Source organism: Helianthus annuus, chromosome 4, assembly GCF_002127325.2.
Source record: "Helianthus annuus cultivar XRQ/B chromosome 4, HanXRQr2.0-SUNRISE, whole genome shotgun sequence".
Taxonomy (NCBI): Eukaryota; Viridiplantae; Streptophyta; class Magnoliopsida; order Asterales; family Asteraceae; genus Helianthus; species Helianthus annuus.
In genome coordinates this window covers 27,965,243-28,037,331 of record NC_035436.2, presented here as the reverse complement: position 1 = coordinate 28,037,331, position 72,089 = coordinate 27,965,243, and the positions used below count along the sequence as shown (strand labels likewise).

Here is a 72,089-nt window from a genome sequence, read left to right as displayed (position 1 = left end):
TAGAATCGGGGTGTGGAATAATTTGTCACCCAATTAAGCAGTGATAAAATAACCAGTGTCGAAGAAACTGATGCCGAAATACGCGGTAACAAAACCCCACCATCTCGCTTCATTACCTACCAAAACCATTCTTTTATCTTTATTTTAACAACAGTGAACTTCAATAATTAAGTAAACAGAAGGTTAACTAGAAGCTAGCCGGAGAAGAAACAACATACGCTAGCAGGACTACAACCATAAGGCTAAGGGGTGCACCACCAGGGGGGGGGGGTCCTACATAGCTTTCAGCCACGGCATGAAACACCGTGTCATCCTTCTTTGTCTTCTTGGATATGAAAAGTAGAACAACACCCCCTGTATAAAAACCGTATGAATATAATGTAACGTCTATGTGGCAGTTTCCACACCGTATTTTCACATTTACTATACCCCATCATATAAGAGAAGAGGAGAGATGAAAAGCATAACAAGTTTTCTTTATCTTTAAAGTTATAATACTAAACGAAAGTCGAATGCCATATTGTAAAGTTATATTGGTCAAATCCATCACTTGTGGCCTAGTGGTAGGGAGATTTGTGCTCTCCAATGGAGACTCAAGGTCAATCTCTATTTATATCACTTTGATGGATTAGGCAATGATTGATAGAATTTAGCCTCCTTACAGAGGTGTTAGGTTCTATTCTGAGCCCACCCGAGTTTTCATTCCACCGTGTGTTACGCTAGAGAGTGTTCAGCTCTTGTGATGGCACAACGTCTGTCAAGTGACCGTCGATGGTATGGTTTCTTGGGGGAACGCCAAAGCCAAACTCTAAAACCAACGTAAACCTGATTAAGATGACATATCTGACCAAAATAAAGCAACGGGACTCTCCAATTTAAAAAATACGATATCCTAACACAAGAAACTCGTAGTTAAAAAAAAGTTATATTGGTCAAAACCAACCCTCGTGAATTTCCTAAAACCAAATGTAACAACCAACATGGTACAACAAAGTGGACCTAAAATTCCCCTTTACGGCGGAACAATTTTTCACATCACATGCTCACAAACACTTACATAGCAAACTCTCAAACCACTCATTAATAGCTCACAAATACAGCTTCTTTCTTTCTTTCTTTCCTTCCTACACCCCATTAAATTCTCATTCCACCTTCACCTAATCACCCCTTCTCTTCCACACCCACATCAAATTACTCAACTTTACACCTGACCCATATCCCCAAATCCTTAAATTTTCAACCTTTAACAATCTTTATCAACAAACAAGAAATGGGTAATCGATTTAGTTGCAAAAAGATTGATGGGTCAACAAGTAGCAGAAGATTTGGTGGTGGGAATAGGTCACGGAGGAAGCTGCAAGCAGATGAAGAGTTGTTGCATATTCAAGCTTTGTCTCTTGCAATTCAGCATCATCAATCTTCTCAACGGTTTGAAGGTTCCATGTCTCGTAGGATTGGATCTGTTAGTTCTCGTCGCCGGAGTAATCCTGTTTCTGATCCGGTGGTGGATGCCGGAAAACAGCAGAAACTGGTCAGTTGAAGTTGTTGGTTTTTTTGTGAGTTTTGTTTGGTTGTTTGATATGTTGGATCTAGTAGGTTAAAAGTGGGTTTTGGGATTTTATTGAGTAGGATCTTGATAAAGTTTTAGGCTTTTTGTAGAGTTGACTGTTTTGGAGTGACTTTTGTTGTTTAGTTTATGAATTTCTGGTGTACTTGTTTTGCTTTTGAAGCAGGTGATAGGTTTTATTATATGGTTTTCTTTAAAGGTAAAGTTTGATATATTTGGTATGATATAAAAGCTATGATGGATTGAGTTCATGACTTTATTTACTCTACCATCATAGTATAGTTTTCTCACCATTTTATGTTATAAGTAATTTTATTTTATTTATTTAGTTCATTTTGTTTTGTTGTTGTTTTTGATTCGATGTGCCACACTTTTTGTTATTTGGACATTACGGGTATGTTTGGCAAAATTGGCTGGTGGCTGGTGGCTGGTAGTTGGTAATTGTAGCCGGTAGCTATAGCTTTTTAGATATATTTGGTGTGTGACAGAATAGCTGGAGCTCTTAATAAAATGTATAAATGACCAAAATGGAAAAAAGTTTGATTAAAAAGTTCATTATCTTTAGTGGTTAAGATAGTCATTTTTTTCTCTAAAAGCTTGTAGCTCCTTCTAAATGCTACTAGTAGGAGCGTTCAACCAAAAGATTCAAGCTTCTAACCTAAAAGCTTCAAGCTCCTTCAACCAAACAAAGCTTTTTATTGAGTAAGAGCTTTTTCTTAAAAGCATGCTTAAAGCTAGAAGCTCCTAAAAGCTCCATGCCAAACATACCTTATATCTTACACGTCAAGAAAAGGTTTTTGGAGCCGGGGTCAACGGGATTTTACTGGGTAAATTTGTTTGTGTTGTCACCAGTAGTATATATATGCTAGCTTGTGTTTGATTTGGAAGTATGACTCTACTTGACCGTTAAGAGCAATGATGAAATCAAGAACACCTTCCTTTTTGGGTAATTAACATTTAACATAGGAGGTTACATTTAACTATAGTACTTTATAGAGGCTAGTTTGGTCAAGCTAGTTAAATTAGTTGTTCCTGTTTTTTATTTTTATTTTGGCCAGTATCACCATCGGTAACCGTTTTTGCGATTACTAGAACTTATGATTTGGAGCAACTAATCAGTTTCATACTTTCTGCAGCAAAGCTTATTATTATGTAATATTGAAATATACGTATACTTATTTTTATTTTATAATATTTTTATATGCAGTCAGCGGAATTCTTGGAAAATCTTGAAACCAAGAATATCGTTCTAATACACGGAGAAGGATTTGGGGCATGGTGTTGGTACAAAACTATTTCTCTGCTAGAGGAAACGGGAATGATACCCACGGCCTTAGATCTTACCGGATCGGGTATCGATTTGAAAGACACAAACAACGTCACTACACTTGAGGAATATTCAAAACCGCTAATCGATTATTTGCAAGACCTGCAAGAAGATGAGAAGGTAAATAAAAAATTAAAAAAATTTATATACCTTTATTTAATTATCTTCACCATCATCATAAGATTGTTTTTGGTATATTAATTTGTTTTTATTATATAATATGCAATTTTGTATCATCTATGTGCGAATTTTTATAGGTGATCTTAGTAGGACACAGTAGTGGCGGTGCTTGTGTTTCTTATGCAATGGAGCAATTTCCACAAAAGATTTCGAAAGCCGTGTTTTTATGCGGTACTATGGTATCTAATGGACAAAAGCCCTTTGATGTGTTTGCGGAACAGGTATGTGTAATTGACGAGTCACTTAATATGCTTCACGTGTTGTAATTGATGTACACTTTGACTTTTACAGGTCAAACGTATTACTTTTTCGGTGCTAATATGATATGGGTTTGGGTAGAGATGGCAAGATGGGAGGGTCCGTGTTGGGTGACGGGTTTGGGTTGAAACGTGTCATCTTTTTCGATACATGTTAAAACGGGTAGGGTACCGGATGTGTTGAAAATTGCAAGCTCCTTTTTTATTCTTTCTATGAATAATGTATCAGTTATCAGATACTATTACAAGATAACTATGTTGGTACAATTATTATCTAAATTTTTTAAATATAAGTACTTGAAGGAAATAACAGAAAGCACACGTTAGCCAATTTTCAAACCGATTGAAATAAGATTTTTTTTTTTTTTTGGGGGGGGGGGGGGGGGAGGGGGTAAAAAAAATAATATGTTTGACCCAAATAGACCCATTTGACCCATTTTGATGCGGGGGAACCCGTTCTGGAATGGGATCCCGGTTGAAGATTACCCGAAGATTTGGATAATATTTTATTCCTTAATTATCGAGTCTTTTATTAGTTATCGTATCTTTTATTTATTTTGTTTATTCATGTTTATCTCTAAGATTTTTAGTTTCTAGTATAAATAGGGGTCTAGGTTTTATTATTTAGTTAGTTTTTGATTGAATTTTAATAGAAAAGAACGTTGTTCTTGAACTCTTTGGTTCGTTTATCGTCTTTGATTATCAATAGTTTCTTGAGCCATTTGATCGCACGCGAAACTGCATCACATTTGAGCTAAGTTATCAAGTTGGCTCATTTGACCCATTTGAGATAAGATCATAACCCAAATAGACCGATTGACCAATCCATAAGTGATTGACCTCGAAAGTCAAACTCTTTGTATTCTTACACAAATTTTCTTTTCCCAGCTCGGGTCTGCGGAGCTCTTTATGAAGGAATCAAAGTTTTTAATACACGGAAATGGGAACGATAAGCCTGCCACTGGATTCATGTTCGAGAAGCAACAAATGCGTGGATTATATTTCAATCAGTCTCCCGCAAAGGTAATTATTTTTATATCACTTTTTGCATGAATTTTAAACATTTTGTATGTTTTTAATTTTTTTTTATTAAATATGATCACAAAATTTATAATATATTTTCGGAAAAAAATGTTTTGAAGACATGTGGTTGATTTATTGCAGGATATTGCTCTAGCTATGGTTTCCATGAGACCCATTCCACTCGGGCCCATGATGCAAAACCTCTCACTATCTAAAGAAAAATACGAAGCGGGTCGTAGGTTCTACATCCAAACACTTGAGGATCATGCACTTTCACCGGATATTCAAGAAAAGCTCGTGAGAGAGAATCCACCCGAAGGCGTTTTCAAGATCAAAGGAAGTGATCATTGCCCGTTCTTCTCTAAACCGCAATCGTTGCATAAAATTTTGCTTGAGATTGCTCAAATCGCATAGCGAAATGGACTTCTTTTGAGTGAATACGTGTAGAAGATTAAACAGTGGCGGATCCAGCCCTGTTTTGTGGGTTCACATGAACCCACTCGGTTTGGAAAGAATTAGTAAGAACTTTGTATGATTTGGAAAAAATAGTGAGAATCTACCAAACGAACCAACTGAAAGAAGTTCTTTGATCTGCCACTGAGATTAAATATTTTATTGAAAGAAGTTTCTGGATCTGCCACTGAGATAATATATTTTATTTCTCTAGACTTATTATGAGATTATTAGAAAGTTGTAAGTTGTTCATAGTTGCAGGTTAAAAAGAAATCGGCATGACTTTTGCATTCCCCTAAAAGAGATTGAAATATGAAATTTATTTAACAGTTTGTTTTAATTGAAATACACAAATAATAGAAAAAAATATTTAGAAATGTATAATTGCTTCTTCAAACTTTTAAAGTTTTTTTACTAAATTCATCTGCTTGATGCCCTTTAAGATTCAAGTCTTCAAATTCATATATTATAAAACTATTATATAAATCGCTATTTCTAAAAATATAAAATATCATTATATATATTCATTATATATCGCAATGCATAAATAATTTACTATTTAGTCATTTTAAATTATACAGTTACTAAAACTTATCGAGTAGAAAAACAAACTAAATAGTCATTTTAAACTATACAGTTACTAAAACTTATTGAGTAGAAAAACAAACTAAATAATTTACTATTTAGCCATTCCAACTTTGGTTGGATAGTTGAGGCTCTTACTTTTTAGCGAGAGGAACATGGTTCATGACATGAGGTATATTATGTATTATTTGGTGTAATTTACTTTTAGGGTTAGAGTTATTGTAATATTCACCATTTAAAAAAAAATACAAACTAAGAAATTAATTGTGGAACTTTAAAATATAGGAAAAAACTACACGTTTTGTCCTTTATCAAGATACCATATTTCAGGCAGTGCCCTTTTCAATGAATTTTGACAGGTTTTGCCCTTATAGGGAATTTTGTTGCACGTCTTATCATTTAGCCCTAACCCAATTGGTTTTTTTTGTTAAGTCTGGTCATGTGCCTTACACATGTATACTTGTCATTTTACCACACCAGCGACTATTGTATAAATAAGTCATAATTAGGGACTATTTTTTTCTCAGCTCTCTCTCTTCCTTTTGTACCATATTCATAGTCACCATCATCACCTATCACAACCATCAGCCGACTACCCCCACCCATCCTACACACACACACTCTCTCGATAGAGAGAGAGAGAGAGATGGTCACCAACACCTCAATTGCCGCATGTCAACACCCAACATCATCTCCGCACAACCCTCTTCTAACCCATCATCTCTTCTGAAACAGATCTAAAATCAGACCATCGTGCACCGTGACATGGAACTGTTTTTTCTAGTGATTCCATGGGGTTTTCTACCGGTGGAAACGAGGGTATTTTCTACCAGGTACGATTAGGGTTTCAATTTGCAGGTTCATAGGTGGGTGATGGTGGCGGTTTGGTTCGAATTGCAGGTTTATTGGTGGGTGATGTTGGCGGTTTGGTTCGAATTGCAGGTTTGTAGGTGGGCGATGGTGGCGTTGTTGATGGTGGTTGTGTCGGCTTAGTGGTGTTAGTGATAGTGAGTTTGAATGGGAGAGAGACGGTGAAGGTGGGTTTCATTTGGGGTTCTTTTGTTTACTAAAGCATGAAAAACAATAAAACTGCTTTGGGGATTTTGTTTAGATAACTCTTACTATTAGCTCCTTATATTTAGTTCCAAATTTTAGAATCTGCATGTAGTGGTGGCAAGTAGTGGTTGCCCGGTGGTTGGTGATTGCAGGCTAGAGAGGTTGTGCGGGAGAAGGGTGGAGGATGGTGATGGCGGGCCGATGGTGAAGGCAGGTGGTGGTCGCCGGATGGTAGGGTGGTGGTGGTGTGGCAGTGCTCGGCAAGTGGTGATGGCTGGAGATGGTGGCTGACGGTGGTTGGTGATTGCAGGCTAGAGAGGTTATACATATATCAGTATTTACAAAAATTGCCCTTTATATAAAGACTAAACTACACTTATGTGACTTGCACGTGATCTGATTTAACAAGAAAATCTAATTAGGCTAGGGTCAAAAGACAAAACGTGCAACAAAATTCGTTGAAAAGGACATCACCTGGAATATGGTATCAAGATAAAGGACAAAACTTGTAATTTTTCCTAATATATATATATATATATATATATATATATATATATATATATATAAAGTTGTACTTTAAGAGGCCTAAATTTAAAGCTTGAGTATGTTGTCCAAAGAGTTCACATCACCCTAATTGATTGTATAATTTAACTCAAGTAAATAATTATATGGTTACAATTGCTTTAAAGTTAATTTCATCCATATATATGTTTAACCAAATATAAAACCATTACCGAAATTCTATATCCTTACATTTTTAAAGGGGATGTACAGTAACCTCATATATTGGTTAGTTTGGATGGTGAAGCCAATATTTGGGTGTCACATGTAATCCATTAGCTTTATAGTAACCTCATACATTGGTTAGTTTGGATGGTGAAGCCAATATTTGGGTGCCACATGTAATCCATTTGCTTTATTATTATTACTAGCGGTAAGACCCGTGTGCAAACACGGGTCGTTTCTTAGAAAACCATGCATAACATATATTGACAGAACATATAGATATGTGTATAGATATTGTACCAAAACGTGTTATTTATTATAGCTAAAAGACAACTATAAGTAAATATAAAAGATATTTATCAAAGTTAATAAAAGATGTCTAAAAGATGTCTAAAAAAGTTAATAAAATTCATCAGCTACATATGATTATTTCCATTCTCTTATTCATAAAAGAGAGTATCCACCCATTGATAATATAAATTGTTATAAACATAAGTACATATGAAAGATGTCTAACAAAATTAATAAAATTTGAATACAATTTATCTTTAACAAACATTAACTAAGAACATACGATCAGCTGCCTAAACAACACACATCAAACCTCACTCCAGAATTTGTTACCCAGCAACATGTCCTTCGCTACATGTTGTGATCTAGTTAAACATGTCAATGCAAACAATGTAACTGCTGCTGATCCAACAATCTCCTTATACAACAGATGATACGAGAACCCTTCTTTATTACTGATTTTTATTTCTCATCAACATCTCCCTAATTTTTCCTTTGAATTGTAGTTCAAAGTCCAGGGAGAACATGTCTTCTTCATCATCCCTCTCAAGTTGAAGGTCCAACAAATCTTGGAGATCGTATTCATTCAGATTATATGCACTATCCATTTTAATCTCTTCAACACTACCATCTGATATGATCAAAGTCAATACTTGGGTTTTTGAGCATGACTTCAAATTTACTATTTTTGGATCAGTTGGTTTTCTTGGGCAAAGAATTATTGAAGATGAGTTTGGTAATTGTGGCCTGCTAAATAAATTTGCAATTGATTCAGACAAATCAGATGATGAGAGAAGGTTTTTTGAAGTATCGATTTTTGGAGACAGAGCAGCACTTGTAGGATAGACTGAGTTTTGAAAAACATTTGAATGTTCAGCTCTAACTTCTTCCAGCTTTTTGTAGGACTCAACTATCTTCAGTTTAGACCATCTGGCAATGGATCTAACTGGACCATAATTAGCAGCCACAAGCTCTACTCTCATTCTTTTAAACTTCAATACCTCATCTGAATCCATTGTTTTGACTTTCTTCCAATTAGCTTGAGTTGGCTTTACCAGAGGATCATTGTTCATTTTCGTGATTCTATCGACATGAGTTTTTCTCTTACGTGTGGAGATGATTTCTGGTGAAGGAGAATGTTTTGGTAGTGAAGATGAATGTATGGGAAATCTTTGTGACGTTGGAGATGCTTGTATTATGGTTGGTGTAGTGAAAATGATCATGGCAGATGTTTGAGAAACTTCTGCTGAAACAACTGGTGTCTCAATAGCTGTTTGGTAAACATCTGCTGATACTTTTGTGTTCCTAACATCTATTGACAAAATGGGTGATGATGGTGTGGAAGATATTTTCTCCTTCTTTTGTAGTGGTTTTTTTGGAGAAGGTTGGGATTTAGGTTGAGCAGGCGACACAATTTCTGTAGGATTAGCTTTTGAATCTGGTGGCAACTTTCTCAATGAATCTTTCTCCCCCTTTTTGGCATCATTATCATCATCATCATCATCTTTCTCAAATATTGATGTAGAGGTGGAGCCAGTAAGTTCCAACAGATGTTCCTTAATGTTCATAATGTCTGCTTGTGTGTCTTTATACCTGGCATCAACCAAATTTCTGATAAATTCCAAACTGAAATTGCGGTTACTTTCAGTGATGATGGTGTGGAAGATATTTTCTCCTTCTTTTGTAATGGTTTTTTTGGAGAAGGTTGGGATTTAGGTTGAGCAGGCGATACAATTTCTGTAGGATTAGCTTTTGAATCTGGTGGCAACTTTCTCAATAAATCTTTCTCCCCCTTTTTGGCATCATTATCATCATCATCATCATCATCTTTCTCAAATATTGATGTAGAGGTGGAGCCAGTAAGTTCCAACAGATGTTCCTTAATGTTCATAATGTCTGCTTATGTGTCTTTATACCAAGCATCAACCAAATTTCTGATAAATTCCAAACTGAAATTGCGGTTACTTTCAGCTAAATTCCTCTGAGCTTGAAGGATGGGTTGCATAGAATTCCAAAGCTCATTGGCAATTTCCTGTTTGGTAGGTTGACTTTTAAAAAGCTCTATCATCTGCTTAATCAATTCTTTCATTTCAGCAACATCTGTTTCAATGGTAGACACTCTAACCGTCAAATCTTTATAACTTAATTCATCACCTACTTTAATAGGATCATCTGAATTCCCACCTGTAGTGGTTGTATTTGTTTTGATAATAGGAGAAGTTTCCATATCATCAGAAACAGATGCCCTTTTTTCTTCGTTCTGTGGACTTCCCGTTGAAGCAGAGATTACAGTTGTAACCTCATCAGTAGTTGCCTTCAAGGGAGTCTTAATGATGTAACCATTGTCCAACTGATCACCAATGGGTTCAACAGTTGTAGTGGCTGCTCCACTTGAACTACCACCAAGAGTTTTGTAATACTCAACGGGGATAACCTCCTCAACTGTTTGTAGGATAGGAGATTGAATTGGTTCAGACATAGTCATTTGTTGCGATCTACTCTCACTAATGTGTGCATTAGAGGAACCGTTTTGTTTCTGAAATTCAATTGCTTCAAACAGAGGTAATATTGTTGATGGAACTTGAGCCGAGGGTTGTAGTATAGAAAGAGTGATTGCCCTGGGAGAGGGACTTTTAAACATACTTTCATATGAAAGGTCTACTTCATGTTGTGGTGTCCCTGTACTTACAACATGATCCTTTTGTGACAATACATGAGGAGTTTGGATGGGTTGAGATCTTTCCAACAACTCTGAAGAAGTAGCAGCAATGGTTTCAAGTGACATTTGTGTTGTCACTGCATTAACCTCTGGGATCTCATCTTCCAGAGGAACCTTTTTATTTTGTTTAGTTTTGATGGACTTTTTGGATGTGACAGCTTTCTTTTTGCGTTTTCCTGGTGTGTGTTTTACAACACCGGTTGTGGTGTCATGATCACCAGGAGCAGTTTGCTCAACAACAGAAGTTTGAGCAACTGATGCGGATGCATCTAAAACAGGCTCATCTCCCATTGTTTCAGTTGTTGAAACTTTTGACTCTTTATCCATAAGTTTAGTAAAAGTTTTACTTGTAAGACTATTTATTTGAAAACCTACACCTTGTTCAAAATCTGTTTGTGACACTTGTTTTCGTAGGTAGTAGCTTAGAAGTCTTGGATACAACAGAAAAGCATTACTACGAACACCTTTTTTCAATTTTTTTCACATTTTTCACTTTATTCAACAAATCAGAAAACAATGATTGTGATAAATAGTAATCAGATTTTGTTAAAATAGCATAACCGAAATACTGAATGTTCAAAGGTATCTCATTAAATGCGGTGGTCTTGGCTGAGAGACAAATTAAAAGAGTATGAAACAAAAATTTCATTGGCGGAGGGAAGTTTCGTTTGTAGATAGTAACTTCCTTTAATTGTGCATCATACCCTCTTTCAATGAACTCTGTATGAAGTTTAAGTTTTTCAAAGTTGTTCTTACCTCCCAAGTCGTCCAATGCAAATGTAGTGGAAATTGTAAAGGGAGAAATTCGTACCACACTTTCCCCGACCTTAGATGTGATGGCAACTGGATTATTATCTTCAGCCTCTATTTCAGCATTAAACCAAAACTGTCAGAGTGTTTCTTTATGAAACGGAGCATCGGCAGTAAGAATTGATTTATATTTCGATGACGTTAAAAGGTCAATTATTGAGTGATAGCTAGTATTTTTGCTGGTTTTCTCGAAGATGGGGAGGTAGTTGTGAGGGTTTTTGATGTTCAAAGACATGATCAGAAAAGAAGGTGATTTGGAGATGGAACAGAGTTTAAATTGAAGGGTTTTTAATATGTTGGAAATTGTTTTTGAGAATTTTGAATTCGAGACTGCAGTGGTAGAACCTCGATTTAGGGATGAAACAGCTTTTATATAGAGAGAAGAAGTGAATGCTGACGTGGTAGTAGTTACAAATATTTAGTGACTAAGATCTGTCCACGTCAGAACCTCTCTTGCAACAACCGATGACAGTTGTTTGGAAACCTCTGTTGGTGGTTGGGAACAATGTGAGTCAAACAGTCGTTAGATAAACAGAAGTTATGAGAACAGATGATAACTTTCAGCAGTTTTTTTTCAATCAGTGTAACTCAACAGTCGTAAGTCTAACATCTGTTATTAGCCCAACCACTGTTAGTATCAAATCCTCTGTTAAGCATTTTAAGATTGAATATCATCTGTTATTCGTTAACATCTGTTGACCCATAGCAGACCTTTGCATCTTCAGACATTTATTCATCAGCAGATGCTCTCTTTTGTCAGACTTTAGCTACAAACACCTTTTATAACACAAAATATACCATAAATTCTTCCAAAAAACTGTTGTTGATAAACAAAATTATATAATAATACTTATACCAAACGCTATATAATAATACTTATTCATCATTAGCCGAACCACTGTTAGTATCAAATCCTCTGTTATGCATTTTAAGATTGAATATCATCTGTTGTTCGTTAACATCTGTTGACCCATAGTAGACCTTTGCATCTTCAGACATTTATTAATCAGCAGATGCTCTCTTTTGTCACACTTTAGCTACAACACACCTTTTATAACACAAAATATACCGTAAATTCTTCCAAAAAACTGTTGTTGATAAACAAAATTATATAATAATACTTATAGCAGGCGCTATATAATAATACTTATTCATCATTAGCCCAACCACTGTTAGTATCAAATCCTCTGTTATGCATTTTAAGATTGAATATCATCTGTTGTTCGTTAACATCTGTTGACCCATAGCAGACCTTTGCATCTTCAGACATTTATTCATCAGCAGATGCTCTCTTTTGTCAGACTTTAGCTACAACACACCTTTTATAACACAAAAATATACCATAAATTCTTCCAAAAAACTGTTATTGATAAACAAAATTATATAATAATACTTATAGCAGACGTTATATAATAATACTTATACATCATTAGCCCAACCACTGTTAGTATCAACAGTCGTTGATACTATTAAACCTTTGTTGACTTGCCAAACAGATGTTCAAACACAATTCAACATCAACATAATCTAAATCTTACTCAAACACTAAATAAGTAAAAACAAAACACAACATAGATTCTTAAAATTAAAATTTATTCATCTATTCATGACATTAAAACTAAAACTCCAATAATTACATCACATACTGAACAACATTAAAGGTCAAATCTAACAATAACAACAAGAATTAAGAAACTTTAGCTTCAACTCCATCGATTGCTGAACCTCTCGATGTATGTCCTTCAACATCGCCATGAACTCCACGTCTCTATCACCGCACTCTATATTACTGACAACACAAAGCTCACGAACGGAAGTTGAAGGCATCCGCATAAGATCTCTGGAAACCTGCTCTCTCGTGAACAGGCCAACTTGCAATCCATCAAAACATCTCTTCAACTCTTGAAGAGTAGCCCTATCTTCATACACATGTTCCTCGATTTGCCTGACAAAACGCTGCTTTAAATCATCTGATTTTGCATTTGTGAATGACGCCATTTGAATAAAATATATTACTCGACTTTACTGAAAGTATGATATCTTCGTAGGAAAACGTGATGAAAAACATGTGAAGTGACTATGAGTTTATATACTGAAATTCGGTATTATGAAAACGTGTACATTTAATATAAACATATTAATGTATATTTCAAAACAGCAATCTTTTAATGCAAAAACCTTTTCAAACCCCAACTTTTATGGGAAAACTATAAGATTAAATACCAAGAAACCCAAGGGACAAAATTTCGAAGTTCAAAGAACAAAAGCAGATTATCAAAATTACAATTAACCTCTTGATTTACCATGTAGACGCGTTTTTAAACTTTATAAAACCCCGATGATTACTTTTGATTCAAAACATCAACAAATTGTCCTACAAATCACTTTCTGTCAAAAATTGTTCCAAATCAGAAAACCAACAAAAAAACTACATGGTAAACTTCAGCTTCTACCACTGGTCAGACACCAGCAATGTTAAAACACAGTTCTCCATGTGGTCACTCAAAGAACAAAGAACAGACGAAGAACTAAACAGGAAAGTCGACATAATAAATGACACTAATTACAACAAAACCTGGAACAGCATAGCATTGCTCGATGAAGTCCTCCACTCTCCTCCATCAGAGTTCCAGAAGAATGCAGAAGAGTTTCTGACACAACATCTAAAACAGGATCAGAAAATCTGCAACATGCTAACCGACCTGAAAATCAAAAGAGAACATGAAATCACATGGAGAAAGGCCAGAGTCTACGAAATCCTAGCAAGTGTTAACTCTAGCGTGTAATACTTTATAAATATTTCTTTAAATTTTTATTTTTCTATGTAGTCGTTTCATTTTAATAATATAAACATGCATCTTAATATTTTAAAATGTCAGTGTCTATAAAAACTCTCAACATCATCAACAGTTAATCAAAATAAGAAACAAACCTAACATGCAAAGGTCTCTTCTCAACTGTTGTAGTACATCTGACTTTTCACGATATTGCACGAATCTATCCTTTCTATAAAAGGAGAAAATCTTCCTGACGCAAGAAAACCTGACTTTCGATTTAATGAAAATCGAACAATGCAAGTCTCCCATCAAAGAAGATAGCACATGCAACTTTTCACGATGTTGCAACAATGATACTGCAACATCGATATTGAAAGGTCGATGTGTGATGGGAAGCTTCATTGAAACGATGATGTTGGAACAATGATACTGGAACGATAATGTCACACCCCAACCGATGGCGGAAACATCGGGATGAGACGAACAAATTGTTCAAAACAACATAACACTAAAGGTGACAATATGAATTAATTCGTTTTATTAAAACTAAGAAAGTAATACAATGTCACAAATAGTAAACATAAATTCAAACATGGTTTAATTGCTAAAATGGGTATCTAAAGCCATCCTAGCTTGTTTCTTGAATCTTGAACAAATGAACCTGCAATATGTATTAAAATAAAATAAACAAGGTATGTTGGCGAGTATACAAGTTTGATATATAGTATAATAAAAAGTTTGAAGTTGCTCATATCCAACGTGAATAACATGATTACACATTAACAGTATATACTCAAAACGATGTTACTCTATGTTTCCAAACCAAAGTTTAACGCAATTAACGTGCCTATCCCAAAGAATAACGAGAGGTTTTAACATAGATTAACCTAACAATACCCGCGAGAATAACGGGAGGGGCGTTTCTCAACCTATAGCGCTACCATTGTTAGGGGAGGCTTGCAAAGCTAACGAACACATAGTCATGAGAGTTTACAATAGCATAACATGTATAACATGAATCAAATGTATCACGTGCAATTTGGATAGAGTGTGCATAAAGCTGTTTGAAGTGAATAATGTGATTGATATAGAATACATATTGCACCCAAAAGTGTTAAAATGGAAAATGGGTCTTGATACTCACAGTGGTTGCGTATAAGAATTTCTTGAAATAACGCGCGAGGAAAGGATTGGAAATCCAAAAGGACGAACAGGATGGTTATCCTAGAGATTTAAAATGGCACATAACGATATAGTTAATAACTATACGTTAAATAAAATTCCTGATATTATATGGTTTACAAATTAGTATTTGGTATATTATATTTTATCTCAATATTAACTTTTATTGTTGTAAAAAGAAATAAAATTGTCAATTTTGTTTATGTTAGAAGTTTTTATTACAAAGGAAAAAGAATTAAAATGAAAACGATACTTAATTATGTTGTTAAAGATTAAGATTTAAGAAAAGGAATTAATTATTAACAATATTCATTTTAAATAAAGGTTTTATTATAAAATAAATAAAAATGAATTTAAAAATTAAAATCACAAAATAAAATTGGCCAAAATTGATCAACATCAGATCCAGCATTTATGAAAGTGTTGTTTTGATTAGAACATGATTTGCAACTGTTTTCTTTATTTTTTTTTAACAACAGTTCATTCAAAAAAATATATTTAGGAGGTAGTCATCTCCTTTGTTATTTAACCAAACCGACAAGGATCCACCACCCATTGTGACTTGATAAAATGTATGCATGAGGTTTGAAATGCAGCATATTATAATTACGTTTAATGTAATAGAACTAACAGAAGGAAAAACGTATGAAGCGTATACCGAACAAGACGAATCGATTCCCGTTGCGATGACCATGGGTCTCCGGTGGGTTTTCGTGGTTCCAGCGAATGCTCCGATTCGGTCTCCGGCGGCGTGTAGTTTTCCGACGTCGTGTATCTTTCTCCGGCAAGGCTACGCGAAAGGTGTTGTGGGTGTGTGTGATTGTGTTGAAGCAGGTTGTATGAATGTCGAGAGAAGGTGAGCTATCTATATATACACATTTAAAAATTTCGTTTCGGTAAGTTTCGAAGTTTCCGTATGAGCGACGCTTGTATACGTTTTGAAAAGGTGACTAAATCCATATTTTTTATAAAAGCGCAATTCTGTTGCCAATCTCCGAGAAATCAGCAAGAGGGGGAAAGGAAATAAAGGTTGTATGCGAGCTGTGTTTTTGGGCGGCAAAACATAAAAAGGAAACGAGATTATAGCATATTTACACTTAGAAGATAGGTTGATTGTTTTGTAAAAAGGAAACCACGTATTACGTTCAATCAAATAGTGAAAAAAAAATACAATGATGTTCACTGACTTTTGTTTGGGCGGCAATTTGTTTGAAAGAAATTAGTTTTATTTTTATTTTTTTATAATAATCTACAGAAACAACTTTTAATTAATTGCACTTATGTCCTTTAACCAAATAACTAGATGATTAACTTGGTTACTAACTAGGTTGATTTAAACTAACTTTGAAACTTTAACGAGGTTAACTAGATTATATTTTTTTTATAAAAAGAATAAAACTTTTAAATTGTAGGATTAATTAATTTAATTATTTAAATAAATAAATTCATAACCATAATTATAAACGAAATATATTAACGAACAAAAATCTTTGAACAATTATTTGTTTCGCGAAAAAAATTCCTTTGGTTCGAGGTTAGGATTCGAATTTCAAAACGGATCGGATTTTGGATATCTGTTTTTGACAAATGTTACAGTCTCCCCTACTTTAGGAGATTTCGTCCTCGAAATCTAAGAGGAAGACTTCTAAAGAAAGAATAGATGAGACTCGATCATAAGGTTTAGAGAATTTGTTTTCACGAATGCGTCACATAGCATATAGTTTCACATAGCATATAAAATGTTCAAATAGCATAATCATGCTTTCACGTAGTGTAACATAGATAGGGAAAGCATCCTAAGTTTAGTATGTTCACGAGAGATTATTATTATTTGTTTTAGATTGCGAAGATAGTGTGTATCGTGTCTCCAAGCTTGAAATGAAACGAACAAATATAAAGTTTCATTGAGAACGAAAAAGAGTTGGTAACTACCTCCGAGGTAAGGAAATCACCCCTAGCTCATTGGTAAAGTTGAAAAGTGAGCGGAGTTAATCGTCAAGGTAAGGAAATCACTCCCATCTTGATGATAAGCTTCCATTTTTGGGAATATATTAGCAAAAAAATTTAAAATAATCCACATCACATACTTAGTTAACAAGATTAACGTATCACTGGCATGTGAATAAACAGGTCAACCCATCGTGTACCGCAATGTTGACTACCCAACATCGTCGCAACGAAGAGGGTGTAATGTTGTTAACTTAACATGACCACTAGAATACGGGCGGGCGCTACTCCTATAGCACTACGCATAGTGCTATACATGTTAAGGTGTGGGTTAAAGGACAAGTTCATCACATAAGAATAACCCAGAAACACGAATCAAGTATAACGTATTAGCATGCATGTATTAGATTGAAATGATATATCGTACAAATGTAAAACACATTAAAATTTAGATAACATAAAAGAGAGATAGCATAAAAGAGATAAAACATAAAACATGGATTGTCACGGAACGTAACATAAGACTATTCCAAAGTAAATCGAAGTCCGTTGCGAATTAGGGAAACGTGCTTTGGCCTAATAGACAAATACTCTCATCGAGAAGCGACTAAAGATATCTGTCCTTCCAGTTACTACACGTTCTTAATCGATTGGGAAAATCGAAACTTTGGCGAGATTGAAAATCGAGGAGTGGGACTAGTTAAACAAGATGCGAGTTTCACCTCTAACTTGATAACATCGTACCCTAAAGTGGTTGGTACTTATCAAAAGATAAGGGTCCACTAGAGTATGAAATGGAAATTCCCTTCAATATTTAGATATCACTCCTAACTTGAGGGTAGATTTCGTGCAAAATTCAAAGTATAGCTGAGTGAAAGTCTTCACCAAATGTGGGAATCACCCCTATTTTGATGACTCATTTCGATTGTGTTGTAAGAGTGTCTTCAAATCTCCAAGTGTGTATTGTGTTAGCCTTAGGAAAGGCATGTTTATTAAGTGTCCAAGAAAGTAGAGGGAAGCAAAGAAGATAGAAAGGAAGTTGTTTTAAGCAACACATAGCGAATAAGCTCTTAAACTATAGACTAGGCAAGGCATTCCTAATTCCCTATAGTTATGGCTCTGATACCAATCTGGTATCAGAGTATTCCTACTATAGACTAGTGAAAAGTATGGCAATCTTCCTAATTCCCTATAGTTATGGCTCTGATACCAATCTGTCACACCCCAACCGATGGCGGAAACATCGGGATGAGACGAACAAATTGCTCAAAACAACATAACACTAAAGGTGACAATATGAATTAATTCGTTTTATTAAAACAAAGAAAGTAATACAATGTCTCAAATAGTAAACATAAATTCAAACATGGTTTAATTGCTAAAATGGGTATCTAAAGCCATCCTAGCTTGTTTCTTGAATCTTGAACAAATGAACCTGCAATATGCATTAAAATAAAATAAACAAGGTATGTTGGCGAGTATACAAGTTTGATATATAGTATAATAAAAAGTTTGAAGTTGCTCATATCCAACGTGAATAACATGATTAAACATTAACAGTATATACTCGAAACGATGTTACTCTATGTGTCCAAACCAAAGTTTAACGCAATTAACGTGCCTATCCCAAAGAATAACGGGAGGTTTTAACATAGATTAACCTAACAATATCCGCAAGAATAACGGGAGGGGCGTTTCTCAACCTATAGCGCTACCATTGTTAGGGGAGGCTTGCAAAGTTAAGGAACACATAGTCATGAGAGTTTACAATAGCATAACATGTATAACATGAATCAAATGTATCACGTGCAATTTGGATAGAGTGTGCATAAAGCTGTTTGAAGTGAATAATGTGATTGATATAGAATACATATTGCACCCAAAAGTGTTAAAATGGAAAATGGGTCATGTATACTCACAGTGGTTGCGTATAAGAATTTCTTGAAATAACGCGCGAGGAAAGGATTGGAAATCCAAAAGGTCGAACAGGATGGTTATCCTAGAGATTTAAAATGGCACATAACGATATAGTTAATAACTATACGTTAAATAAAATTCCTGATATTATATGGTTTACAAATTAGTATTTGGTATATTATATTTTATCTCAATATTAACTTTTATTGTTGTAAAAAGAAATAAAATTGTCAATTTTATTTATGTTAGAAGTTTTTATTACAAAGGAAAAAGAATTAAAATGAAAACGATACTTAATTATGTTGTTAAAGATTAAGATTTAAGAAAAGGAATTAATTATTAACAATATTCATTTTAAATAAAGGTTTTATTAAAATAAAGAAAATGAATTTAAAAATTAAAATCCCAAAATAAAATTGGTCAAAATTGATCAACATCAGATCCAGCATTTATGAAAGTGTTGTTTTGATTAGAACATGATTTGCACCTGTTTTCTTTATTTTTTTTAACAACAGTTCATTCAAAAAAATATATTCAGGAGGTAGTCATCTCCTTTGTTATTTAACCAAACCGACAAGGATCCACCACCCATTGTGACTTGATAAAATGTATGCATGAGGTTTGAAATGCGGCATATTATAATTACGTTTAATGTAATAGAACTAACAGAAGGAAAAACGTATGAAGCGTATACCGAACAAGACGAACCGATTCCCGTTACGATGACCATGGGTCTCCGGTGGGTTTTCGTGGTTCCAGCGAGTGCTCCGATTCGGTCTCCGGCGGCGTGTAGTTTTCCGGCGTCGTGTATCTTTCTCCGGCAAGGCTACGCGAAAGGTGTTGTGGGTGTGTGTGATGTGTTGAAGCAGGTTGTATGAATGTCGAGAGAAGGTGAGCAATCTATATATACACATTTAAAAATTTCGTTTCGGTAAGTTTCGAAGTTTCCGAATGAGCGACTTTGGTATACGTTTTGAAAAGGTGACTAAATCCATGTCTGTTATTGTCACACCCCGAATTTCCACGTGTCACGGTGGGCCCGGTGGGGAGTATAGTAACGTAGTTGATAACATCATAGTCAAACAACACAATTTATAAATGCACAGCGGAAGCAAAAGATAAATATATTACAATCCGAATATAATGTAATATCAATTATTACAACGGAAAGTAGAGGATCCACAGGCGGATCTTAAGTATTGTTCAACAGACTTTAGACGCCTAGAATTTTCAAGATTCCTTATTAACGCCCTGAGCAGCTTCCAGCCTATTACGTACTTGTACCTGTCACTTAGACTTTGGAAAATACGTCAGTTACTGGTAAATACACTCAACTGACTCATTTGAAAAGAGTTTATGAAAATTGGTTTAGACGCACAAGGCACAAAACTATTTTGACACTTGATTAAGATGCACAAGGCAAGATTAATCTTTTATACTTGGGACAAACTATATCTCATGTTATCAGTTTTACATAACTTGCTCTACATACGGGGCCCGGTCCTAAGCCGGTTCAAGATTAACCGACACACCACTATTCCCCTATTGGGAATCCCATATTGGGTATAATCAAATAATAAGCATAAAGCATCTGTCAGGTGTATGCCTACACCCCGTGCTTAGGTCGTGGCCATTGCAATTAATGAGTCAAGGATATCCAGGACACGGTCGCATTAACCCCCAATGTTTCAGTCAAGCAATACGAATTAAAACAGGTTATTTGAATTTCCCGACACATTGGTCTTCGAATCCCATACCTGACCATGCGGTATTTATATTACCGTATCCCAAGCCCGTAATAGGGAAAATAAGTTAAGAGTATTTACCTGAGCTAGCTCCTGTCTTAAATAGCAAGAATTATAATAACTCAGCCGTATTCACTTAAGTAAGCGTAGGTACAATTTTACCGGAAGGCTCTAGTCTGGAACGATGGTATAAATAACCAATTAGAATACTAACGGGTCTTTAATTAAGCCTAAGCTTAGACCGGTTAGTTTTAAGGAAATATACGGTTCAAGCGCACGATTAAGCGAAGACCGGATAGAACGTGATTTAGACCCGACAAGTTTGAATACTTGTATAATATGGGTATACTAAATACATTCTGGATTTTGAGACAAAAATGATAATGTTTGACCCGTTTCGGTCAATTTATGCAAACTAGTTACATAAACCGAACCGAGCGCTAAAAGAGCGTTACGGGTAGGCAAAAGAGTCATATGCAAGTTCCTTGAGATAATATGCTTTAAATATGATATAATATCAGCAAGTTATGTTCTATTATGCCCCGAATAATTTTAAACTCAATTTATGCCTTATAAGGGCATATTGGTCATTTAAAAGATTATAAAAGAGTTAAATTAGAAATCTGAGTTACGGGTCTAATTTATACAGTAAATATACTTCATTTGACATATTATAACAGTAGGGTATGACCCGTTTATGAAACTTATCATTTAAAGTCAAACTATGCACCGTAGGGGTATTTTGGTAATTTCACAAGGGCTAAAAAATGTCAAAACTGGAAACCTGAGCTCAAAAACTTATACTTACTGTTATTATATGAAAATATGCTAAATACATCAGTAGGTATGAGTCTTATATGTTTGATATGAGTATAACGCTTACTATGCGCTAAAAAACGCTAAAAATGCGATTTAGAGCTATTTCCGGGTTTTTAAAAGAAAGCTGAGATTTTTATATTTCCAGAGGGCTCAAAATAATTTATTTAACAAATAAAATCAGTAGAAAAAGGTTTGGGGTCAAAAGGATTTATAAAACTTATTTTATGGCTTAAACGGTCAACATCGGCATTAACCGAATCGACTTAGCGATCTATGAAACGATCAGCCAAAAATTAAATAAAAATCTTCAAAAATCCCAAAATATTATATAACATCAGTGGGTAAAAAGTTTCATATCAGAAAGTGGCCTTAAATAGGCTATACGCTAAATGCGCCGTTTATTTAACATAAAGATATAGTTTTACGCTATCGGCCATAACTCAAAATCTGGACCACCAACTGATCTCAAATTTTCGGTGCAAGTTTATAAATTAATAATAAAGATTTCTACTCTTTCACTTTTCCAAAAATCACGTTTTATATCAAAAAGGGCAAAATAGTCAACTTTAAGCATAAATCGGAAACATGCATATGAATCGGTTAAGCATAGACTCAAGATGTAAAAATTCCAGAGAGTTAAACTTAAATGAAATGGTCAAAAATAAACTCTAATACAGATCTCAAACATGCATGCATGGATCCGAATCGAGAGTCAACGAAAAAGTCGTTTTATAAGACTTTCGGTTCCGATCCGAGTTTATACTAAAGATTGTCGAGTTGATTATGATAAAACACATTCTTATATTCATTATAAGTTATTTTTGATGATCAAACTGATTGCATGTCATCTACACTACTATTTATGCTATATTTCGCAAAAACGATTTCTGTTGACTTTTTAGAAATAACTTTGACTCGACAAATAGCATGCTTAGAGTGGGAATCAGAGAATACCCTTTTGAGGGTTTGTTTCCCACATAAATACCAACATATCAGTGGTTTCAATTTGAGAAATGACAGAGTAAAACTCGTTTAATCGAAAAGTCAAAGTATAAGAACAACGGTTTGACTTTTAACAATTAATCAATGCAAGAACGAATTATAGAATGTTATGAAGGCTTACAAAGGTCCTAATGAAGCTTAGTTAACACTAGGAGGTGGCCTTGTCGTTCAGATTTGCTCCAGAAGTGCCTTGAGAGCTTTTGCAAGTTTTGGGTGTTCTTGATCACAATGCAAGTGCCAAAGAGATGAGCTTTTTGATCAACTTATGGAGGAATTCAGATGTATAGAGAGCTTCTCAGTAGCCTAGGCATGCAAGGGATTTAATTGGTGCAAAATGGAGGTGATATGAGCTGTTTACCACTTCAAATTCGGACCCAAATTGCAATTTTCGCGAAATTCTGATGCTGGCGGGGTCACGCAGCCCGCTTGGGCATGTCCAGGCGGGTCGCCTGAGGTCTGCTGCTGTCAAACTTCTTCCAAACTTGGCAGTTTTGGTCCCTGTCCTTGCACGCGATGTTTCGGCTACTTATCTTGACTCGTAAACCCCCAAACTTGGTTTTTAAGAACCTTGAGACATTTACCAACATGGTAATGTCCTCGGATAACTTTGGCTCAACCGAAAAGCCATGAAATTCGACGTTGACGCTTTTAACCCCTCAAGTACGGTTTTGGCCATAACTTTCTCATACATTATCGAAACTTCATGAAATTTTTACCACATATTCTAGTGAGTATATTTTAGCATTACAAAGCTTCGGGTCTGCCAAAAGTTCACTCAGAGGTATAAATTAAACATGTTGACACTTTTAGCCCCTGTAGTTTGTAATTCCTCACTTTTGTGCAATTTCCGCGTCGTATGTTCCATGAACCATCCGTTTAAGGTTATAAACATTATGTAGGGTTATCATAGAGTCTATTTATCCATTGTTGACACTTTGGACCCTTACGTTCCATAGTTTTCACCGTTTGTCAACTTTTGTCCCTCTAAAGTTTGTTTTCGCATACCGGAACCTTATGACACGTGTCAAGACATTATTGGACGGAAATTTTCGAGGTGTTACATCCTCACCCCCTTAAAATAAATCTCGACCTCGAGATTTACTGAAACAAATGGGGATATTTTTTTTCTTTCATCGTGGATTCCACTTCCCACGTATATTCGGGACCTCTACGGGTATCCTATTTGACCTTGACAATAGGTGCATGCTTCCTTCGAAGCTTCTTTACCTGTCGATCCTCAATCGACAAAGGTTTTTCCACGAACTTCATACTCTCATCTAGGTGTATATCTGTATGCGGTATAACCAGTGATTCGTCAGCGAAACACTTCTTCAAATTACAGATGTGGAACACATTATGAATAGCGCTAAGCTCTTCAGGCAAGTTTAACTTATAAGCAACTGACCCGATACGTTCGACAATCCTGAAGGGTCCTATGTACCTCGGGCTTAGCTTGCCTTTCTTACCAAATCGCATCACCCCCTCCCAGGGCGATACCTTAAGTAACACTTTATCACCTACATAGCAGTGAAAATCTTTGCGCTTTGGATCCGCTTAACTTTTCTGCCTATCCCTGGCAGCTTTCAAACGATCGCGAATCTGAACGATCTTGTCTGTCGTCTTGAAAACGATTTCTGGTCCTGATAGTTGGACATCTCCAACTTCTGCCCAACATATAGGCGATCTACACTTCCTACCGTATAAGGCCTCAAAAGGCGCGGCCCTAATACTAGTATGGTAGATATTTTTATAGGAGAACTCTATCAAGGGTAGGTGGTTATCCAAACTGCCACCTAAATTAATCACACATGCACAAAGCATGTGTTCCAATGTTTGGATGGTACGCTCACTCTGTCCGTCTGTCTGCCAACCGTTATGTGATAGTGCTTCTTGACTTATTGGCGAAACATATCCTTTAATTCCTTAGGGTGTAATACATTGTGAGCTCCACCAAGCTCCTTAAATAGGTTTTAGCCCATAAGTTATTTGATCTCGATATATTCGATTACTTCGAATGATTTCATATATTCAGAGCTTACTAGCCTGACAATTAACAGATTGGCACACCTTTCCAGGGTGATATCTTTTGTTGAACCTTATTTCTTAACAAGAACTTAGGAGGTTTGCTATTTCCATGAATCCTTGATTCTCTGCCGAATACTGGCAACTTATAGATGGTTATGGATTTGCTCGATCTTATTCGTTGTTTCCAAGGCAACTTTTAGATCCTGATAATTGGACTTACCAATTTTCTGTCTAGCAATAGACGTTTAACATCTTATCTATACAAGGTTTCCCAAAGGAGCAGCGTTGATACTTATATAACAACTATTACCGAAAAGCTTATCTTAAGGCGATATGGTTATTCCAATCACTGCTTGACTAATCTCAAAGAATTAGTTGTTCCTTACAGCTAGTCGAATAAATCGACGATCCTGGCAGCAATTTGGGGATTCCTAGTTATTGCCTAAATAGGGTTGCGGTAATCAATGCATAAGCAAGATGAACCGTCTTTCTTATTTACTAAAAAAAATCGGAGTACTTAGAACCTTGAATTTTGGCTTTACGAAACCTTATCCAAAACTTATTTATTTGGCTCTTAGTTCTTCCTATTTCGATGGTAATAACAGATATAAGATTCTTACAATAACTGCAGCCCTAAGCGGGATGTTTGTCCTAACATCCTCTTGCATTTCAGAAGGTAACCATGGTAATTCTTATAAGGAAGCTAATTATGACACATAGAGATGCCAGAGATTTCTGCATTCTCAGGCTTTAGCTTATCTATCGCGTTCGGTGTCAGATAAATGACATATTCCCTTTACCATTACAAGGATGCCCTAAGTAGAGACACTTAAAAGGACATTTTTATATTGGATATCTCCTTTGAATACTACTAGTCGACTTTAGTACAATATGACCATTGGAATATCTTCGGGGATCCCATGCATTAAACCTCCATACTGATCAGGCATGGAAGCAATCTATGGGACACCCTAGGATACGCAAATCCTCATATGGTACTCTTATCAAACATAGTTTGGCATTCGCAGACGATAGAAAACAATGAGAAAAATAATAAAATAAAATAATTAGTATATATTGTCGTACTCTTTCTGGGGGAGAGTACTCCAGATTCTTATGAAAGGATTATCTCCGAGGATAGGAGAGAGGTCATTAAAGATTCCATTGGTAAATTATACCTCATATTTAATATATGAAGTCCTTATGAATGTAATCCAGAGTTTTCTAAGCTTATGGTTTGCTAAAGGTTTATTATCCCTTGCATCAATGCAAAAATACTTGGCAGTCATTATTAATGCTAAATGGTATAGGACGTACTTATTGCTATTATCGATGTGCACTGTCTCAGGTACTCAACCGGTAGTCCAGGCGGTTCCTTTCTTATCCTTTCCAGGCCTAGCTGCTCCTTTCTTGGCAGCCTTAGGGCAATTAGTACTGATGTGCCCCTTTTCACCGCAACTGAAACAGTTTGCATCCTTCATGTCCCTACATTCGTGGGACTGGTGGCCAGCTCTTTTACAGATGCCACATTGCTTTATCTTTTGGTTTAATCGACACTGCCCCCAATGTCTTCTTTTGCAGGTTTTGCATGTAGGCTTTTTGTTGGAATCCTGTTGGTTATTGTTGAGCTTGGATTTGCTCTTCTTAGGATTCTGAGAGTTATCCTCCTCCCTTTGTCTTTTGTCATTAGTTTCATTCATGAACGACTTTTGTCTCACTACATCTTGAGTGAGAGACAAGGATAGATCTACAGCTGATCTGTAGTTGATTGGCCTTGAAGCCTTAACATCCCCTTTTATTTCTGGTGCTAAACCACCGATGAAACGCGCAATGCGTTTTGGTTCCGGGGTAATTAAGTAGGGTACCAGTCTAGATAGGGAGTTGAAGTCGGTAACATATTGCTGACAATTTAGGTTTTTCATTGTGAGATTCAGAAAATCTGTCTCCACCTTTTCCACTTCGTGTTGTGGACAGTAGTTCTCTTTGATAAGGTCCATAAACTTGGACCATCCCATAAGGTATAGGGGAATTTTCCCCGTGGACTGCATCATGGCCTTCCACCATAGAAGAGCCTCTCCCTTAAAAGATTGTGAAACATATTTTACTACGTCCTTATCAGCACAATCGCTGATGTCCACAACCGTTTCCATTTCCTCAAGCCATTCCATAGCATCAATTGCTCCTTTCTCGCCATTGAAATCCCTGGGTTTGCACGAGACGAAATATTTGTAGGTGCACCCGCCCTCAGTTGAACGGGGCTTATCATAGAGTGCTAACTCCTGAGGTTCGCTCTTGTCATCTGAAGAGTGAACGGAGCTCTCCTTACGAGCCAATGTATGCGTTTCCGTATGGACCTTTGAGTGAGTGACACTCGGTTCCTTTTTGTTCTCAAGGACCTTATCCACAACTTCACTAATTGCTGCGCTAATCAAGGCCTGAAGAGTAGTGCCATTAACATTTATATTTATATTTGCATCCTTGTTTTTAGCCGCCGTATTGCTGTGTGCTTCGTCGGAAACCTCCATTCTGGAGCTTTGGTACTAACACCAAAATAACATATGCTTAGATGCAAGTTATTATGGAATCAACGTAACGGATGATTTATAAAGTCATGGTATTACTAAACCATAATGGCTGTTAGGTTTATAACTTCCTTATAGTATGCTATTAGAAAGTATGTCAATTATATTTAGCCTAGGTCAAAAAGGACCATTAGTTTCGTTTATGGTTTGGACCGAGTCCATTACCTTTCGACTGGGGGTCACAATGTCACAACTGTCCTTGTCATAACGACAATCTTTAGATAGTTGGAAGGCTTGTCATGAAGGACATTAATAATCATAGGCCCGAAGGCCTTGTCACAAAGGACATACAAAACATGGAACTTAAGGCATTAATATATAAGCTGCATTCTCATTGGATCAAAGATCTTAAGGTTCGAACATAGTTCTTCACCTTTGGACAGAGAGTCAAAGACTACAACCGTCATCCTTTGGAAGATAATTTATTTTTACCACAAAGGCTAGTCAATGCACATCATTCTGACTAACTAGATGATTGAGAGCCCCAGAGGAGTCAGCCGTGGTGAAGCTTTGAAGGCTAGCTAACCATGTAATAATAATTGTTTAATTATACAACGAATTGTCGAACGTGGCGATCAAATAGTCATGGTGTAACTCAACCATATGGACCAATAGATAGTATTAAATTTATTTGATCATGTTTTGCCTAGGTTTTTAAATAAACCATCTTTGGCGTTTAAATGGAATAAATCCTTTATACTTACTAGACAGGGGACATAAGTCACGACTGTCAATGTCATAGCGACATCTTATATAGCACAACGGCTTGTTCCATAGGACTTTTCGATGGCACAGATGCCTTGTCACTAGGGAAATTTTTAATACGTAATCAATGATTCCTCTGGATCGGAAAATTTCATAATTCATTGTCTTGACAAGAAGTTATGAAATAAAACTATCATTTTCATGTATGCATCTTTGCCCGTAGGTATACATCCCAGGTGGATGTTTAGATGTGTATATCATGTTCGACGTTTATTAGCCATGATTCCTATCGATCATATAGGCTAATTAAGGGGTTTGGAAGTTCCTAATATAAAGGTGACAATCGCGATTTTATCGCATCACTGTTGTCGGGAGTGTTAACACGTTTTCAAGTGTTAATCAGGATCTGAATCTCTTCTAAACAGGTTTTACCATCTTAGCAAGGTCTTCAATGACATTCAAGCTAGGTCAAACCTTTTAAGATTCTCCTTTAATACATACACTTAACAGAAAAGGAATAATGTTTATTTTATTTAGGATTTTTATCATGAATCCTAATTTATAAGATAGTAATGGCACAAATGGCCTAGTCGAGAAGACAAGTTTAATTTATAAGTCATGATTTCTGAGAATCGAGGCATTACAATTTATCCTAGTTATAAAACATTACGGATATTGAGGTGGCACCAAGGCCTAGTCACAAGGACATTTATAAATTATAAGCTAGGATTTCAGAGAATCAAAGCCTTGAGGTTTGAACCTAGTTCATTACGTTTTTCTGACGGGGAGTCATAGGTTACGACTGTCTTTATTAAAATTTCTGGCCCGTGGGCCTATCAATTGACATCTCGTAAGATGTTAAGACATATAGTCATTGTACTGATGATACGTTCAGCGGTCACAGTAATGACATGACGCCATGATCAGTGTCATTAATTTAATCAACTGTCGTTCAGTGGTCATAATGATGACATGACGGCAGGATTAGCACTTAATTTAAATCAACTGTCATTCAGCGGTCATAATAATGACATAACGACAGGATTAGTACCTAATTTAAATCAAATGTCATTCAGCGGTCATAATAATGACATGACGACCAGATTATCATCTAGAGGGCTTTTGAGCATAGCTCACCCCCTTAGGACAGGGAATCTCAAAAGATTCACAACTGTCGATGTCGCAATCGGACAGTGTATTATAGCTCGTGGCACTTCATCCTTAAGGGATGATTATTTTACTTACAGGGAATTTTAAATAAATCCCAATTTTCAAATTTATTACCCGTAGGCACTTCATCCTTAATGGATGGCTATTTTACTTGCAGGGAATTTTTTTTTTTAAATAAATCCCAATTTTCAAATTTAGCCTGTGTGATTTATACTGCATCACAATTTGCCTAGCATGTTAACATATTTTCAGATGTTAACATAAATTTGGAATCTTTTTGACAGGTTCTACCATCTTGGCCATGTCTGCGACGACACGTGGCTAGGTTTCACCCCTAAGATTCTCTTTTTAACATAACGCAGATCAATCCTAAGTTGAGACGTTAATTATGGATCTGAATCTAATTATGGAGATACCATCTTGGCTCTGTCCTAAATGACACCTGAGCTAGGTCTTGTCCTTTTTTAGATTTTGCCATCTTAATATAATGGTAGATCTTATAACAGAATTGTTATTTTAATTTACTTCATATATTATATTCATACATAATGATATAAATGAAATCTAGATAAAACATCCAAATGATTTTAAAAGAGGTATAGAATTGCCCAAAAAGGGACTTAAAAGAAATGATGTTGTCCTCAGAGGGACCAAAAGATAAATATCGTTATAAAGACTTTTAAGGAAACGATCTTCAATAAAAGGAGTTTCTTCTTCATCTTATTTCTGAATGCTTTCTCCTTGGATGTTTGTTTTATTTTAGCCGCGGTACGAAGCTCAGCATCTCGGGGCTCCGGGTGTGGAGAACTCCTATTACGGCTCCTTTGCTTGGCGACGTATCCAATATAAAAAAATAATTGGAAGCAATAAATTCCAGATTAGAATCGGGAGTTTTCCTATGTTAAGTCTAGACTCAGAAGGTTAAGGAATGTGCTATTGTGTCATTGAGATTAAACACAAAAGGCTAGTGTTTAATTCACTCAATGTTGGCTCTGATACCAACCTGTCACACCCCGAATTTCCACGTGTCACCGGTGGGCCCGGTGGGGAGTATAGTGACGTAGTTGATAACATCATAGTCAAACAACACAATTTATAAATGCACAGCGGAAACAAAAGATAAATATATTACAATCCGAATATAATGTAATATCAATTATTACAACGGAAAGTAGAGGATCCACAGGCGGATCTTAAGTATTGTTCAACAGACTTTAGACGCCTAGAATTTTCAAGATTCCTTATTAACGCCCTGAGCAGCTTCCAGCCTATTACGTACTTGTACCTGTCACTTAGACTTTGGAAAATACGTCAGTTTTCACTGGTAAATACACTCAACTGACTCATTTGAAAAGAGTTTATGAAAATTGGTTTAGGCGCACAAGGCACAAAACTATTTTGACACTTGATTAAGATGCACAAGGCAAGATTAATCTTTTATACTTGGGACAAACTATATCTCATGTTATCAGTTTTACATAACTTGCTCTACATACGGGGCCCGGTCCTAAGCCGGTTCAAGATTAACCGACACACCACTATTCCCCTATTGGGAATCCCATATTGGGTATAATCAAATAATAAGCATAAAGCATCTGTCAGGTGTATGCCTACACCCCGTGCTTAGGTCGTGGCCATTGCAATTAATGAGTCAAGGATATCCAGGACACGGTCGCATTAACCCCCAATGTTTCAGTCAAGCAATACGAATTAAAACAGGTTATTTGAATTTCCCGACACATTGGTCTTCGAATCCCATACCTGACCATGCGGTATTTATATTACCGTATCCCAAGCCCGTAATAGGGAAAATAAGTTAAGAGTATTTACCTGAGCTAGCTCCTGTCTTAAATAGCAAGAATTATAATAACTCAGCCGTATTCACTTAAGTAAGCGTAGGTACAATTTTACCGGAAGGCTCTAGTCTGGAACGATGGTATAAATAACCAATTAGAATACTAACGGGTCTTTAATTAAGCCTAAGCTTAGACCGGTTAGTTTTAAGGAAATATACGGTTCAAGCGCACGATTAAGCGAAGACCGGATAGAACGTGATTTAGACCCGACAAGTTTGAATACTTGTATAATATGGGTATACTAAATACATTCTGGATTTTGAGACAAAAATGATAATGTTTGACCCGTTTCGGTCAATTTATGCAAACTAGTTACATAAACCGAACCGAGCGCTAAAAGAGCGTTACGGGTAGGCAAAAGAGTCATATGCAAGTTCCTTGAGATAATATGCTTTAAATATGATATAATATCAGCAAGTTATGTTCTATTATGCCCCGAATAATTTTAAACTCAATTTATGCCTTATAAGGGCATATTGGTCATTTAAAAGATTATAAAAGAGTTAAATTAGAAATCTGAGTTACGGGTCTAATTTATACAGTAAATATACTTCATTTGACATATTATAACAGTAGGGTATGACCCGTTTATGAAACTTATCATTTAAAGTCAAACTATGCACCGTAGGGGTATTTTGGTAATTTCACAAGGGCTAAAAAATGTCAAAACTGGAAACCTGAGCTCAAAAACTTATACTTACTGTTATTATATGAAAATATGCTAAATACATCAGTAGGTATGAGTCTTATATGTTTGATATGAGTATAACGCTTACTATGCGCTAAAAAACGCTAAAAATGCGATTTAGAGCCATTTCCGGGTTTTTAAAAGAAAGCTGAGATTTTTATATTTCCAGAGCGCTCAAAATAATTTATTTAACAAATAAAATCAGTAGAAAAAGGTTTGGGGTCAAAAGGATTTATAAAACTTATTTTATGGCTTAAACGGTCAACATCGGCATTAACCGAATCGACTTAGCGATCTATGAAACGATCAGCCAAAAATTAAATAAAAATCTTCAAAAATCCCAAAATATTATATAACATCAGTGGGTAAAAAGTTTCATATCAGAAAGTGGCCTTAAATAGGCTATACGCTAAATGCGCCGTTTATTTAACATAAAGATATAGTTTTACGCTATCGGCCATAACTCAAAATCTGGACCACCAACTGATCTCAAATTTTCGGTGCAAGTTTATAAATTAATAATAAAGATTTCTACTCTTTCACTTTTCCAAAAATCACGTTTTATATCAAAAAGGGCAAAATAGTCAACTTTAAGCATAAATCGGAAACATGCATATGAATCGGTTAAGCATAGACTCAAGATGTAAAAATTCCAGAGAGTTAAACTTAAATGAAATGGTCAAAAATAAACTCTAATACAGATCTCAAACATGCATGCATGGATCCGAATCGAGAGTCAACGAAAAAGTCGTTTTATAAGACTTTCGGTTCCGATCCGAGTTTATACTAAAGATTGTCGAGTTGATTATGGTAAAACACATTCTTATATTCATTATAAGTTATTTTTGATGATCAAACTGATTGCATGTCATCTACACTACTATTTATGCTATATTTCGCAAAAACGATTTCTGTTGACTTTTTAGAAATAACTTTGACTCGACAAATAGCATGCTTAGAGTGGGAATCAGAGAATACCCTTTTGAGGGTTTGTTTCCCACATAAATACCAACATATCAGTGGTTTCAATTTGAGAAATGACAGAGTAAAACTCGTTTAATCGAAAAGTCAAAGTATAAGAACAACGGTTTGACTTTTAACAATTAATCAATGCAAGAACGAATTATAGAATGTTATGAAGGCTTACAAAGGTCCTAATGAAGCTTAGTTAACACTAGGAGGTGGCCTTGTCGTTCAGATTTGCTCCAGAAGTGCCTTGAGAGCTTTTGCAAGTTTTGGGTGTTCTTGATCACAATGCAAGTGCCAAAGAGATGAGCTTTTTGATCAACTTATGGAGGAATTCAGATGTATAGAGAGCTTCTCAGTAGCCTAGGCATGCAAGGGATTTAATTGGTGCAAAATGGAGGTGATATGAGCTGTTTACCACTTCAAATTCGGACCCAAATTGCAATTTTCGCGAAATTCTGATGCTGGCGGGGTCACGCAGCCCGCTTGGGCATGTCCAGGCGGGTCGCCTGAGGTCTGCTGCTGTCAAACTTCTTCCAAACTTGGCAGTTTTGGTCCCTGTCCTTGCACGCGATGTTTCGGCTACTTATCTTGACTCGTAAACCCCCAAACTTGGTTTTTAAGAACCTTGAGACATTTACCAACATGGTAATGTCCTTGGATAACTTTGCGCTCAACCGAAAAGCCATGAAATTCGACTATGACGCTTTTAACCCCTCAAGTACGGTTTTGGCCATAACTTTCTCATACGTTATCGAAACTTCATGAAATTTTTACCACATATTCTAGTGAGTATATTTTAGCATTACAAAGCTTCGGGTCTGCCAAAAGTTCACTCAGAGGTATAAATTAAACATGTTGACACTTTTAGCCCCTGTAGTTTGTAATTCCTCACTTTTGTGCAATTTCCGCGTCGTATGTTCCATGAACCATCCGTTTAAGGTTATAAACATTATGTAGGGTTATCATAGAGTCTATTTATCCATTGTTGACACTTTGGACCCTTACGTTCCATAGTTTTCACCGTTTGTCAACTTTAGTCCCTCTAAAGTTTGTTTTCGCATACCGGAACCTTATGACACGTGTCAAGACATTATTGGACGGAAATTTTCGAGGTGTTACAGTTATAAAGATGGAAACGCGCAATTCTGTTGCCAATCTACGAGAAATCAGCAAGAGGAGGAAAGGGAATAAAGGCTGTATGCGAGCTGTGTTTTTGGGTGGCAAAACATAATAAGGAAACGAGATTATAGCATATTTACACTTAGAAGATAGGTTGATTGTTTTGTAAAACGGAAACCACGTATTACGTTCAATCAAATAGTGAAAAAAAATACAATGATGTTCGCTGACTTTTGTTTGGGCGGCAATTTGTTTGAAAGAAATTAGTTTTATTTTTATTTTTATTATAATAATCTACATAAACAACTTTTAATTAATTGCACTTATGTCCTTTAACCAAATAACTAGATGATTAACTTGGTTACTAACTAGGTTGACTTAAACTAACTTTGAAACTTTAACGAGGCTAACTAGATTATATCTTTTTTATGAAAAGAATAAAACTTTTAAATTGTAGGATTAATTAATTTAATTATTTAAACAAATAAATTCATAACCATATTTATAAACGAAATATATTAACGAACAAAAATCTTTGAACGATTATTTGTTTCGCGAAAAAAATTCCTTTGGTTCGAGGTTAGGATTCGAATTTCAAAACGGGTCGGATTTTGGATATCTGTTTTTGACAAATGTTATAGTCTTCCCTACTTTAGGAGATTTCGTCCTCGAAATCTAAGAGGAAGACTTCTAAAGAAAGAATAGATGAGACTCGATCATAAGGTTTAGAGAATTTGTTTTCACGAATGCGTCACATAGCATATAAAATGTTCAAATAGCATAATCATGATTTCACGTAGTGTAACATAGATAGGGAAAGCATCGTAAGTTTAGTATGTTCACGAGAGATTATTATTATTTGTTTTAGATTGCGAAGATAGTGTGTATCGTGTCTCCAAGCTTGAAATGAAACGAACAAATATAAAGTTTCATTGAGAACAAAAAAGAGTTGGTAACTACCTCCGAGGTAAGGAAATCACCCCTAGCTCATTGGTAAAGTTGAAAAATGAGCGGAGTTAATCGTCAAGGTAAGGAAATCACTCCCATCTTGATGATAAGCTTCCATTTTTGGGAATATATTAGCATAAAAATTTAGAATAATCCACATCACATACTTAGTTAACAAGATTAACGTATCACTGGCATGTGAGTAAACAGGTCAACCCATCGTGTACCGCAATGTTGACTACCCAACGTCGTCGCAACGAAGAGGGTGTAATGTTGTTAACTTAACATGACCACTAGAATACGGGCGGGCGCTACTCCTATAGCACTATGCATAGTGCTATACATGTTAAGGTGTGGGTTAAAGGACAAGTTCATCACATAAGAATAACCCGGAAACACGAATCAAGTATAACGTATTAGCATGCATGTATTAGATTGAAATGATATATCGTACAAATGTAAAACACATTAAAATTGAGATAACATAAAAGAGAGATAGCATAAAAGAGATAAAACATAAAACATGGATTGTCACGGAACGTAACATAAGACTATTCCAAAGTAAATCGAAGTCCTTTGCGAATTAGGGAAACGTGCTTTGGCCTAATAGACAAATACTCTCATCGAGAAGCGACTAACGATATTTGTCCTTACAGTTACTACACGTCCTTAATCGATTGGGAAAATCGAAACTTTGGCGAGATTGAAAATCGAGGAGTGGGACTAGTTAAACAAGATGCGAGTTTCACCTCTAACTTGATAACATCGTACCCTAACATGGTTGGTACTTATCAAAAGATAAGGGTCCACTAGAGTATGAAATGGAAATTCCCTTCAAGATTTGGATATCACTCCTAACTTGAGAGTAGATTTCGTGCAAAATTCAAAGTATAGCTGAGTGAAAGTCTTCACCAAATATGGGAATCACCCCTATTTTGATGACTCATTTCGATTGTGTTGTAAGAGTGTCTTCAAATCTCCAAGTGTGTATTGTGTTAGCCTTAAGAAAGGCATGTATATTAAGTGTCCAAGAAAGTAGAGAGAAGCAAAGAAGATAGAAAGGAAGTTGTTTTAAGCAACACATAGTGAATAAGCTATTAAACTATAGACTAGGCAAGGCATTACTAATTACCTATAGTTATGGCTCTGATACCAATCTGGTATCAGAGTATTCCTACTATAGACTAGGGAAAAGTATGGCAATCTTCCTAATTCCCTATAGTTAAGGCTCTGATACCAGTCTGTCACACCCCAACCGATGGCGGAAACATCAGGATGAGACGAACAAATTGCTCAAAACAACATAACACTAAAGGTGACAATATGAATTAATTCGTTTTATTAAAACTAAGAAAGTAATACAATGTCTCAAATAGTAAACATAAATTCAAACATGGTTTAATTGCTAAAATGGGTATCTAAAGCCATCCTAGCTTGTTTCTTGAATCTTGAACAAATGAACCTGCAATATGTATTAAAATAAAATAAACAAGGTATGTTGGCGAGTATACAAGTTTGATATATAGTATAATAAAAAGTTTAAAGTTGCTCATATCCAACGTGAATAACATGATTACACATTAACAGTATATACTCGAAACGATGTTACTCTATGTGTCCAAACCAAAGTTTAACGCAATTAACGTGCCTATCCCAAAGAATAACGGGAGGTTTTAACATAGATTAACCTAACAATACCCGCGAGAATAACGGGAGGGGCGTTTCTCAACCTATAGCGCTACCATTGTTAGGGGAGGCTTGCAAAGTTAATGAACACATAGTCATGAGAGTTTACAATAGCGTAACATGTATAACATGAATCAAATGTATCACGTGCAATTTGGATAGAGTGTGCATAAAGCTGTTTGAAGTGAATAATGTGATTGATATAGAATACATATTGCACCCAAAAGTGTTAAAATGGAAAATGGGTCATGTATACTCACAGTGGTTGCGTATAATAATTTCTTGAAATAACGCGCGACGAAAGGATTGGAAATCCAAAAGGACGAACAGGATGGTTATCCTAGAGATTTAAAATGGCACATAACGATATAGTTCATTACTATATGTTAAATAAAATTCCTGATATTATATGGTTTACTAATTAGTATTTGGTATATTATATTTTATCTCAATATTAACTTTTATTGTTGTAAAAAGAAATAAAATTGTCAATTTTATTTATGTTAGAAGTTTTTATTACAAAGGAAAAAAGAATTAAAATGAAAACGATACTTAATTATGTTGTTAAAGATTAAGATTTAAGAAAAAGAATTAATTATTAACAATATTCATTTTAAATAAAGGTTTTATTATAAAATAAAGAAAATGAATTTAAAAATTAAAATCCCAAAATAAAATTGGCCAAAATTGATCAACATCAGATCCAGCATTTATGAAAGTGTTGTTTGGATTAGAACATGATTTGCACCTGTTTTCTTTATTTTTTTTTTTTAACAATAGTTCATTCAAAAAAATATATTCAGGAGGTAGTCATCTCCTTTGTTATTTAACCAAACCGACAAGGATCCACCACCCACTGTGACTTGATAAAATGTATGCATGAGGTTTGCAATGCGGCATATTATAATTACGTTTAATGTAATAGAACTAACAGAAGGAAAAACGTATGAAGCGTATACCGAACAAGACGAACCGATTCCCGTTGCGATGACCATGGGTCTCTGGTGGGTTTTCGTGGTTCCAGCGAGTGCTCCGATTCGGTCTCCGGCGGCGTGTAGTTTTCCGGCGTCGTGTATCTTTCTCCTGCAAGGCTATGCGAAAGGTGTTGTGGGTGTGTGTGATTGTGTTGAAGCAGGTTGTATGAATGTCGAGAGAAGGTGAGCTATCTATATATACACATTTAAAAATTCGTTTCGGTAAGTTTTGAAGTTTCCGTATGAGCGACTCTTGTATACGTTTTGGAAAGGTGACTAAATCCATGTTTGTTATAAAGATGGAAACGCGCAATTCTGTTGCCAATATTCGAGAAATCAGCAAGAGGAGGAAAGGAAATAAAGGTTGTATGAGAGCTGTGTTTTTGGGCGGCAAAACATAAAAAGGAAACGAGATTATAACATATTTACACTTAGGGTCTGTTTGGTATGGGGTAATGGAATAAATGAGAGAATGGAATGGACGAGGTAATGGAATGGACAACGGAATGAAATGGATCATTCCATTCCATTGTGATGTTTGGTTACTCATGTGTGAATATAATGAATCATTACTTTGTACAATTTGATAAACAAAAAAAGATGAAGTAACGAAACACAAGTGTATTAAAAACGACAAAAATATAATTGCCTCAATAATAATAATAATAATAATAATAATAATATTTTAATGTTATAGATTTTTTATATATACTAATATTAGTATGAATATTAATAAATATAAATATAAATAAAAGTATAAGTATAAATATAATAATAATAATAATAATAATAATAATAATAACATATTTCTTTCCATTCCTTGAAGGAATGGAAAAAAAACACCTACATACCAAGGAATGAAAATTATTATATTTGGAAGGAGTTACATTCCTTTGGAATGCTCCATTCCATTACCACATGATAACCAAACATGTTTCTTTTCATTCCATCATAATGATCCATTCCATTCCACCTTCCATTCCTTCATACCAAACACTACCTTAGAAGATAGGTTGATTGTTTTGTAAAACGGAAACCACGTATTATGTTCAATCAAATAGTGAAAAAAAAATACAATGATGTTCGCTGACTTTTGTTTGGGCGGCAATTTGTTTGAAAGAAATTAGTTTTATTTATTTATTTTATTTTTTTTATAATAATCTACAGAAACAACTTTTAATTAATTGCACTTATGTCCTTTAACCAAATAACTAGATGATTAACTTGGTTACTAACTAGGTTGATTTAAACTAACTTTGAAACTTTAACGAGGCTAACTAGATTATATTTTTTTTATAAAAAGAATAAAACTTTTAAATTGTAGGATTAATTAATTTAATTATTTAAACAAATAAATTCATAACCATATTTATAAACGGAATATATTAACGAACAAAAATCTTTGAACAATTATTTGTTTCACGAAAAAAATTCCTTTGGTTCGAGGTTAGGATTCGAATTTCAAAACGGGTCGGATTTTGGACATCTGTTTTTGACAAATGTTACAGTCTCCCCTACTTTAGGAGATTTCGTCCTCGAAATCTAAGAGGAAGACTTCTAAAGAAAGAATAGATGAGACTCGATCATAAGGTTTAGAGAATTTGTTTTCACGAATGCGTCACATAGCATATAGTTTCACATAGCATATAAAATGTTCAAATAGCATAATCATGATTTCACGTAGTGTAACATAGATAGGGAAAGCATCGTAAATTTAGTATGTTCACGAGAGATTATTATTATTTGTTTTAGATTGCGAAGATAGTGTGTATCGTGTCTCCAAGCTTGAAATGAAACGACCAAATATAAAGTTTCATTGAGAACGAAAAAGAGTTGGTAACTACCTCCGAGGTAAGGAAATCACCCCTAGCTCATTGGTAAAGTTGAAAAGTGAGCGGAGTTAATCGTCAAGGTAAGGAAATCACTGCCATCTTGATGATAAGCTTCCATTTTTGGGAATATATTAGCATAAAAATTTAGAATAATCCACATCACATACTTAGTTAACAAGATTAACGTATCACTGGCATGTGAATAAACAGGTCAACCCATCGTGTACCGCAATGTTGACTACCCAACATCGTCGCAACGAAGAGGGTGTAATGTTGTTAACTTAACATGACCACTAGAATACGGGCGGGCGCTACTCCTATAGCACTACGCATAGTGCTATACATGTTAAGGTGTGGGTTAAAGGACAAGTTCATCACATAAGAATAACCCAGAAACACGAATCAAATATAACGTATTAGCATCCATGTATTAGATTGAAATGATATATCGTACAAATGTAAAACACATTAAAGTTGAGATAACATAAAAGAGAGATAGCATAAAAGAGATAAAACATAAAACATGGATTGTCACGGAACGTAACATAAGACTATTCCAAAGTAAATCGAAGTCCGTTGCGAATTAGGGAAACGTTCTTTGGCCTAATAGACAAATACTCTCATCGAGAAGCAACTAACGATATTTGTCCTTCCAGTTACTACACGTCCTTAATCGATTGGGAAAATCGAAACTTTGGCGAGATTGAAAATCGAGGAGTGGGACTAGTTAAACAAGATGCGAGTTTCACCTCTAACTTGATAACATCGTACCCTAATGTGGTTGGTACTTATCAAAAGATAAGGGTCCACTAGAGTATGAAATGGAAATTCCCTTCAAGATTTGGATATCACTCCTAACTTGAGGGTAGATTTCGTGCAAAATTCAAAGTATAGCTGAGTGAAAGTCTTCACCAAAGGTGGGAATCACCCCTATTTTGATGACTCATTTCGATTGTGTTGTAAGAGTGTCTTCAAATCTCTAAGTGTGTATTGTGTTAGCCTTAGGAAAGGCATGTATATTAAGAGTCCAAGAAAGTAGAGGGAAGCAAAGAAGATAGAAATGAAGTTGTTTTAAGCAACACATAGTGAATAAGCTCTTAAACTATAGACTAGGCAAGGCATTCCTAATTCCCTATAGTTATGGCTCTGATACCAATCTGGTATCAGAGTATTCCTACTATAGACTAGGGAAAAGTATGGCAATCTTCCTAATTCCCTATAGTTATGGCTCTGATACCAATCTGTCACACCCCAACCGATGGCGGAAACGTCGGGATGAGACGAACAAATTGCTCAAAACAACATAACACTAAAGGTGACAATATGAATTAATTCGTTTTATTAAAACTAAGAAAGTAATACAATGTCTCAAATAGTAAACATAAATTCAAACATGGTTTAATTGCTAAAATGGGTATCTAAAGCCATCCTAGCTTGTTTCTTGAATCTTGAACAAATCAACCTGCAATATGTATTAAAATAAAATCAACAAGGTATGTTGGCGAGTATACAACTTTGATATATAGTATAATAAAAAGTTTGAAGTTGCTCATATCCAACGTGAATAACATGATTACACATTAACAGTATATACTCGAAACGATGTTACTCTATGTGTCCAAACCAAAGTTTAACGCAATTAACGTGCCTATCCCAAAGAATAACGGGAGGTTTTAACATAGATTAACCTAACAATACCCGCGAGAATAACGGGAGGGGCGTTTCTCAACCTATAGCGCTACCATTGTTAGGGGAGGCTTGTAAAGTTAATGAACACATAGTCATGAGAGTTTACAATAGCATAACATGTATAACATGAATCAAATGTATCACGTGCAATTTGGATAGAGGGTGCATAAAGCTGTTTGAAGTGAATAATGTGATTGATATAGAATACATATTGCACCCAAAAGTGTTAAAATGGAAAATGGGTCATGTATACTCACAGTGATTGCGTATAAGAATTTCTTGAAATAACGCGCGAGGAAAGGATTGGAAATCCAAAAGGACGAACAGGATGGTTATCCTAGAGATTTAAAATGGCACATAACGATATAGTTAATAACTATACGTTAAATAAAATTCCTGATATGATATGGTTTACTAATTAGTATTTGGTATATTATATTTTATCTCAATATTAACTTTTATTGTTGTAAAAAGATATAAAATTGTCAATTTTATTTATGTTAGAAGTTTTTATTACAAAGGAAAAAGAATTAAAATGAAAACCATACTTAATTATGTTGTTAAAGATTAAGATTTAAGAAAAAGAATTAATTATTAACAATATTCATTTTAAATAAAGGTTTTATTATAAAATAAAGAAAATGAATTTAAAAATTAAAATCCCAAAATAAAATTGGTCAAAATTGATCAATATCAGATCCAGCATTTATGAAAGTGTTGTTTTGATTAGAACATGATTTGCACCTGTTTTCTTTATTTCTTTTAACAACAGTTCATTCAAAAAAAATATATTCAGGATGTAGTCATCTCCTTTGTTATTTAACCAAACCGACAAGGATCCACCACCCATTGTGACTTGATAAAATGTATGCATGAGGTTTGCAATGTGGCATATTATAATTACGTTTAATGTAATAGAACTAACAGAAGGAAAAACGTATGAAGCGTATGCCGAACAAGACGAACTGATTCCCGTTGCGATGACCATGGGTCTCCGGTGGGTTTTCGTGGTTCCAGCGAGTGCTCCGATTCGATCTCCGACGGCGTGTAGTTTTCCGGCGTCGTTTATCTTTCTCCGGCAAGGCTACGCGAAAGGTGTTGTGGGTGTGTGTGATTGTGTTGAAGCAGGTTGTATGAATGTTGAGAGAAGGTGAGCTATCTATATATACACATTTAAAAATTTCGTTTCGGTAAGTTTCGAAGTTTCCGTATGAGCGACTCTTGTATACGTTTTGGAAAGGTGACTAAATCCATGTTTGTTATAAAGATGGAAACGCGCAATTCTGTTGCCAATCTCCGAGAAATCAGCAAGAGGAGGAAAGGAAATAAAGGTTGTATGCGAGCTGTGTTTTTGGGCGGCAAAACATAAAAAGGAAACGAGATTATAACATATTTACACTTAGAAGATAGGTTGATTGTTTTGTAAAAAGGAAACCACATATTACGTTCAATCAAATAGTGAAAAAAAATACAATGATGTTCGCTGACTTTTGTTTGGGCGGCAATTTGTTTGAAAGAAATTAGTTATATTTTTATTTTTATTTTTTTATAATAATCTACAGAAACAACTTTTAATTAATTGCACTTATGTCTTTTAACCAAATAACTAGATGATCAACTTGGTTACTAACTAGGTTGATTTAAACTAACTTTGAAACTTTAACGAGGCTAACTAGATTCTATTTTTTTATAAAAAGAATAAAACTTTTAAATTGTAGGATTAATTAATTTAATTATTTAAACAAATAAATTCATAACCATATTTATAAACGAAATATAATAACGAACAAAAATCTTTGAACGATTATTTGTTTCGCGAAAAAAATTCCTTTGGTTCGAGGTTAGGATTCGAATTTCAAAACGGGTCGGATTTTTGATATCTGTTTTTGACAAATGTTACAGATAACATGTAAACACAATCAACAAACATTCGACCAAAGAAGTGTAATCGGAGATTAGCGGCTGAATCACGAGAAAGATGCATTTGAGAGGGAGAGATACGATCACAGATGTGAGCGGGAGAGATTTGAATGTGTATGCAGATTATTAACCCTTATTTATTGGATTAGAATATATGGTTTGGATTTTGAATTTTGAATGTGGAGCCATAATTTTGAATGTCAACAGATGTTTATTGGGAACTGATGTTTGATTATAAAATGTTGAGGACAGATGTTTAAACAAAAGTTTAAATGTTATTTTATATTAGGCTTAACATGGGCAGACCATTCTCTCAGCAGACCTTTGCATCTTAAATGTGGGCCAACTTTGAATTTTAAAGTTTTTTAATATTAGACATTATGATGTAATAATGACATAAGAAAAGCCTTGTTGGACATGCCTGACACATCAGCTTTTTTTATGTCACTTAGATTTCTCCTTTTATAGAAAGTATAAATTATTATTATTTTGTTTTTCACAGTTTACTTTGTATAAATATAAAATAAAATATAAAATATTAAGGAAGATAAAGTAGTTCAAGTGGTTCTGGCATTTAACCTTAATATGTGGATAAGAAGTTCAATACTGGCGTTTACTTTTAGCCGTCTTTTTTTATTTTTTATTTATTTTGGTGTAACCAAATTGCAGGGGGCTTTCCATAATATTATTTTTTTAGATTGTTATTTTACTATAATCTTTAATTATTTTTTAAAAAATTTTTATTTTACTATGATACTAAATTTATGATAATTTGCTATATCTATATTATTTATGTTTTAACGATTGTTATAATTATTATCACATAATTTATTTTCTATTCAATACAATTTTAATATTTTAATCCCTTAAATTTTTTAACGCTTTATACTCTCTAAATAGTATACATTTTTATTTATTTAATTTGATTTTGTTTTAATAGTTTGCGGTGGTTAACTTAAAAAAATGAATCACGACTATGTTTAGATTGGTGTAAAATTTGTTGACAATAGAGTTGTAAAAAAAGTGTTTTTCTCGAGTGCCGCTACCGTGTCGTTACCCTAACAAACAACACAAATTCTGACCGAACAACATCGACACTGGTATCGGTATAATCTGAACCAGTAGGCGTTTTTAAGAATTTCAGTCGATGTAAAACTTTGTGTCAATATTATTCTGGGCACACTATTGAGTTTATGTTTTTGGGTTTCTTTTGGTTGATATAGCGAACCGGTATTGTAATTAGCCGAAACAACACATACCGAATTTCCGCCAACCCGCTGCGGAGCGCGGGTATTCCCCTAGTTCACCTTTAATTTCACTAGATGAAAACTGAAAAGAATTTCAGACTAGAAAAAGAACTCATATCCATGGGGCTGTTTGTTTACCTCATTAACTCTTAATGGTTCAGACCTCTTACTGGTTCAACACTTAATGGTTCAGACTGTTTGTTTCAAGAGCATATGTCTGAATGGTTCAGACATTTGCCTCTGAATGGTTAAGATTTATACTAAGTCTGAATGGTTAAGACCTCTAATCTGAATTGGTCAGACATTTGCCTCTGAACAGTTAAGCATTATACATGCTCTTAATGGTTCAGACCTCTTAATGGTTCAGCACTTAACCATTCAGATGTTGGCAAACAGCCCCTAAAAAACCTTTAGATTAAATTACACGGATGTTCTCTATTGTTTATCAAAATTTTGGATTTGATCTCTAGTTTTTCAAAAATATATGGATGGTCGATGTAGTTTGCACTTTATAACACATTTAGTCATCAGCTAACAAATTTAAAGGTTTTAGCAGTTCTGAATTAAATACATCACAAAGTGCAAACCACCGAGACCATCAATGTGACTTTTAGCAAAGTTGGGAGATAAATGTGTTATAGAGTAAAACCACCAGGACCATCGTTATACTTTTGAAAAACCATAGAGCAAATCCAAAACTTTGGTCCATTCGTGTATTTTACTCAAACCTTCAAGACAAATATAGTTTCAGTTTATATATTATAATCTTAAGAAATAAAAAAAAGTTTAATAACTAGAAGGAAGGTTAATAACTTTAACTTAGTATTGGTGTCTCAAAATCATTATAGGGGAATTGACCTGTAATAATCTCACCTAGACCTTATTGGCTATTAATAATCCCACCTCATAATAGTCCCCTCACCAGTCTCACCTTTCACCTATTTTTCCTACAATGGTCCCCCGTTAAAAAAACTTAACGGAGTTAAGCCTTTTTCCAAATTATAAACAGATTTTTTAGGGTTTTTGATTTGAACGACGATACGAGTCAATTGATGCAAATCTTACTTCGAAATGGTGCTCCAAACGATGAAAACGACGCTTCAATTCGGGTGTTTAAATTTCCAATTAACCAAAATCAAGTCAGTTGGAGCACCATTTCGAAGTAAGTTTTACATTAATGGACTCGTATTATCGTTCTGATCAAAAGCCCTAAAAAATCTGTTTGTAATTTGGAAAAAAGCTTAACTCCGTTAAGTTTTTAACATGGGGCCATTGCAGGAAAAATAGGTGAAATGTGAGACTGGCGGGGGGAATATTCTGAGGTGGGATTATTAATGGCCGGTCTAGGTGAGATTATTACAGGCCAATTCCCCATCATTATTTAACTTTAGATAAAGAGACTAAGTTAGAGGACCACATTACCAATAAACGAATAGTTTAGGGGCTAAACCGATCAGAATAATATAACAATTTCACCCTTTTCATTCACCTATATAAACGAATGCAATTAGGGTTTTCATATCCTTACAACCAGACGCCTCATTTCACCGCAGCTCTAAACGCCGTCGTTTAAGGTTTGCTTTCTCTTCGTTGATCGATCCCTTATGTAACTATATCGATCTGTAGTACTGTTTGTTACTTACTTAAAAGTTCCCAATTGATTATCTGCTAAACAACTTATTATTTTGTATTATTATTTTCTTGAAATTGATAAGCCTGTTTTAATTTGAAACAAAAAAATGCTAAAAAATGTGGAAATTTTGATCTCTGATTTGTAATCTGTAATGCAGTTATTTCGAATTTTGAAATTATGATGCTATTTTAAGATTTGTGTGCATAGATTTTGGGGTTTTGATTTACATTACCCCCAAAATTGCCAGCATTAATGTCTATTTTGAGTTTTTTTGTTTAGATTAATATTCTGCTGTTAGAAATATTTTAATATGTGTAATATATGTGTGTGGTTAGTTATTTTTTTGCTTTTGTTGATTTTTTTTTTTTTGTGAAGAGAATTTGAGATTTTTTAAAGATTTAGATGTTCATCACTTCATCTGATTTATCAAAAAAAAAAAACTGTTTAACTGGAGGAATGGTGAAATTTGATAGTTATTTTTAAATTGGAAATGCTTTTAGCCTTTTATTAATAAATATGAACAAAATTTATGGTTTTGATTATTAGCTTGTTGAGTTTGACTCATGTTCAAGTAATTAGTTTGTGATGTAACACTCTGCTTCTTATTGTAACTCATCTTTAGCTATAGCTAAACATTTTAGCTCAATCTAGTGTAAAGCTTAGCCCGTATTTGAAATAATTTATCGGTCGTTTCAGCTATGACCGACTTGTTTATTTGTATGTTTTTAAGATGAGTAATCTTTTTTATCAGAAGCTAGTTTTTTAGATTGATGTATCATGCATGATGCATAAATTTTCTTCACCTTTTTTATGAATTGGTGTTTTTATTCATTTATTAAGAAAACTTGTGGTTGTTGATCTTGATAGAAAACATTTCAATATTTGATACATAGAAATGCTCTTTCTTCTTTGTTTGTTTGATCATAAACTTTTTTCTTGTTCTTGTTTTGTAGGTTTAGCCTGTGTTCAAAGACGTTGCAAACATGCAGAACGAGGAGGGACAAAACATGGATCTCTATATCCCCAGGAAGTGGTATGTAGTTTTGCATTAGTAACTCATCATGAGTCATAAATGTAAGTATGTACGCAGTTGAAATGCTCATTGATCCTTTCTATTTTGCAGTTCGGCCACCAATAGGCTGATCACTTCAAAGGACCATGCTTCAGTCCAAATTAATGTTGGTCATTTGGACGAAAATGGTCTATATACCGGTCAATTTTCCACCTTTGCACTCTGCGGTTTCGTGAGAGCCCAGGTTTGTCCTTTTTTTTTAATTTTACAATAAAAATATTATTTTATAATGTTGGAACAGTATATTATTACAATGCTAGTTATAAAACTTTATGGGTTATCTTTTTCTTTTTTACCTGTATGGATTAAAACTGTCATCAGATTAAAAGTAATATATTGAAAACATATGTTAGCTCTTGTTTATTATTATTTATTAGTTCATATTATTATTTATATTTAGAGTAAATTGCCAAAATCGTCCCTGAGGTTTGTGCTTGTTTGCCAATTTCATCCAGAACAACTTTTTTGTACAATATTGCCCTTCACTTTTGTGATTTTTTGCCATTTTCATCCAAATGTCTAATTTGCTTTATATTTTCTTCAAATATTTGGATGAAAATGGCAAAAAATCTGAAATCTCAGGGACGATTTTGGCAAAAAAAAGTTAGACGTTTGGATGAAAATGGAAAAAAATCACAAAAGTGATGGGCAATATGGTACAAAAAAATTGTTTTGGATGAAACTGACAAACACACCCAAACCTGAGGACGATTTGACAATTTACTCATATATTTATTTTTTCATATGTTTTCATGTAATAAGTATCAATTTTATTTATTTAATACATTATTTAAAAATATATAAATAATGGACACGTTTACGCTTGCGAGAGCCGGCTCAAGCTTGATAAATGAAGCTCTCTGGCTAGGGCCCATTTAAGCTTGGCTTGTTTCGAGCTTAATTTAAACTTTCAAGCCGATATCGAGTAGTTCGGCTTGTTTGCACTCCTAATCACAATGATAATCATAAAACCATATGGGTTAACTTATTCATTTCAACCCATTTGCCTGTATGGATTAAAATTGCTATTAGACTAAAAGCATTACACATTGGCAGGGAGATGCTGACAGTGCACTTGATCGGCTGTGGCAAAAGAAGAAAGTTGAAACCCGCCAATAGTTTGTTCTTTGGATTCAATTCAAGGCGTTGCAGTCTCAGACTATGTCAAATTTTCCGTAGCGAAGTTTTCTTGTTTTTTTGTCTAAGAGATGGTATTTTTAAAGAAATACTGATGCATCAGTTTTGATGTTAATGTTTGGAATGTTTTTACTGTATTTTGCTAGACTTTAAAGCCTACTCATCTTAATGCTGTGCTTTTATTATATCAGTGTTATCTTTCTTTTCTTTTCTTTTTTTTTTTTTTAATTTTCAAAGAGGTGTTCGTTAACGATCAATGTTTTAAAGTCCGGTTTTTATACAGTACCGGATTTGGCTCAGAAACGGTTTAACCGGGTGTATCGGAAACGATTTGGCTCAGAAGTTCATTTATAAGAAATATCATTTGAACCCATTTACATAAGAAACATAGGCCTGTGTGTACCTATGTGTAATGGTGAGAAACATAGGTAGCTATCCTTCATACAATTCATTCACCATGCAAGTAATATTATGTTAGAATTGATCAATATGCCTTGAACCATATGACATGTACACCTTTAAATAAAACATACGAGACATCATGACCTTGGCTCACCGTCACGAATGGTAAGGGTGTTCATGGGTCGGTTTGCTTCGGCTTTTACCATTAACCATAAATATAACTGCTAGCTTCGGTTATGGTTATATTTGGTTAATTAACCAAGCAACATTTGAAATAACTAGGGATGTGCATTAGGGGCATGCATGGTTTGGACTTAGCTTGGGCTTACAAGAAAACCGAGACTATGATGCGGTTAATAGCGGTTCGGTTATGGTGCAGTTATGATTCGGTTATCAGTTATGACGGTTAATTTGCTAACCTCTGGTGTCAAGAAATTGATGTTGTAGTTACGTGCATATGGTCACCCCACAAGTAGGCGTGTGTAAAGGGCATATTTGTCTTATTTGTGACACTGACACCAATGACAATTATTATAACCCGAGTTTAGAAACCCATACTATACAAGTGGGATAAGATATCTATACCTGCCCGTGCCAGTGGATATCTACGCAAGTGGGCTCCTAATACACTACTCCTGCCCCTGCCGTGGATGATTCGTAACATTACTTCCTTCTTTGAAATTCACCATGTCAAGGTGAAAGAGATCGCCTACCCGGTTGGGTCGAGTCAAACAATGTAATCCAGTAAAACCTTCTTTTTATAGATTTTAACAAGTGCTTGGATCAGATATTGGATGATATGTAATTGTTTATATAATTTGATATTAACTGTTTGAAAATAATTAACGAATTCTACAATGCTCAGCTACTTCGCTAGTAACTCCAAGCATGCATTACCATTTGACAAACTAACCTTCTCGTCAAAGCTTCTACTCAAAATAAAACATTACCAACAAGATATTGCACCATCTTGTGGGAATATTCATATAGATTTTGGTCCCCAAAAGTTAAAACATGAAAAATAAACTGTCAAAATATTTATCAGCAGTCATGAGCCTTCTCAAGTTGGGCCGCTTTGCCATTAATTGCTCTAGCAGTTTCAATGGAACCCCTTTGTGTTACTAATGATAGCATTACATGTCCACACGTAACCAGCCCATTCAGCAGCTTCAGCCTCTTTCATCCAAGCTTCTCGATCAATCTCCACCCCTTCTCTATGTAAAGCCCGAATACCCTTTTCGATCACCTTCCCAACCATAAATGTGTTTCCAAAAGCTTCTTCCAGTTTAGCTTCAGCGATCCAAATTGCTCGTTCTTTAGGAAGCTTCTCTCTCGCCTTGTTTAACACTTTCTTAGCCGCATCATACTTTTCCAACCGAGCTAAAGCAAGCCATAACTCAACATGCAACGGGCAACATTCCACCGCTCTCTGAAGCAAACGCTTTGCATCATCCTCATTAGCGAGTTCCACAAGTGCTTTCCATAGCCTCACAGAATCTGGTATCTTTTCAAGACCCATTCTCAAAACCCTACGTTTATTGTAATCATCATGTTCCAATCTTGCAGCCTGTATCCAAAGTTTTACCGAACTGGGAATCGCGTTAACACCCTTTGCTATAACACCCTTAGCTTCATCCGGATTCACCAACCGACATGCCTCGATCCATACATCCTCATTCTTTGGAAATTCTTCACAACCTTTTCTTATCAACTCTCTTGCTTTCCGAATATTTCCAGTATCTTCCTCTAATCTCGCAGCTTCAATCCAACCCTTTGGGTTTGTTCGAATCACAGACTTCAACAACATCAGCCTCTTTATCTTCCTCATCATATTCTGCATCACAGATTCAAAGTCAAGAAGGTCAGGCGCAACACGGGCATGGCCGATATCTGAGTGAGTGGTTGCACCACGACTAAAACTGGCTACGCAATTAGACGGAGGCTTTGTATTGACTAAGTTTAATCGATTCTTCGGTGCAAGTGGTTGCATGATTGATAATAATATGGAAACTTATAATCTGAATTGAAATTTGGAATGGGAGTTTGATGATTGTAGAATAACAATATTTTAAAACGACATAAAACCTAGAGTGTGAATATGACTTACTAGTTCGTTAATTTGGGAGTTGATCGAACGCAATGGTACGATGCGGATAGAAGGTTTCATATAGTTTCATGCAAAGTCGGTGATGTGATGATTTAAAAAAAAAAGAATACCGAAAAAATAGTTATAATAGATAAGAATTTAATCTATTTATTATATTAAGGACCCTAAAATGAAAACCAGAGAACCACTTTCCTGGTATCCGATTGAAGCATAGAAATAGATTCGCGTCGCCTACTTGCTGAAAGCACAAATGGAATGGTCGATCATGAATTCTATGAAGTTTTTAAGACCTTCACTTTTGAGTGCATAATGAATGAAATGAACCCCCGGATGAGGAGCAAATCTCCCCTCCCTTTTAATAAACCATGGGGAGCCCCTAGTAGTTTACCGGACAAATTGAGAACCATTGATCTTTGAAGATGGATGGATAAGATTAAAAGTTATAAAACCAATATTAAATTCTTTTTATCTTATTATGTTTTTAATATTTTAATGTTAAAAAGGCAGTTTAGTAAATTTGCTTATTTTGTCTTATTGCACTACTAGAAAATGGGACAATTTGCTACAGAAATTTCCTACACAATTTTTTTCGTCACAGATTACAACACCTTTATGACGAATTTCCTACAAAAAAAAATTTCATGATTTTGTTACAAATTTTCGATGCATCCATGACGAAAAACAAGAAAACCCTAATTAATTGACACTTGCGTCACAAATCTGTCAGAAATAACCTACAAAAGGTTAATTATTATTCTTTACCGAATAAATATTTACATAAGCCTAATAAATAAGGGAAAATAATATCGTTTCCTACAAATTTGTGACGCAAAATAAGAAAACCCTAATTAATTGACAGTTGCGTTACAAATCTGTCATAAATTATATCGTTTCCTTCACATTTATGACGAAACATTTATTTTTTAATTAACTTAAACCATCCGTCAAAATTCCGTCACAACTTGTGACAAGTTTCCTACAAAAAAATAAGAAAACTCTATTTAATTGACAGTTGCGTCACAAATCTGTCACAAATAATCTTCAAAAGGATAATTATAATTGTTTACCAAATAAATATTAACATATGCAAAATAAATAAGGGAAAATGATAGCATTTTTCTACACAATTCTGACAAAATATTTATTTATTAATTAAATAAACCATCCGTCAGGATTGCGTCACAACTTGTGACACATTTCTGACAAATATCCTTGTATCAATACAATTTCCTACGCATTTATGACAAAATGCTTAAATCTATTGCAAATTGTCAAAAAGACGTAGGAAACAATCCATGTATCAATACAATTTCCTACGGATTTATGACAAAATATAGATTCAGAAATACTTAGATTATATTTTAATGTTTAATCAGCACTATTATTAATTATTGTGTAGGAAATGAGTAGCAACTTGCTACGTATTTGTGATGGAAAATTTATTGCGTAGGAAATGTGTAGTAACTTGCTACGGATTTATGACGAAATATTTATTATTATACTTAGATTATATTTTAATGTTTAATCGGCATTGTTATTAATTATTGCGTAGGAAATATGTAGCAACTTGCTACGCATTTGTGATGGAAAATTTATTGCGTAGAAAATGTGTAGCAACTTGCTATGCATTTGTGATGGAAAATTTATTACCATATTTAAATATTTAACTAGTGCCCTTACACGTGGCCTAGCAACCCATACTTTAACCTTATAAATTTAAATTTGAATTGAAAAATATTTAAATGTTTGAAAATGTGCACGTTATGTCCTTTAGGTGCGGTGACGGCAGTTGATTTGGGTTCGACGGCGCTCGTGATGATGGGTGAAGGTGAAGGGGTGGATGTGGTGGTGGGTTAGTGTGACAACCGGTAATTTACGCCTTTAATTACGCGATTAATAGATGTTTAAAACGATAATAAATGCTGTTTATGATGCAAGCTAACTTAATTAGGCCCTTGGAGTGCTTAGGAACGTCTAATCGACTTTAAAGTGCACGTATGACGATCTGCGAAAAATCTGCGAAATATTAAACGATAACGAACTGAAACCAAACAAAATACTGACAACTCCGACAAGTATGAATTTTATACGAGTATTTTATATTTATAAAGTTAGTTTTACGAATTTATCGGGCTTTCGTATGCCACAAAGCGCAAACGTGAATGAGAAACGCGACTGCAGGAACGCACCTGCAACGAAACGGAAGCATCAGAGACGCGTATTACCTTTAAAACTGAGATTTTACGATATATTTTGCTTCGTAATTAAATTTTAATAAACGTAGTCGAAACCGGATCGAAAAACGGATTGAAACGGCGAACGACCAAATAAAACTGGCTTTTCTACGCAATGCATGTATGCATGTTTGTATGTATGATTATATTTGTATGTATGTATGTATGTATGTATGTATGTATGTATGTATGCATGCATGCATGCATGCCTGCGTGTGTGTATGTATGTACGTATGTATGTATGTATGTATGTATGTATGTATGTATGTATGTATGTATGTATGTATGTATGTATGTATGTATGTATGTATGTATGTATGTATGTATGTATGTATGTATGTATGTATGTATGTATGTATGTATGTATGTATGTATGTATGTTTGTATGTATGTATGTAACACCTCGAAATTTTGTGTCCAATAATGTGTTAACACGTGTCATGAGTTTACACGTGGCATTAAATAATAAATAGAGGACTAAAGTTGACAAACCTTGAAAGTATGTACATTCGAGGGTGATAAATGTCAACGAAGGGTAAATATACTGTATAGTAACCCTAATTGATGGTGTCAACATGTTTAATTACTAAATGTTAAAAATGTTGGTTCTTGTCACTAAGCCGATCCACCCATTTGATAGTTCAATTTGCACATACTAAGATCTCACTAAGCCAACCCATTGGGATGGTTGTGGTTTGCAAGTTCTAACGGTTTGGTTTGCGGTTTTACCAAACCGTGAATACCCTAGTGTGTGTGTGTGCGCGCGCGCGCGTGTGTGTGTGACGTGCGTGCGTATGTAATCTTTGGAAATCAAACTAATATTTCTTTTGCCTCAAACCATTTCTTTATATAATGTATTTACTAATTATAACTATATATCTATATTTTAACAACTTTTTAGGCTCAAGTTATGCGAACCTGAATGGTTGATCTTGAAGCTCGGGTTGAAGAAGAAAGGAATCTACTTACTTGTATCTCGTCTTGAAGAAGAAATGGATCAACTTGCAAGTTGTCTTGACGAAGGAAGGAAAGCAAGGGAAGAACTTCAAAAACAACTTCAAGAGTTTATGAAGAATTGGTGTCCTCCCTCTAATTAGTTGTAGTTTTTGATATCTTTTTGGAATTACGTTGAATTGTATTAGCTTACGGTTTAAACGTATTGGAACTTGCGTTGTAACGCATGATTTTTGAATTTACGTCATTGTAACTTCGGTGAATTTTGTAAAACAGGTTTTTGGTATTGCAGATTATTTCTGGAATTTTGGCATTGCAAATTTGTAACAACACTTCTAATTTATGTGTAGAAAATGGGTCACAAAAATACTTAGTTTCCTCGGAAATTTGTAACAACACTTCTAATTTATTTGTAGGAAGTGGGTCACAAAAAATACTCAGCTTCCTCGGAAATTTGTAACAACACTTCTAATTTATTTGTAGGAAGTGGGTCACAAAAAATACTCAGCTTCCTCGGAAATTTGTAACAACACTTCTAATTTATTTGTAGGAAGTTGGTCACAAAAAATACTCAGTTTCCTAGGAAATTTGTAACAATACTTCTAATTTATTTGTAGGAAGTGGGTCACAAAAAATACTCAGTTTCCTAGGAAATTTGTAACAACACTTCTAATTTATTTGTAGGAAGTGGGTCACAAATAATATTAGTATTAAAATTTGTTAATTTTTTTTTGTCAGAAATGTGTAGCCAAAAAAATAAATCCTAAAAGATAATAATTAAATATATTGTAGGAAATTCGTAGCAATTTGCGACGTAGTAGTTTCGTAGAAAATGTGTAGGAAATTGTGTAGGAAATGCGTAGAAAACGGGTTTCCTACGAGCTGTTTTCCTACATCAGGTGTTTGTCATAAATGCGTAGAAAAAGCAGTTTTGTGAGGCATTTCCTAGGAAAATTGGTGTAAAAAGTTTCAGATTTTCTAGTAGTGTTGTATATATTGTTTTTATTAATACTTTTTTGTCTTATTAAATTAATTGTTTTTTATTAAAATCAGATTTTTTTAATTAAAAAACATTTTAAAATATGATTTTTTACAAAAAACAATTTTTGTTAGGATTTTTTTACAAAAAACGTTTTTACGAGCCGGTTTTTTACGAGCCGTTTTTTACGCCTCGTTTTTACGCGCCGTTTTACGCCCCCGTATTTACTCGTCTTTTTATCATCCGATTTTTTTACGAGCCGTTTTTTACACCCCGTATATATATACGGTTCATGTGTGAACAATGATGTATTTGTAAACAAAATGAACTTATCGTAACCACTGATTTTGTAGATCTAGATTTTTTCTTTAGTGGTAAGATTGTAATTAACTTTTGTAACTTACATGTATTTTAATAAACAAAAGAGTATAATTGTATTTTTCTCTTTTTATTTAATTAATTGATTTTCTCTCTCTCACTCTCTCTCTCTCTCCTGATTTCTCTTTCCAATTAAAACAGTAATTAATTACATTCTCTATATTTTTTTTCTCTCACAAATTACCTAACTTAATATTTGATGAGGGGGCTACTAAACGTACCTCCACTTGTTACTTTTTATACCCTCTTTCCATAAAATCGCATTTAAAGTTGTCATATTTACCCCCCTAAACAAGTTATATTTTTTTAAGTATTTTTTTTGTTACAAAACAAATTCAAAAGTATAAAAATATATTATAGATTTTTTTAAATGTTTATTTAAAAAATCATATTTTTTAAAAGGTTTTCAGATATTTTTTTACACTTTCTCAAATAGTATTTTGATTATGTTTTCTTTTATTGAATATCTTTACAAATTACTAATAACGTTTTTCATATAAAAACAATAATAAAAAAAGTTTTTAATTTTATTTTTGAAAAAAGTCTACATTATATTTTTTCCTTGTCTAGTTTGTATTTTAAATGTCTTATATTTATTATTTTTAATATTTTAAAATGTTTTTTTTTATTTTTGAACGACTTGAAGTGGGTATCTGATGCATGGTCGAAAACCGATGATTATTCGTAATTAAATTTATGCTTTTACGTGACTTTTGGTTTTGAATGACCTACTTTTCATTACAAGAAAATCCACATATATTTTTTTAAATCAACTAGTTTGATATATTTTTTAAATGAAGAAGAGAAAAATATTTGTGAATCAACCCTATCCATTTGTTTTGATTTAGAAAAGTGTTCACTTCGATCCAAGTCTTAAACTGGTTTTAACTTGTTTATAACATATTCTTTACACTAATTAAATTTGAATTTATATAGACTGTTAATTTATAGTTTGATAAAATAATTTTAGTATCTATTGTTTATTCGTTCACTTACATAGATGGGTTGTAAACGCTATTTTAAAAGATTTTTTTTTTACTTTTTTGGTAAATAAAAATTGTTAATTATTTTATAAACACGTTTAAAGTATTAAAAATATAAAAGTACGACCTTTAAAATACAAACTAGACGAGGAAAAAACATATTATAGACTTTTTTTTAAAAGAAAGTTCAAAACCTTTTTTATTATTTTTATAAGAAAAAATGTTATTATTTATTTGTAAAGATGTTCAATAAAAAACATAATCAAAATACCATTTGAGAAAGTGTCTTTAGAAACAATATAAGAAAACTTTTAGAAAATATGATTCAAACAAAAATTAAAAAATAAATATTTAAAAAAACGTCAGTAATCTTTTTTTACACTTTTGAATTTGTTTTGTAACAAAAAGAATATTTTTTAATATGATGATTTGTATAGGGGTAAATATTAAAAGTTTTAATGTGATTTTATAGAAATGGGGTATAAAAAGTAATAAAAGGGGGGTATATTTAGCCTACCCCTTTGATAATTTAAAAAAAAAATACAAACATTATCAAATATTGTTCCATCTAGAACATGATTAAAAATATTTAATTACATTCTCTATACATATATGTATTAGATCAATGTTTGATGAAAAGATGCATAATGGAAACAAGATGTAATAATACACAAGTGTATAAATCTGGTATATACCGACTTGTATACACTATGTACTTGAATAATACACAGGTGTATACGTTTGGTATATACCGACCTGTATACATATATGTACTTGAATAACACACATATGTATAAATCTGGTTTATACCGACCTATGAGAATAAGATGTAATAATACACAAGTGTATAAATCTTGTATATACTGACCTGTATACACATATGTGATATGATAATGCCGTAATCCATGATGGTCTACCAAAATTTAAAGACATTCAATTTCTTATAATTAAAATAATGGAGAAATAATTAAAAATGAGAGAGAGAGAGAGTTAAGAGATGAGAAAATTAAGAGATTTTAATTAAACATACTTAGTTAATGTCATTCTTACTCTTTTAATCTAAAAAATGATCAAGGGTTAAGATTAACCTAATCCTATATATATATATATATATATATATATATATAGTTGTTGTCCCATAGATTATTGGGTTAATGGATTTAAACACCCCTAAATATTGTCATTTGGCCGCTGGCACTCTCAACTTTGACTTTGGCTCACACCACTCCCAACTTGACACATTATTTGTCATGGCACCCCCTCGTTAAATAATCACTAATCTGGTTAGTGAAATTAGCCTACGTGTCAATGTAAGCTGATGTGGCATGTCCTACGTGTCACTTAAACTGATTCATCATCTTTAAAACCCCCAATCCCTAACAACAGAAACTTCATATCAAAAACCCTAGAAATCAGTTAACAAAATTAGGTGTTGTGCTCTTCCTTCTATCCAGTTGACGGTTGTCGGTTTCTTATCAGAACGATAGTTGTCGGAGATGCCAAGAACATCCATATCCGGGAAGTCAAGCTGTAGATAGTACAAAACATTTTGAACACCTTTGGAAACCATGTTCATCCCCATTGCATCACCTGTGCTGCAAGTGAACCTTATGTAAAGATTTTTCCCAGCAATCGCACTTTGGATTCTTTGAAGCCTCCCGAACCGGCTTGATCTGCAATGATGGCATTCATATAAACTTATTCAAACTGTTATGCAAAAGGTATTTTAGAACACCGTATAGAAAATGTTAGATGATAAAATTAAGTAGTTTTTTTTTTAAATAAGAGGTAGTGGAAAGGAGAAGTGTTACTTGAGTATTAAAGTTGAGTGGTTCCTCCAAGAACAACTTCAACTCAGAAGCTCTCTTTATGGTTCCAAACCTAACCACGGGAGCTCGAGTCATCCCATCCTTGAGTATTACACTGGTAGCACCACCAGATACATAAATCGCCTTACAACCCCGATTAGTGCTAGCAACAAGACAACCTTCAGTGGTGGCCATGGGCACCGAGAACTCCTTTCCATCCAACAACATCGGGCCTGCAATACCCACGGGTATCTAAACATAACCAACCGGCATTTCATAACACTGTCCCAATAATTACTCGTAATCAAACCCCTCTAGAGGCAAACCGTTAAGCGACTTATGTATCTGGCATCTTCGGCCGGATCGTATGTTGAGGTGTTGTGCTCCAAGGTGCGTCTAACAAATTGTTAACTGAGTTCTAGGGTTTTTGATAGAGTAAACTGCAATTTTACCCCCTGGGGTTTAGGCCAATTGGCACTCTGACCCCCCCTAACGAAATAATTGCAATTTTACCCCCCAACGTTTGGTGTTATGTCGCAAGTTTACCCACCGGCGTCAATTTAAGGCGATTTGATCTTGTAATTCAGATTTGGTCTACGTGCTTAAAGTTAAAATATCTGGGTATACCACCCGCCGACACGCAAAGACCCACCTTTTCAATTCTTCTACCCATTATATCTCTATACAGATTGCTATTCTCATCTGGGTAGCGTTTGATTCACTCTATAAACGTGTTCTTTTGTGAAAGAAAACTTGACCCACCAAGTGTTTGATTAAATGCCTCCGTGAAGTAAAGGTTTTGAAAAACTTGCTTTTTAGCTATCTTGTGAAGTGCGTATTGGTTAAGGCGATTTGATCTTGTAATTCAGATTCGATTGTGTTATAAAACCATTGAATTTATCGAATCTGGGTTATTTGATTGTTTGATCTTGTTGCTGTGATATGGCTGAAGTGGGATATGATGGTGGATCACGGCATGGTCAAAGTGTGCAAGTTATTCCATTCAAGACCTCTAACAAGATCACAACATGGTAAAAGTGTGATATGGCTGAAGTGTGAAGTGGGATATGATGGTGGATCACAGCATGGCGATTTGATCTCTCAAAGTTCTGTTGCTACATGGGAATTTGGATATATGGGTCAAAGAGGCTAAAAACCTGCCAAACATGGATCAGTTTCATAACAAATTAGGGCAGGTGTTTAGTAGATTGCCTACTTTTATTGGTGGGAAGAACAAGACAGAGGATGGTAAGCCTGAAAAGGTTACAAGAGACCCAGGGGGTAATATTACGGGTAGAACAAAACACAGAGGGTAATATGAAAGGGCATTATAATTATTTCAAGTTATAGTTAACAGATTTGTTAACAAAATTGACGCCGGGGGGTAAACTTGCGACATAACACCAAACGTTGGGGGTAAAATTGCAATTATTTCGTTAGGGGGGTAAGAGTGCCAATTGGCCTAAACCACTGGCACCTCCAGCCAATTGGCCTAACTGGGCTCTATTTAACATCAGTTTCGTCGACAAAGGGAGCCCAAAGCAAAAGCCTGTTCTGTCGCAATGTTTTGAGTTCTTGGTTTCGCCGATTTGAATTAAAAGACTTGTTTCGCCAATTATTATCATTGGGCCTTAGAATATCTTGGGCCTGTTTCGTCGACGTGTATTGTCCAGATCTATTTCGTCGAAACACTTGTTTATTTTAACAGAAGGTTTGTAAGTGTGATTTAACTGTTTGATCTAAGTGTGATTTTCAGGTATTCGGTTTTCCATACCAAACATGAATCCCAGTTGGTGGGGTACTCCGGCTCCGGATGGGGGAAAGTATAGAAATACAAGTTCATCTCCCTCATGGTGGGGTACTCCGGCTCCGGATGAGGGAAAGTATAGAAATACAAGTTTATCTCCCTCATGGGCCGAATCTCCCGTATCGACATCTTCACAAGCCAATGCCATATCTACCGGTCAATGGGCATTAGTATCAAATCAAACTCCGAGCATTCAAAGTATCTTACTGAGCGAAAGCGAAACCGGAAGTTTGAATCGACCTCCAAAGTTGATGCACTTAAATGAATATCCAGGATGGGCAGAGAGGTTCAACACATACGTGCTTGGGCAAAATACAGAATTGTGGTTACGTTTCACCACAGATTTCGATCAAGAGATAGAGGTTGTCGCTTCATCTGCTGCTACGTTTGCCGATCTTCCTGAAGATCAAAAGAAGACGTATGATCTGGAAAAGAAGGCTTATGCTATTCTTACTCAGGCATTAAGCAAAGATATCTACCATCAATTCGTCAGTTTCAAGACGACAAAGAAATTGTGGGACGCGTTGAAGACCAGAGGGGTAGGAAATGAAGCAACTCGCCAATTGCGACACGACTTACTCAAGAAAGAATTTGACGGTTTCACATGTATGGAAAAGGAATCTTTGGGAGACATGACAAGTCGGTTTTATCATTTGCTTACTGAGTTGGGTAATTTTGGGGTAGTAAGCACTCCACCAGAGGTAGTGAAAAAGTTTGCAGATGCATTGCCACCTCAGTGGAATAGTTTCTTGGAAATTCTGAAGTATAATGGAGTCTTGGCTACAACACACATCAATGACTTTGTTCAGCTCTTGGAAAACAAAGATCAGGAGGAAACCTTAAAGGCAAAAAGAGTTCCAGTGCCACAAAATCCTGAAATGTATTATGGAACTTCAAGTACTTCTTCTGCAAAATCCATTGTGCCATGCAATCCTGAGATGTATTATGGAACTTCCAGTTCTTCGTCTGCAAGACTCGGTTCACATACTCCACTTCAAACGGCGTTTGTCACAAGCACCGATTTGTATGGCAATCAGATACAAGTTCCTGTTAAGCCAGCTCCCACCACAGACTTGTTTGGGAATCCACTTCCTGCTCAACAACAGGCATGTTATGGAAGTACATCATCTGCTGGTCAGCAATCTAAGCCAAATACAGTACGGCTCGACACTTCAAGCTTTTCAAAGGTCAGTGTGGAAGTAGCAAAGGAACACATGGAGCTGCTTAACACCTTAGTGAGCGCGTACTGTGGGTTAGTGGAAGGTCAGATTGGGAACATTAATCTGACACAGGAAGACTATCAGCAGATTGACAAAGAAGAGATGGACTTGATGGACATCAAGTGGGCCTTTGCTAGTGCTGTGAGGAGGGCAAAGGATTTCATGGAGAGAACGGGCAGAACCAGCTTGGAGAGCAAGAAAGACACCAAGTATGGGTTCGATAAACAGGCAGTGAAGTGCTTTAACTATGGTAAACGGGGTCACTTCAAAAGGGAATGTACAAGGCCAGCACAGCATGGGAACCAGAATCCCTTCAGAAATCAAGGCAATCAGCAGAACCAGAACAGGAACAATGAGCGTACCTTGATACCTGTCAACAACCAAAGCCAAGCAGGACCATCAAATGCCAACCAGGCACTTGTGGTTCAAGTAGATGAAGGTTGTGACTGGTCAATCCAGTTGAGTGGTGATGCTCCAGATGGAACAGCCTGTTTTGCTGAAGTTGTGAAGGATTTAATTCACACCAGTGGTGGAGAATCTTTCGCCAATGGTGGTGAATCTTCTGAGGATGAAGACTCTTCTGGTTATAGTAGGAGTTCAGATGAAGAATCCTCGAGTTCAGGCGATGATCATGTGGGTGAGACATCTAGTGCGTCAACTGATGCAGATATTGATGAGCTTTTGGAGGAAGCTGCAGCAGGAACAAACAGAAGATCTATTTTGGTGGATCAAGCTGCTTATTCTTCGTCTTCTCTCCATTCAGCCTTTATGGCGAATGTCGACAGTTCATCAAGTCAGGTATGTGTCGATGAACCCACTGCTGTTAATGTGATAAGTGTGATAGTTTGCGTGTTAAATATGCTGATTTAGAGGCAAACATGTCTGAGTTGCAAGGCAAACATGATGCTTTACAAGCTAGTTTGTTTGATTTGCAAGACAAACATGTTGCATTGAATGATAAGTGGTGTGAGTCGCAAAGCAAACACGAGGCTTTGCAAGAAAAATATGATGTGACGTTTATCCACAACCAGAAGTTGACCGTGGATCTTTCAAAGTGCACTGAAGCCAACATGTTTTATGAAAACCATGAAAAGGAGTTTAAATCGATAATTGAGAAATTAAAGAAAGATAAAACCGAATTAACTAAAATGGTTTCCAGAAAACAAACTGACATTAATTTGTATATAACTCGCCTTGAGATTATGCAAAAAGAAATGGCTTGTGTGAAAACGGAAAGTGAGGCGATCCAGCTCAAGCTAGACAGTTATTTAAGCTCTAGCTATGTGTTGGATCACATCATCGACGTTCAGAAAGAGAAACGGGATGTCACATGCATAGGTTACAAGAAATGTCCACCACCAGTGAGACACAATTATAATGCCATGCCTGACGAGGAGGATAGAACTTTCTTTGAACCATCTGTTCCTTTAGACATCAAGGAATTTGCAACAGGACACGGAAACAAGAAAGAAGTATCATCCGATTCAGATGTGTCAGCAGATGCATGTGTGTCTTCTGCTGAACTGAATCAGGATCCTCCAGTTATTATTGAGGATGCTGATTCTTCTGATGATGAATCCGATGATACTAACCCAGCAAAGTCTGATGCGGAAATCAAAGAAGAGGACATACCTCTTAAGAATCATATTCTATGTGATCCTCCTGCAAAACCCGCTAAGACTGTTGCAATCAAGTCCTCGTCTGTAAACGAGTCGGAGAGTGTGAATTTGCTGTACACTCTTGTTGGTGATGATAAAATCTATTCTGACAAAGATTTTCCTATTAAGAATGTAAATCAATCTTTAATCAGTAAAGTCTTTGAAAATTTGACAAGTAAGTTTTTGGGAAAGACAGGATCACGTGTTACAGTAACACAATGTCCTCCTATTCCAAAGGCCGAAGTTCGAAAACAATTTGGCAATAAGAAATTACCAACTGTGCAAAAACAGCAAAATCACACCAAGCAAAAAAGGAAAATTACCGGCTCAAGGACAAAAGAAGCCGAATCAAAGGAAGAACAAGAATGTGAACTTTGTGAAATCAAAGGGAACGGACAAGATTGAAACGTTTGAAAACAAATCTAACTTGGATTTTGTTAAGAAAGCAACTGTGTTGAAAAGAAATGAATCAAACAGTTCGAAACATAGTACCTCGGGATCACAAAGTTCATCATCATCAGCAAGACCAAGACGATCACATGATACTTCGGGGTTTGTTGAACGAAGATCATGTTTTGAATGTGGTACAATTGGACATGTAATTCGAAATTGTCCATATCTTCATAAACCAAAAGGCAAAGTTGATGTTCCCAGTGACCAAACTGACCATAAGCGATCTTTTTCTGTAAAACAAGATCCCCGTCTTGTAAAAGAAAGGGAGAAGAAACATAAATGCCAACAGGTCAAGGAAATTGAAAAGGCGATTAAAACCGATGTGGTTAACAAAACATTTGTTTCTGTCAAACCAGACAATTCAAAAACTTCAGACAACCATGAAGTTAAGATTTTAAAGAATAACACTGGTAAAACAAAACAGACCTGGAAACCAAAAACGGTTGTCGAATCAGGGGGACCATCACAATTTACGAATCATCAAAGAATAGAAGTTATTGTTGTTGATGAAAATGGAAGACCCAAGACCACAATGGCTTGGGTCCCCCTCTCCAACTAATCTCTGAATGTGCAGGATGTTCCAGGAGGAACAATTGATAGTCTTAGGATTGTTGATAGTGGAGCGTCCATGCACAAGATCGGCGACATAAGGCTCCGAACTATTGTTACATCTAGGAGAATGTTGTTGCCATTGATGGAGAGAGAGAGAAAAAGAAAGGAAGAAGAATATGTTGGTGAAAGAATGTGGTTGAATGAAGTTGCAAAATTCGACCAGATGAAAAATGTGCCAAAATTTGGTTGTTGTGGTTTTTGATCGGGTCCTCAGGAAAGAATACAATGAAATGTGTGCAGATGCCTTGGCGTGGATTGAACATCCGCACACCACTTCTGAAAGAGAAAGACAAAGACCTTCGCTGGTGCAATATGGAAGACTAGCCGGACCCGGATGTGTTTGATCTTGTTGCTGTGAAGAGATTTCTCAGTAGCTACAAAAATCGGCTTTGAAGTCCACACCGGGTGGATATCCAGTTTTGGAGAGCACTCAGGTTCCTTGCAATGCACGAAGCAGTTGCAGGATACGGTTTTGAATTTCTAATCTCTCCTATACTTGTCGATGTTTAAGCTGCTTTATGAACTATATCATCTAATACAGCACTTTTTGGCCTGACACGTTGATCTCGAATATCACCTTACACGTGATTGTTTCACTATGAAACTCGTCAATGTTGTCATGGTCTGCACCGCTTACCGACGTGCCAACTCATTGTTCCAAAATTCGATAAATCATTTCTGATTAAAATTAATTTTGGTTAACGGCATTGAGGTAAAACATGAGTTAAACCAACATCGGAAAATCATTTTTGTTCATCTCTTTGTTTCTTTTAAATTTTATCTTAGTTTGTTGATTTTAGGGGGAGTAAATCCAAACTTGAAAATCCAAAAACATCGAAAAATTTCAAAAACACAAAAACAATAGAAAAACAAAAATGAGTTTCCTGGCGAGCAAAATAGAAAATGATAGTACATTAGTGGTCTATCCAAACCTCTTTAAACCTTAAATGAAAAACGATAAGCAGCTCTATATAAGATGTATCGGTAGGCTCACAATCATTTGAAAGTGTGCAGGGTGATATAAATCTTAAATCGACTGAAGACCAGGTGGGAACCATTCATTGGCATATGGTCTTAGTAACGGAATTTCGTTTGAGAGATTGCTGAGGTTCTGAGATATTCGGTCTTTATGCTGCTTATCATCTGGGTATCATGGTTGTATCTTTTACCGAAAAATAACGGGGACGCAAGTCTAGATCTTCCATGATACTATACATACGTGTACATATTGCATTCGACCTCAATAAGTGATAAACAATCACATGTCCAAACAAATAAGTGATAAAATATCACATTTATCCTGGAGTCAAGTTCGTCTCTCTACTGTACGAAAGTACTGACCTGTTCACGGACTTGCTCCTGTGCCCTCATGCATACGAAAATCAAGTTCCTCATCAATAAGTGATTCTATCACATAGGGCTTGTTTTCAAATCAAAATAAGTGAGAATCTCACATCATATACGGTCAAACAGATGATAATCGGTATACTCACCGGTAAGATGAACCCTCGTGCATACCTTGATACGGGAATGTGTCGTGATGTGGATGAACACCGGTCGGTAAGTATAAATCATACCTTAACGTATCCCCTAGCCATGATTACATCTGATAAGTTGAGCTTATGTGGACAACAATACCGATAATTGTTATAGGATGCTTATCTTAATGTTAACTAACTGAACAACGAGAGCGTCTTGGTATGACCGTACACTGATATGATTCTCTTACCCTCGAAACTCGCAAAAAGAATGTCTGTAAATATTTATTTACTGCTTTCAGTCTTTACATTTCAAAATATTCAAAAATACCAAAAAGATTTTAGGTGTGTTTTAATATAAACTTTATAAAAGACAAAAAGATTTTATTTCTATCTTATTTTCGATCGTACGATGTTGGATCTCGAGTCTTCGTTACCTGAAACCTGAACGAAAACCGAATTGACTAAATCTTCATAAACGGTCGAAATTTGCAAGTTTTGAAAGTTGAAAACTAAAATTAACAAATTTGTTAAACTTTCAAACTGTCGGACGGTGTTTGATTGAAACATGGTCATACGTGTGTCATTTGTTTATACTAACTATATTCCAAGCAGTTGTTCTCATTACGCGTTTAGGTTTCTTGCATGTGCAGATTCTAAAGGCAAGGAGAACATAGTTGATGACAAGCTTCGGAATGAAGACACGACGTGAAGGCACTCAAATGATGAAGATGATTGAGTTGCCGCTGACCATCATCAACACCACAAGGATCTCAAGTACTAATGATCAAGTCATTCACGAGCATAACTCAAGGGAGAGCTTATGTTAAGGGAGAGTTTGTCAACACACTTCCTACATGAAACGGGTAGTTTGTTGATACACTTTCTGCTTTCAAGACGTGAAGACTTTGAAGATCCTCCAACATAGAAGACATTAAAGGCGAATCACGCGAGCAGCGTCCAAGGGGGAGTTTGTTGATACATGTTTGTGGACGCGACTCGACGCGACGTAATTCGGTTTAGCAACGGCTTTCCTCCGTCGTGTAAAAGATCGAATATCGGGCCAAGAAGACATAAAGGCTGTGAACATGATCTTTGGGCTAAACAATCGGCTAAAACAAACAAATCAAGACATGGGCTTGTCACACTTTTGGCGAAACACACTTGGGCCCAAGCCCAACATTGGCGAAACATGTGTATAGTTGACGAAACAAGTCTGTTTCGTCAACCTCAACTGTGTTTCGTCAATATCAAATGTGTTTCATCGAGTTTGGTCTTGTTTCGCCAAGATAGTTCTGTTTCGTAGTGTGTAGTGCTATAAATAGTCTGATATCAGACAAAAGAACACAGAGAGCACACAGAGAGCAAACACACACACATGAGAGTTTGAGAGAGTTTGCAAAATATATTTGTAAACATTGCTTTGTAACTGAACCTTTCATACCTATTAATACAGAGGTGTTAATCGGTGAATATTGCGTGTCATGTATTTGCGTGTTCTATCTCGGTTTGCCTTTCCGGTTGGATTCCGCACAACCGGGTTGGTTTGTACACAAGGATTAGGCGACTAGATCCTCCTAGCCGGACCTACAAAAATAAAAAAAATAGAATACGACTTAGTGAAACAAGGGAAGCTGAAAAAAAAATTGTGTGCTCACATAAGTTGTGACATGTAACATAACCAATATCTTATCTATTTATGGACCCTTAGACAAAAATTGCATATATCCCCCTATTTTAAATCTTAATTACATATATCCTCCTATTTTAAATCTTAATTACATATTTACCCAACCTAAAAATTAAATTACATATTTCCCCTTCTTGTAGCAAAATGACACAAATACCCTTCCAAACATAAAAAACCTACAACCTTTCTTCCCACCCTCTCTGGAGACGATGATAGTTAAATGAACAACCAATCTTAATCGACAATAAGATGCAGTGATAAGAACCGACAAGGAGAAGAGAATCGGCGATGATAAACGGCAATAAACCATCGTATTCAGAGTATTCAGAACCGTAACAATAACCGTAACGGAGAAGAGAACATGTGTGGTTTCTCTTTTCAAAATCTGTAGGTTCTTTAAAGACATGGATGCATAAATCAATATTGAATTATTTGAAATGAATATTATATAAATGGAATCTGTGAGAGAGATGAAGAGTTGTTAACAATTTAAAATTGATAGATAGTTTGCTTTTTTTTTCTCGTTTGAATTACTTCAACAGTTCAACGATGGAGTATTGGAAATTGTCCATATCTAAGTTGAATTTAATGGTTCAACAATGAAAAAAAAACAAATCTGGTTCAAAAATTACTCTCACTAGGTTTGAGAATTTTATGAATTAGTAAATTAAAGGGTAAAATAGTCATACTCTAATCCATTTTAAGAAAAATGGGTATATATGATATTTTTATGTTTTGGTAAGGGGAAATATGTAATTTAATTTTTAGGTTGGGTAAATATGTAATTTATGAAGTTTGTAGAGGGATACATGTAATTGCCCCTTTTTTTATTTTGTTGTAGGAACTAATGTGATTTTTCTCAAATAACTTGTGTTAGTGAGCATAAAACAAACTAAATACACAATCTTGCTTTTTTTCCTTAACATTCCGACATTAATTTTAATGAAAATGGAGTTGATTTTAAAAAATAATTGTTCGTGTTATCGGTTTTAACACGTGCTTGGAAATATCAGATGATATGTAATATACTTTTATATTATTAAGCCGCGACAGGGTTCACCCTTTGCTTCGCGGGGGGCGACCAAGTATAACCTGGCGAAACCACAGCGTGCCATGTGGCACGACACCCAGACAACCTACACTCGTGACTGGCCAAAGCTAAAACCTAGTCTAGGTCCCTCGCAGGCCGCGAGAGAGATAGAAGGATGGGTCGCGGGCCGCGAGGCCCCCTGTTTCCAGCATATAAATAGAGGCAATCGGCCTCAGTGGGCATTCGCTCAATTTCTTTTCTCTCTCGACACATATATTGTAATATTGCTCGAGTATTATACCCCCTAAAAAGCGAAGCTCTGCCTCGTTGTAAGTATTATAACCCCCGGTTACGTATTAGTTACTCTGCCAGATTGATCTAGAGCTCCGTAACGCATGTCAAGGCTCTGCCTGACTCAGTCGTTGGAATTCTGTCTCGAGGGTATAGCTAATGTAAATTGGGTTATCTTACTAACACGTTTGCATTGTTTAATTTTAATAGATTATAATCAGGAAGTCACCAGAAAGCAGTAGTATTGTCTAAAATAGCAATGTGAGTACAATCACTTTTTGTAAACTGTTTTTTAAAAAAAAAAAAAACCTTAATTGTTTTAAAGTATATTTAGGAGTGATTGAGTCTATGTATTCTATAAGTACTGTTGGTAAGTTGGGGTTTTGTATACATTTCTTGTTACTACACTCTGAGTAGTAGCATGATCACAAGTCAGGATTGACAGTACCGTGGGTGGTAATTGGATAGATATAAACATTGTAATCGCTCTCAATACTGTAAAAATATAAAATCCTGTTTTGATTAAACTGGAATGCACTCGCCAGTATTTCTTGCTGATAAACTTTTTAAAACGTGTTTCATGTAACAAAATGTGAAAGCCAAATAGAAGCCAGCTAGAGAGCACTGAGACTTGAAAAAGTGGCTATAAAAGTTACCTAAATAAGAAAAAAGTTTTATATTAATAAATAGGATTTATCCCTATAAACATATTGTAATGTAAACTTGGGTTTTTTCCCATGAATTTATTATTATAAAAGTTTGGTGTTTAACTCCGCTAAACTATTTCCTAACTACGGTCCTGATGTTAATTTCCGCTGCCAAATTAATAAACACTGATACCACTGATACTGTCCTCGAGGCCGCCCGCTCCCGGGGTAGGGGTCGGGGGCTGCAACACTTCTGTTCCACATGCTTATCCTTTAAAATAAAATATTATGGACATATAACAATATTTTTTTGCATACACATGTGGATCTTCGACTAAAAAATCGCAATGCAAATAACCTGCTAAAATCGACAAAAAAAGGTTATTACATTATTTAGGGGACATCATCTAATTCAAACAAGTATGTTTTAGCCTATTAAAGGTTCTCTTTTTCATTACGGCCACATACCAGTTCATTAGGTATAAAACATTATTAGATGGAGAAACTAATAAAACGTTATTTTAATATAACCAATTAGATAAAACAAGTGAGCTTGTTTGATGTCAATTTACTACCTGCTAACCCATGTAAGTGTGTGCACTTAACCAAGTAAATACACAAACATACAGAATACGAACCAAGCTTACATCAAACCTGTATGTGCAAGGTTTCGAAATTTTATCTAGTCGCCTGAACAAATTGGTGAACAATCTTAATTAAACGAAAATCGGAGTGAAAATGGTTGGAATATTATTAAATTGATAATAATGACAACAATGTAGAGGGTCTTGAGCATTTGAAATGTGATAGGACCAAACATTTGTACGCTAATGCATCATCTAATTGTTCATTTTAATCTGCATGACAATACTGACCAAACATTGCTTTAATCATTTGTACACTAATGCATCATCTACTTGTACATTTTAATCCGCACGACAATACTGACCAAGACAACTATCGAAACGTCGACAAAAATGAGTAGGTCATCATGGTACCTGGTACCTGTGGATTTTTTTTAAAGAGTATAGTTTATAAGATATGACAATAATAATATGTAAAAGAATTATAAGTTTGTGTGGAGGGGGGAAAGTGTAACTAAGTAACCATAATTTTGTTAAAATAAAGGGATTTAAGTGTAATAATATCAGATACTATAATACAAATAGTGTTTAAAATACCAATTTACCCTCATTTTAAGGGTGGTTTTATAAATAAAGAGGGAAGAAATTCTTATTTTTTGGGTATCTTAAAATACCCCTCTCTTATGCATTATAATATAGCATAGATGTAGAGAGAGATTAAGTTAAAAATCGTTAGTAATAAGTATTTTCAGAAATTATAAATATGATTTAAAATATTATGTGTCGTTACAATTTTTTAGTTAGAATTTAAAATAAAAAAAAATAGAATACGAATTAGCGAAACAAGGGAAGCTGAAAAAAAAAATGTGTGCTCACATAGTTGTGACATGTAACGTAACCAATATCTTATCTATTAGGCGTGTGTCTATATGAATCCTAGTTTATTATGTTATCCTAATAAATAGGTGTTAAAAGTTGTAGTTTAGACCATTTGTTGTGGTCCGTGAATGTGAGGGAATCCAATCCTACCTTGTCACCTAGGCATCACAATCATAGCACATCAAGTCGATGGTGCGTCGTGTGATCGTTAAATGCGTGTACGTGGATGGAGTGACATCGTCGAGGAGAGACCGAAAGAGATAAGAAAGATTGATTTTTTTTTTAATTTTTTAATAAGTCGGCCAATGAAATCATGGACACTTAGACAATTTTTTTTTTAATTTTTATTATTGTATCTAACGTGATTTTTTCTCAAATAACTTGTGCTCGTGAGCATAAAAATGAAAACGGAGTTGATTTAAAAAATAATTGGTCTTTTTATAGATTTTAACAAGTGCTTGGATCAGATATTGGATGATATGTAATTGTTTATATAATTTGATATTAACTGTTTGAAAATAATTAACGAATTCTACAATGCTCAGCTACTTCGCTAGTAACTCCAAGCATGCATTACCATTTGACAAACTAACCTTCTCGTCAAAGCTTCTACTCAAAATAAAACATTACCAACAAGATATTGCACCATCTTGTGGGAATATTCATATAGATTTTGGTCCCCAAAAGTTAAAACATGAAAAATAAACTGTCAAAATATTTATCAGCAGTCATGAGCCTTCTCAAGTTGGGCCGCTTTGCCATTAATTGCTCTAGCAGTTTCAATGGAACCCCTTTGTGTTACTAATGATAGCATTACATGTCCACACGTAACCAGCCCATTCAGCAGGTTCTGCCTCTTTCATCCAAGCTTCTCGATCAATCTCCACCCCCTTCTCTCTGTAAAGCCCGAATACCCTTTTCTATTACCTTCCCAACCATAAATGTGTTTCCGAAAGCTTCTTCCAGTTTAGCTTCAGCGATCCAAATCACTTGTTCTTTAGGAAGCTTCTCTCTCGCCTTGTTTAACACTTTCTTAGTCGCATCATACTTTTCCAACCGAGCTAAAGCAAGCCATAACTCAACATGCAACGGGCAACATTCCACCGCTCTCTGAAGCAAACGCTTTGCCTCATCCTCATTAGCAAGTTCCACAAGTGCTTTCCATAGCCTCACAGAATCTGGTATCTTTTCAAGACCCTTTCTCAAAACCCTACGTTTGTTGTAATCATCATGTTCCAATCTTGCAGCCTGTATCCAAAGTTTTACCGAATTGGGAATCGTGTTAACACCCTTTGCTATAACACCCTTAGCTTCATCCGGATTCGCCAACCGACATGCCTCGATCCATACATCCTCATTCTTTGGAAATTCTTCACAACCTTTTCTTATCAACTCTCTTGCTTTCCGAATATTTCCAGTATCTTCCTCTAATCTCGCAGCTTCAATCCAACCCTTTGGGTTTGTTCGAATCACAGACTTCAACAACATCAGCCTCTTTATCTTCCTCATCATATTCTGCATCACAGATTCAAAGTCAAGAAGGTCAGGCGCAACACGGGCATGGCCGATATCTGAGTGAGTGGTTGCACCACGACTAAAACTGGCTACGCAATTAGACGGAGGCTTTGTATTGACTAAGTTTAATCGATTCTTCGGTGCAAGTGGTTGCATGATTGATAATAATATGGAAACTTATAATCTGAATTGAAATTTGGAATGGGAGTTTGATGATTGTAGAATAACAATATTTTAAAACGACATAAAACCTAGAGTGTGAATATGACTTACTAGTTCGTTAATTTGGGAGTTGATCGAACGCAATGGTACGATGCGGATAGAAGGTTTCATATAGTTTCATGCAAAGTCGGTGATGTGATGATTTAAAAAAAAAAAGAATACCGAAAAAATAGTTATAATAGATAAGAATTTAATCTATTTATTATATTAAGGACCCTAAAATGAAAACCAGAGAACCACTTTCCTGGTATCCGATTGAAGCATAGAAATAGATTCGCGTCGCCTACTTGCTGAAAGCACAAATGGAATGGTCGATCATGAATTCTATGAAGTTTTTAAGATCTTCACTTTTGAGTGCATAATGAATGAAATGAACCCCCGGATGAGGAGCAAATCTCCCCTCCCTTTTAATAAACCATGGGGAGCCCCTAGTAGTTTACCGGACAAATTGAGAACCATTGATATTTGAAGATGGATGGATAAGATTAAAAGTTATAAAACCAATATTAAATTCTTTTTATCT

At 35.1% G+C, this 72,089-nt stretch overlaps 5 protein-coding genes across 5 annotated transcripts; 2 read left to right on the top strand and 3 right to left on the bottom strand.

Annotated features, from left to right (window-relative positions):
* Window positions 1-1,064: 1,064 nt before the first annotated feature.
* LOC110936082 (putative methylesterase 12, chloroplastic) lies at window positions 1,065-5,059 on the top strand. The gene is made up of 5 exons (XM_022178431.2): window positions 1,065-1,531; window positions 2,775-3,014; window positions 3,152-3,295; window positions 4,220-4,354; window positions 4,496-5,059. Exons 1-5 carry the CDS (start codon window positions 1,271-1,273, stop codon window positions 4,766-4,768), a joined length of 1,053 nt encoding a protein of 350 aa, XP_022034123.1. The 5' UTR covers window positions 1,065-1,270; the 3' UTR covers window positions 4,769-5,059.
* A 40,185-nt stretch (window positions 5,060-45,244) lies between these two features.
* Window positions 45,245-47,825, top strand: LOC118491378 (40S ribosomal protein S21-2-like). Its single transcript, XM_035989126.1, has 4 exons — window positions 45,245-45,367; window positions 46,380-46,459; window positions 46,550-46,682; window positions 47,555-47,825. Exons 2-4 carry the CDS (start codon window positions 46,410-46,412, stop codon window positions 47,615-47,617), a joined length of 246 nt encoding a protein of 81 aa, XP_035845019.1. The 5' UTR covers window positions 45,245-45,367; window positions 46,380-46,409; the 3' UTR covers window positions 47,618-47,825.
* Window positions 47,826-49,136: 1,311 nt separating this feature from the next.
* Window positions 49,137-50,027, bottom strand: LOC110902298 (protein STABILIZED1). Its single transcript, XM_022148998.1, has one exon. It carries the CDS (start codon window positions 50,025-50,027, stop codon window positions 49,137-49,139), a length of 891 nt encoding a protein of 296 aa, XP_022004690.1.
* Window positions 50,028-57,077: 7,050 nt separating this feature from the next.
* On the bottom strand, window positions 57,078-57,764 carry LOC110902297 (3-hydroxy-3-methylglutaryl coenzyme A reductase 2-B-like). Its single transcript, XM_022148997.2, has 2 exons — window positions 57,471-57,764; window positions 57,078-57,349 (listed from the first exon to the last, which is right to left on the bottom strand). Exons 1-2 carry the CDS (start codon window positions 57,706-57,708, stop codon window positions 57,078-57,080), a joined length of 510 nt encoding a protein of 169 aa, XP_022004689.1. The 5' UTR covers window positions 57,709-57,764.
* Window positions 57,765-70,705: 12,941 nt separating this feature from the next.
* Window positions 70,706-71,500, bottom strand: LOC110902296 (protein STABILIZED1). The gene has a single exon (XM_022148996.1). The coding sequence runs from the start codon at window positions 71,498-71,500 to the stop codon at window positions 70,706-70,708; it is 795 nt and encodes a 264-aa protein (XP_022004688.1).
* Window positions 71,501-72,089: the final 589 nt, after the last annotated feature.

Bases quoted from the DNA above. Each gene is read 5' to 3' on its own strand.
- LOC118491378 (XM_035989126.1), top strand. From the start codon at position 46,410: ATGCAGAACGAGGAGGGACAAAACATGGATCTCTATATCCCCAGGAAG. The intron at 46,460-46,549 runs GTATGTAGTTTT...TCTATTTTGCAG, and splicing joins CTCTATATCCCCAGGAAGTG to TTCGGCCACCAATAGGCTGA. The intron at 46,683-47,554 runs GTTTGTCCTTTT...ACACATTGGCAG, and splicing joins GCGGTTTCGTGAGAGCCCAG to GGAGATGCTGACAGTGCACT.
- LOC110936082 (XM_022178431.2), top strand. From the start codon at position 1,271: ATGGGTAATCGATTTAGTTGCAAAAAGATTGATGGGTCAACAAGTAGC. The intron at 3,015-3,151 runs GTAAATAAAAAA...GAATTTTTATAG, and splicing joins ACCTGCAAGAAGATGAGAAG to GTGATCTTAGTAGGACACAG. The intron at 3,296-4,219 runs GTATGTGTAATT...TTCTTTTCCCAG, and splicing joins TTGATGTGTTTGCGGAACAG to CTCGGGTCTGCGGAGCTCTT.
- LOC110902297 (XM_022148997.2), bottom strand. From the start codon at position 57,708: ATGTTGTTGGATGGAAAGGAGTTCTCGGTGCCCATGGCCACCACTGAA. The intron at 57,350-57,470 runs TTTCCACTACCT...AATGCCATCATT, and splicing joins TACTCAAGTAACACTTCTCC to GCAGATCAAGCCGGTTCGGG.
- LOC110902298 (XM_022148998.1), bottom strand. From the start codon at position 50,027: ATGCAACCACTTGCACCGAAGAATCGATTAAACTTAGTCAATACAAAG.
- LOC110902296 (XM_022148996.1), bottom strand. From the start codon at position 71,500: ATGCAACCACTTGCACCGAAGAATCGATTAAACTTAGTCAATACAAAG.